This window comes from Myripristis murdjan, chromosome 14, assembly GCF_902150065.1.
Source record: "Myripristis murdjan chromosome 14, fMyrMur1.1, whole genome shotgun sequence".
NCBI lineage: Eukaryota > Metazoa > Chordata > Actinopteri > Holocentriformes > Holocentridae > Myripristis > Myripristis murdjan.
The window spans coordinates 26893864-26964194 of record NC_043993.1 but is presented as its reverse complement, the minus strand read 5'-3'; the positions used below and the strand labels follow the sequence as shown (position 1 = coordinate 26964194).

At 40.0% G+C, this 70331-nt stretch overlaps 2 protein-coding genes across 2 annotated transcripts; one reads left to right on the top strand and one right to left on the bottom strand.

Annotated features, from left to right (window-relative positions):
* Positions 1 to 11248: 11248 nt before the first annotated feature.
* On the top strand, positions 11249 to 13718 carry LOC115371407 (ADP/ATP translocase 3). The gene is made up of 4 exons (XM_030068773.1): positions 11249 to 11469; positions 12327 to 12813; positions 12909 to 13049; positions 13291 to 13718. The coding sequence occupies exons 1-4, from the start codon at positions 11359 to 11361 to the stop codon at positions 13446 to 13448; spliced, it is 897 nt and encodes a 298-aa protein (XP_029924633.1). The 5' UTR covers positions 11249 to 11358; the 3' UTR covers positions 13449 to 13718.
* Positions 13719 to 27630: 13912 nt separating this feature from the next.
* On the bottom strand, positions 27631 to 68492 carry zbtb20 (zinc finger and BTB domain containing 20). The gene is made up of 4 exons (XM_030068731.1): positions 68262 to 68492; positions 46395 to 46539; positions 43428 to 44960; positions 27631 to 40694 (listed from the first exon to the last, which is right to left on the bottom strand). The coding sequence occupies exons 3-4, from the start codon at positions 44938 to 44940 to the stop codon at positions 40159 to 40161; spliced, it is 2049 nt and encodes a 682-aa protein (XP_029924591.1). The 5' UTR covers positions 44941 to 44960; positions 46395 to 46539; positions 68262 to 68492; the 3' UTR covers positions 27631 to 40158.
* Positions 68493 to 70331: the final 1839 nt, after the last annotated feature.

The following is a 70331-nucleotide window of genomic DNA, read 5'->3' as shown; positions in this document are numbered from 1 at the left end:
CTGCGTCGCTGGTCTACAGTTGTCCAGCCTGAGTTGAGATCAGACTGCTGATTCTGGATGGCGCATCTCTATTAGAGCGCAGGACGTGATTGGCCGCAGTATAAACCAAAAAAAAAAAAAAAAAAAAAAAAAAAAAAAAAATGCCCATTAGATGGTAAATGTTGCAACTGAGCCACACACACACTGTTGCCTATACATAGAAACCACATGGAGTGCTGATGGACAACCCATCTCTCCATTGAACAGAAAGTGTACTGTAATGATAGACCACAGCCTAATAGATTGCTTTAAAACACATGTTTGGGTTACCAGTGTGAACTTGGGTGGGCAAATTTGCAGTGAAACACCAGCATTTTAACTCTCTCTCTCTCTCTCTCTCTCTCTCTCTCTCTCTCTCCTCCTCCTCCTCTCTCTCTCTCTCTCTCTCTCTCTCTCTCTCTCTCTCTCTCACACACACACACACACACACACACACACACACACACACACACACACAATCTGCAAACTGCTTGTTGATCTTGAGTTGAAAAGAACAGCAATTAACAGATCAATGACAAACACCCTTTTTCTGTTTTCATTAAATCCTTCTAATTGTCCCACAATTGCTGGTTGCAGCTCTTGGTTTTTGTTCCATTGCTGCCTTTCAGCTATACAAACTTGTCTGCCAGTGTGGGCTTCCATGCAGGGTCCCTTCCTCTGTTTTGAGACTTGTCTGCAGTCTACCACATTGCCTTTTTCTATTCATATCAGTTTACAGCACGGCCGGGACTGTGAAATCTTCCACTTGTTCCACAGCTGCAGCTGCTGAGCAGAGGGGGGGTGGCGGTCGGCCCAGGAGGGGGTGACATGCAGAGGAACAGCAAAATACTCGCCAACAAAACTGATGTGGAAAAGCACTCATTCATTTCAGTTTTGTTTACTCAAAATGCAGTCTCACATGTCCCATTCAGTCAGGCAAGTTCACTCTTATAGATGTTCATATACAGCAATGCCTCATGGGATTAGAGCTTGTGAGGGTTTTCTCAACCTTTAGCTCCTGCCTATAAATGCAAAACTAGGCTATATCACACCTCAATTTACCGGGGAAAGCACTCCTCATACACTCTGCCGGCGACCGTAATTTCTTTGTATGTGCCTCTGAGGAAAAATGGGTCACAGCTGATTCTTGTCGCTTTTTGTATTTAAAAAAAAAAATCAACCAACTGCCTGTGATTTTAAAAAAAAGCAATTTAGTGCTGATTTTCCAACTTCAAGGTCATTCATACTCATTTAAAATCGTTCTCTGAAGTTAATAAAATTACATGATTGGTAATGAAAATACTATACCCATGACTGTGAAAAGAACAGGCTAAACAAACCTACTCCTACCTCTAAGAAAAAAAAAGAAAAGGAAGAAAGACAAAAGCAATTTAAACTTGAAAGTGTAAGCCACTGACCTGTTGTCCTTGCTGTAATTAAAAGACAGCAGAGGGATTAGTGGCTTAATTTACATATCCTGTTCAACTGGCAGTAAGAAATACAAGTGGACAGTGACTGTCATTAAAATGCATAGGCACCCAATCAGCTAAAGCAAAGCAGGGTGTATAATATAAGACACTGTTATCCACAGGAACCTTGGCAGCATATGGCAACTTTACAGTTTGCAGGTGATAGAGAAAAAATCTGCAAAATGCCACAGAATAGCCTAAGTTAATGTTACTGACGGATCATTAACAACTCCAATTTTCCAGTGTGTTCTCAACCGAGTCAGGCTTGATTTGCTGTTGTCTTGGAGAAGATGTGATGGTGGGAGATGGCAGCACTCCTCACAAGAGGTTCGACTCCGACTGGCACCGCAGTAGCTCCTCCCAGTGGTCGGCACCGTGCAAGGACAGAAACTGCACCGCTCCATCTCATGCAAAGAGGAAAAGTGCAGTACCCAAAAGAGAAGATTACTCTGTGAAATTTTAGGCTCACATCATCTGGTTCAAATGGAATACTACTACTACCTATAAGTTCACTAATATCAGTCCACAAGGTTGATCTGCGTTTCATCTTAGTGCCAGATTTGGGTTAGTTTTAAATGCTTAAAAATTGGATTTTGTTCTATTTTGAATTAAATGTGATGCATTTTGGCTGAGGCAACAAACTTTATACATACATGCATGTAGGTTCAAATCCAAAAGTTTGTCACGATGGAAATTTTGTGTTCTTTTATGACTGAGACTGTTCTACGTGGTGCCTCGCTGTGACTGTGTTTTCAAAGTGTCGAACAAAGTATCATCTATCAACTGATATTTTTGTTAATGGGCTTCCCAAAACACAGATGAATTGAGCGGGGCAGATTACAGGAGTGTTTCTGCTCCTCCCTGCCAGGACATGTAGTTGGTTCATTCACAGCACAGGGATAGTAACCCTTAATATTGTTGTATATTAATATTAGAGTCTGAGGAGCATTTTTACATGCAAGGATCACACCTGCAATAACCTCTTACTTACCATCTTACAGGCTCAGTGTGCCAGTAGTTTTACTGTTAGGGTCAGAATTCACCTCTGGAGAAAGATATCAGGCTCCTTTTAATATCCAGTGCTTTGTTATTATATTACATAACTTGGACAGGGGAAATAAATACTGAATTTTATGATAGGCTGATTATTGCTGTTGGCAATCTGACTGACAAATTGATAGCTAGGCTGGATCAAAATAAAAGTGCTTTGACGAAACTTTATGAATTGATGTTGACTGATGTTTATTCAAAACACATATTTGTCTTGTGCATAGTTGTTGGGGATAAAAGAACATTTGCAAGTGCTGACAGAGTAGAACCTGTACAAACAGGCCTAAAAATATATAATTTAGTCTCAAAAATAGTTTTTTTTTTCTCCCCCCACAGCCTGGATGCATTAGATCTAGCATGCATTAAAATCTCTATAATGCAATGACAGCTTGTCTGAGGACATGGTGCAAATTTACACAATTCATTGTTTTCATTTTAAAATCTAATAACTCTCATTTTAAGGACATACTTATTGTCACTAGAGATAAAAATGACAAAAAAGGGATTAATACCACAGGCCACCAATGCAAGTGTCGTCATATTCTTGTAAAAGTAACGGTAAACAGTGATATTGTGTTCATACATACACAAAAGCAACACAATATTCACAAAATAAATACTATGGAAGAAGGTTTATTTATTCCAACAGCATCTGATGGAAAGATGACACCTAGATCCACACCCATGGACAGTTTATTGTTTCCAATCCATGCAACCAGAGCACCCGGAGCATAGAAACACGGGAATAGCCATAGATCTTCTTGTTGTGAAGCCACAGTGCTGACCACTGAGTCACCGTGCTGCCACACAAGCCAAGAGGGTCTAAAATTCACCTCTGTTCCTGTATTGCAACATTAGTATCAGCAAAAACACTGTCATATCATGCCAGCCACAGTAGAAGAGAATGTGAGGGAGAATTGTCACCAAGCCTGAGCTGTCAGGTCAGGTCTTTCCTTAACAAAGATGCTGTCACATTGAGAAATGCTCTGAAAATGGTCAAGCCTTCTTGTGTGATGCCTTAGCTGACATATGAGTCAAGATAGCGAAGGCCTTCTCCCCCTCTGTGAGAGCTCTGCACAGCAGGCAGGGGTTCTCAAAGGGCCAGTACATGAAATCATCACCGCATCTCAGCCCATGATTGGGCCTTAGCTCGGCTGGAAGGCAAGAATGAAAGCGGTGACACACCGACCAGCACCAGCCCCAGAGAGGATGGAAAAAAATAGAAGTTATGCTGGATGTAACTCCAATTGTGTGAGTATGTGCAAAGCCCTCTAATGGATTTCACTACTGGTTTACACTGTTGAGGCATCGCCTCAGCACCTCAAAAAATCAGCATCAAAGACTAAGGCCAGCTGGGCATGTGGTTAGAATGCTTTGCACAAACTCATAGAACTCAAGTTACATGGTGGTTCAGGGTGATTTCTGTTTCTATTTTGTATGTGCTTCACCCTCTAATGGACTTTGCTATTAGTTTACACCTAAGGAGAAGGCCATTAGGGATTAGTGTACTCAGCTGGGCCCGCCTGACACCAGCTGAAGATACAAAGAGCATATCAGCAGTCTAGAGCTGCAGCACCACCCCCAGTCTCACGGTGTTCTTCACTTGCATGGACCTGCCCCATTCATGTTGGGTCCACCTGTGCATTGGCGCCATTTTGGGGCATAGCACGTGTTGGACTCAAGTCCAAAAACTTTGGGACTCTGATGGGAGCACAAGGCAAGCAGCACAGGACTGGAAGATCTTAAGTTGACACTTGCCAAGATAGACGAAGCAGCTGGTCTAGCTGTCCTGGAAATTCATCAGGCTGAAGCAGGAATAGCAAGTCGTCATAGTAGACATGGTGGAAACTAGCAGGCAGTGTTTTTGACAATTTTTCAGTACAATAGCTGTAGGTAAACTATACTGACTGACAGAAAAATAAACCTCACGTGTATGACAATCCCACCCACTGCTACACGTTAATTTTGTAGTGATGATTAGGTGATGTCAGTGTTTTACTGGTAATACAGAGAAGAAGAAGCAAAATATGACATCACTGGGTGCTTGTCTAGGTCTAGCTGGTGGTAGCTAAATGGAGGTGGAGGCATCCCATGAGTGTCATGTGATGCAGGAAACAAAGGGTGAAGATTCCTGCTACCCGGACACCTTTCTTGAGGGTGTTGGCACAGGCCACCGGCTAAAAACACAGTCCAAAGCATACATATGCAGAAATGGGGAAGATTTTGAATGAGGAAGAAGATGAAGAAGATTATAATTCAAAACTATAATTTATCCAGTGGGATGGGTAAAAACCTTCTGGCCTGACTCTGCTCCTCATCCCCATTGTCCTGCAAACAGAGCACAGATTTTAGCAGCACTTCTGTAATAACAAACATCCTGGTTCTTCTGTGACCTTGAGACTAAAACCTGTCTGAAATGTCAAGCTTTTTCCCTAAATATTTTAACTCCTGCTTGGTTGGTATTGCTGAGGTCTTAGTGATCACAGGAAAACAGCAGGGTGACTTTTCAGTGGAACAGACAAGGAAAAGAAGGCGGCGCCGTAAAGAGCCTGACTTTTCCTACAGATTAGACAACAGTACATCCCTGCTATCTTCAAGAAAAGGAAGTGGACGTCTACAAATATGGCCGCTTCTATACAGAGAAAAGGGAGCTGTCTTATTGAGAGCTATGCTAGTGCCCTCTAGTGGCTCAGTGTGGCAGCATGGCCCATTACCAATATAGGGCTTGAATCCAACACAAAACAGTAGAGGAAAACTGAAGACAACAATTTTTTCATCATTATTCTAACTTTTGAGTTGTTGTGCCCTAAGAAAGTCAGTGAGATTGTTCAGTGTGTCTGGATATTTGATTCAGCGTTGATGAGGTGTCGAGCTGAGTCAGTCTGCTCTACCAGCAATAAGTATAACATGACACTCAATATCACAATAATCACAATGATTACAATATTTCTTCCTCTTCTGATGTCAAGCTGGCTTCGCAGGTCCTGTGCTGTCACACACACACACACACACACATTTCAAATCCAAGGAGAGTAGGCCACACAATATATAACTTTACATATACAAAGAAGTGCTTATACAGTAATTTCTGTACATTTATTCTACTTATGCAATCGGTGTGCCTCTGATCTCTGACATAAGCAAAACTACATGACATTACAGAAAAACTACATTTGCTGGAGAGAATGTGTTGCATGTTAAAAGCAGAAGAAAGTGTGCTATTGTTTCTATTATGTTTCTTTGGATGGATTTAGTGCCTAACCGGTTGTGTTGTTAATACTAGTAGTTCCTAGTAGGTGTTTACTTCATCCAGTTTCCCCTGGAATATCAATAAGGTTTATGTTATCTCAACCACAAAATATTGTTAGATAACAGTGCTTTAATTAAGCTATAAATGCCTGTGGAAATAATACATTCATTTTTACATGTGTGCATTTTCTGATTACTGTTGTTATACCTTTGAAACAGTATGTTAGTATGAGCAAGCAAAATTGTGCCCTAACTCAGTGTTTCATGTAAAGAGGCATTTGACCAAAGAAAAAAATGAACCGAGGAAGATTTACATTTATTTGGAGGCTACCAAATGATATTTACTCCTATTTTTAGGTTTTGAATGGAACAGCTGCTGGTTTGAATGGCATGTGGGTCTTTGTAGTGCATGAACACCATGGCTTAGCTAGAGCCAGTGAACAGATTGTTTAGTAATCTACCCCTTGGGTGTGATTAGTGCTTAACTATATGTATCCCACTGGTCTGTCATAGGACTTAATATGATCTGATGTTACTGGTGTGATCATTTGTCATTGAAGAGTCTCTCTGGTCTACTATCACAGCATGAAGCAGCTTGAGTGGCTTAAATGGGCCCTGTTTGCTTTGTAAATGCTTGGTTTCTTTTTAAACACTCTTGTCCTTGGGAGGGAGTGCATGGTTTGGTATTTCTGAACTACAAAATCATCATTCCCACAAGTTTTTGACTGCAAATTATTACTATAATTTATTTAAAAAAAACAAACAAAAAAACAAATAACATTTAAAAAATTTAAATTACACAAACATGGTTAAGGACTTATACTTGCACAACCTTACATATCAGCTGATCTATGTTGTTTGTGGACAAATAAAGGCACATGCTGGATATGTTCAGGTCTCATAGAGCCACCTAGTGGCCAGCTTAGGCCAGGACTTGTGCTAGATCACATGCTGAATGAAGGACACCTTTAATTTGTACTTTTGACACTTGGGAGCACCCATAGCCACAACTGAAGACACATTGATACAATGAGGGTAATGTGTCTTTGCATATGTTCATCTGAATATATTCCAACAGGGAGATTAATGCTCACACTTTCCCACTTGTGGTGTCAGCAGTGCGGGAACAGAGCGTTTGAGTCAGTAACTTGCTCAAGAACACTGAAAAGAAGATCTGAAATGGAAGTTGTGACAGTTCAATCACAGGATCATTTATCCAACCACCAGACAGCTTCATGGGATGTTTCAAGTCAGAGGGGGTCATTCATCACAGTCGTCTTTTACTGTTGTGAGGGCCCATAAGAAAGGTCAGGCTCCTTGTTATTCTACTGTTGCTTATATTAATGGTGCATTTAGAAAGGACCTGATGTTGGACCTGATGTGTTGAGATAAGTCCTGCACGTAGATACTATGCAGTGCAAGTTTTATCTGATCCACGTTGAGAACGAAGGAGACAGAGCTGGCTCTTGAATGCCAAAATGTTCCACTGAAAACTTTGTAGGTGTTGTATTTAGTAAACTGAATCATAAACTTGCAGACACACATTTAAGTCAGGTTATGTAGTTAAAGCCTCAATAAACAGCACAATAAGCAGGTACATCAGATCTTGAGCAGACTCTTGGTTAAAGCCTCCACAGACTATTTGCATCTGAATCCTGTGAGTGAGTCAGTCAAAATCAATGCCAGTTTATGGTCAAGAGACTTGGGTTTGCACAGTATAATTTTGCTGCATATACACAGTATATGCTTATCAGTGGGAAGTCCCAGTTGAAAATAATTTGCTCTTGATAAGCTTTCATGCAAACAGAAACTTCAAACAGGATTTCACTTATTACATTTGTGATAAATACCTAAATAGCTTGGACCTCTCTTTGTTTAATAACTTCACAAAAATAATCAACCTATAGGTGCAGAATCCAGTGATTTTTGACCACTCAAGAACTGATAAATATAGTCAAAAATCCCTCCAAAATACCACACTGAGACACCAAGACCTCAAGGAATACCAGGAGAAAAAAATCATGCTGTGACATTAACATTTTACATTTGGACATTTCTGTGTGTGTCAGAGATTGGATGGCGAGTATTCTGTTCCTGAAATTGCTCAGAAACTCTCCTTTATAGCCAACATACTTAAGAAAACCATAGATCCTCTGAATGCCCTTGGTCGCCAGTTTGTGGCTGTAAAATTTCATGAGGCTGTGATTATCTTGGAGGTCACAATCGGTCATTTTATACAGTGATGTCAAGTTTCAAAAAATGGTCTTACCAAAACAAAATGGTCTGCTGTTGGAGCTAAATTCATCACACTGAACTGTAAACAATTCAAGCAATAGAATACAACTTGTATATAAGACAAACTGAACTGTGTATTCGGTTTGTATTGTATGTACGGTGGGAGCAGCTTCATCCTTAGTGCTAAGAAACACCATAGATCTTGTTCTAACCTGTGGTCGTGCTGCATCAGATTTATCTTTTATCATCATGTCATTTTGAGTGCTGTCGCATAATTGTCTCATTTCACATACTAGTTTCTTGTCCTTGTATTAGTCATTAGTTGACACATAGACGATACTGTTAAAACTAAATTTGCTGATCAGTCACCAAGTATTCTGACCTGCCTTGCTGACTGCATGCATCGCAACTGTCTTGATAGTTTATTAATTAAAGACATTCCTCACAACGCACTGGACTGGGTTTCCCCACTAACATTTATGAATAATGCTAATAGCACCGTGGTTTAATAAAAACATCCAAGAGCAGAAAAGGAACTGTTGCAGTGTGGAGCATAAGACCAGCCGTGAAGTTTTCCAAATTGCCTCAAATGACAATTTGCCAAAATACAAGTCTGCTCTCAGAACAGGACAAAATAGCTATTTTTCCAACAACAATTATTACAATTACAATTATTTCACTCAAGGACGATCCAGGATTTCTTTTTGATACTGTTACCAAATTCATCCACAAACGGACCGCTCCTGATGGTTCTCTCTTCTCCAGTAATAATTTCTTGGACACTGAAAGCACAAAAATGGACAGAATTAGAAATTAGGTTACCAGTTTTCATCCATTTCTAGGTTACCACTTTCCATCCATTTCTTTGCTCTCAGGATGTTTTTAGTGATAATATGTTTCATTACCCTACCACTGGAGTAAATGTATGGACCTGCCTGCTCTGTTTGATTTGACTTCCCTTGATACTCTCACTAAGCTAATATCCATCTTAAACTTAATCTTTTCCATTACAGATGATCTCTTGTAGGATTTTCTCTTTTAAGTCAGCCTATTCTCAATATCAACAGGTCATTTATTATTAGAGAGGGTCAATCTTAATGACACTGCTTTGAATAATTAAAGGGCAATCTCAAATCTTCCTTTCATTTGGAAGTTGTTGGAAAGATATCAATGCATAGACCACTTATCTACCAATAATTTGTTTGATCAGTTTATTGATTGCTGTGGATTCTGATGAGTTACTCTGGTGTGCTGCTGTTAGTCATTTGAGTGCTGCCTTTGATACCGTCCCTCTTGACTGCTTAGAGAATTATGTTGGTATAAAACGCACCACGCCTGATTCCACTTTTTCCTTTCCCAGAGAGAGCACAGTGTGCGGTGTACAACTACAACATAGTTTCAGTGTTGGGTTTGGTGTCCCACAGGGTGCAGTTCTGGGTCCTCTTTTCTTCCTTAATTTTAAATGCTGAAGCTAAGTGATATTATCTGTCACTGGCGTATAAATGTGTTTTGCCAGTGGTAACTTTCTTCTCTTAATTGCTAAGACTGAAAAAAAAAGAAAGAAACAGAAGAGCTTTTTCATGACTTGTCATCACTGATGGCTGTCAGGTTTCACTGAGCCAAGCTGTTAAAATTCCTGTTGGATTTTCTTTTGATGCTGTTTTGCCATTTGAATCACATATCAAGAGTATTTCTAAACTGGTATTTTTTCATTTATACGGCATTGCTACAATTCACCTCATTCTTTCTATGACTGATGCTGAAATTTTTGTGTATGCATGTTTTGTCTAAACTAGACTGTTGTAATGTGTGTCTTTCTGGCCTGCCCACAAAGAATATTGGTCAGTACAAAAACTACTGATAGCAGTGCATTTACTTACCATCTTCCTCTTTGGAGCACTCTTCCTCTTTCTATTAGGACTCCACATTTAAATTAAGGCTAAAAGCACCCATTTTTTCTATATTACACCACATGATATATCTATATTATTCTATATTGTGATCATTATCTGCTTATTAGTTAGTCTTTTAACTTAAATGTTTGTCTTGCACCATCTTCAGCTAGTCCAGAATATTGTTGCATCTTCATAGTGTTTTCTGGATGTAAAGTGTGCTGATACCTTGCTGGTGATAATGCAAAACAACATTAACTTGATGTTACTCGACTTGACACACCGATATTGCATCTGTTAACTGAATAAGCAACCATGTTAGTTTAAAAGAATCACTCATGTCAGGGCCAAAACCACCATTTCAGCATTGGGGGGTACATTTTTGGAGTGCCTGGACATTGGGGGGATTTGTACCTCTCAGTGTATATGGGCGTTTGACTGGGCCTTGACTCATGTGTCTGTATTTAATCTGTCGATCATGCCCTGATTTTGGTGAATCCGATATATTGTTTTATTTATTTATTTGTAAATATTTTATCAATATTATTAAATTCAGAAACATGGGATATTCAGAAAATATCCCATGGCTTATTATATCTTTGGAAGCAATTTGGGCTAAATAATAGTTATTAATTACCATGATGATAATATCCTAACTTTAATTTATGCATGTTTCTGTGTATATGGTATGTATATCATTAACGACCACCTTGGCATGTAGATGGAAGATGATGATGATGATGATGATGATGATGATGATGATGATGGAGAGACTCCTGGCTGGACAGGGCCATAATCACTTTTTAACTTGCTGATCATGTGCCCTATTACACAGATAGGTGTTAATTAGAAGCCCTGAGGTGAACAAATACAATGAATTTTGCATTTTTTTCCCCCCTTTTAAATGTGTATATGATTAGCGCCAAGAGGAAAATCACTATCATTCATTTTGGGAAATGAGATTATTCTAAGCACCGCTTCCCCTTCCCTGCCACTATGATTCACTGCGTCAGGCGGCGACCATTAAAAACCATTTACAGCCACACAGACAAATGGTAGCTGCTCTCTACATTTTGTAGCTCGTTGGGCGTACCGGTGACTCCTCGTCGGGCCCGGGACCTGCTGGTTAATACGTTTAATATTAAGGTTAAGACGCATATCTCCTTTACGACAAAACTCCTAGCTAGGGCACAGAAGTTACGCAACGCGATGACGTCTTTTCACTAGAACCCCTTTATTGGTAGAAATGTCGTCACGTTGACAGATTGAACCAATAATGTCACTTCGCTGTTCCCGTGTTGTATCGCGAGTCCGTTGTCTTCATAAAAATCCAACGCGGCTTTACAATCGGCCATTTCGTCGGTGTAGGCCATCTGCTGTAGAGGGCAGCGGGGGTATCGGTCGTACTGTAATTTATCTGAAAGGCATCGTAAGAACATCCAACAATGAGCGAACAGGCTGTCTCATTCGCCAAGGACTTCTTGGCCGGCGGCATCTCCGCTGCCATCTCTAAAACAGCCGTCGCCCCCATCGAGAGAGTGAAGCTTCTCCTCCAGGTAAAACTCCTCTTCCTGTGTGTCTCTGCTAGCCCGCTAGCTCGTCTGTCTTCTTGCTAACTGCCATAGAACATTGAACACAGCTGCACTTATCTCTCGACTGTCATTGCTTGTACGCGTAAAGAGACAGGAGCCCCCTCGGTAGCAGGCCTAGTTAATGTGCAGATGACCGCAGGAGCGAAGTGATGGTTAAAACAATTTGAGGTCATCACGGGATGTGAAATGACCTACACGAGCCCGGTTGCTAGCATTAGCTTCCCACGTTAACCTTAGCTAGCGCAGCTAACAAAGGACAAACGCTTGCTAGGACATTGGGACATTATGTACAAACTGATGCTAACTGTTGTTGTGTAACGTTAATTAAGCCAGTAATAATTTGTAAGTGAGCAAAATATAGCAAGTTACGGGTTTTATTCTTTCAATATGACCGAACCGACTGTGATATCAACTGTAACGCATAGCTTTAGCCGGGCTGGATCTCTGTAGCTAGGCCGGCCCGGCGACAGTCATTTACAGCCGGGTCAACAAGTTTTACATTTCTGTGTCCTGCCTGCCTGAGGGTGTCTCAAATCTTTAAAGCAACTCTTTTCATCTATCTTTCCCCTACATTTGTCCATCTTAGGTATCCTTAGATTGTCTGTTAAATCCCAATATAATAGTTATTTTATGTTGCTAAAGTGCAACCAGGCAAAGTAGCCTGCATGAGTTAATTGTTTATAAGCCTTGATTACTCTGTCAGCTTGCTGTCTCATGGAGACATGTTGTACAGGTGCACAGAGCCAAGGTCACAACAAGGGGAATCTGTCATCTGGAGGGTACTTCAGTCCAACTTTACCTACCTTTTCTTGTTATTCCAGGTCCAACATGCCAGCAAGCAAATCACCGCAGATAAGCAGTACAAGGGTATCATGGATTGTGTTACCCGTATCCCCAAGGAGCAGGGGTTCCTTTCCTTCTGGAGAGGTAACCTTGCCAATGTCATCAGATACTTCCCCACCCAGGCCCTCAACTTCGCCTTCAAGGACAAGTACAAGAAGATCTTCCTTGATGGTGTTGACAAGCGCACCCAGTTCTGGAGGTACTTCGCTGGTAACCTTGCCTCTGGCGGCGCTGCTGGAGCCACCTCGCTGTGTTTCGTGTACCCCCTCGACTTCGCCAGAACCCGTTTGGCCGCTGATGTCGGCAAAGCAGGAGCCGAAAGAGAGTTCTCTGGCCTGGGCAACTGCCTCGTCAAGATCTCCAAGTCTGATGGTATCAGGGGCTTGTACCAGGGATTCAATGTGTCCGTGCAGGGTATCATCATCTACAGGGCTGCTTACTTTGGCATCTATGACACAGCCAAAGGTACGGTAACCCTTACTCTTGGATGCTCAAGGTTTTACACAGGGCATGTTTACCACTAGTAGATCTATATAATTGTTGTTCTATTTTGCTTACAGGTATGCTCCCAGATCCCAAAAACACCCACATATTGGTGAGCTGGATGATTGCTCAGTCTGTGACCGCTGTTGCCGGCCTGACCTCATACCCCTTCGACACTGTCCGTAGACGCATGATGATGCAGTCTGGACGCAAAGGAGGTCAGTTTTTATTTGTATTGATGGAAGCGTCTGAGAAGCTCGTTTCAAATTTCTACATCCATTTGAAGCATATTGGACAGCATAGGTAGAGTGCAGTCAGTTTTATCATGAGTGCGGATGTTGGTATTCAGCTTATTTGACATGATTATATACAGAGTTATGATATGGTTCTATGTTCAAGATGATGTCTTTTTCATTCCTGTCAGCTTTATCTCACTTGCTGTATTTCCTAATTTTTCAGCCGACATCATGTACAGTGGTACCCTTGACTGCTGGCGGAAGATCATGCGCGACGAGGGCGGCAAAGCTTTCTTCAAGGGAGCCTGGTCCAACGTGCTCAGAGGCATGGGCGGCGCCTTCGTGCTGGTGTTGTATGATGAGCTGAAGAAAATAATGTAATTTTTTTTTTAACATCACTGTCCAATTTGGCTAAATGTAACAACTTTCCATTTCTATGGACTCTGCATTCTGCCTTATTTATGGGAACAAATTCTAGTGTCTCACTAATACCTGTGGGCAATGGCTGTTCGTTGTGCATCTTATCATTTTAAACGTTCCACACCCTCTTTACCAATGTCATTCCTGTAAAAGAAAATCTGATACCTCCTGTCATTCAGTAGGTTTGTATGGTCCTAACTTGAATAAATTTATTCTGGGGAACAATCTAAACTGTTGATGTCAGCTGTCTACTCCATCCCAGCATGAGATGAGCATTTGAAATGAGTACTCGGTGGATAATGAAATGCATGAAGTGGATTAGACTCAACTGCTATATTTACTCATGCTTATCTCCTCCTGTGCCCTCTGGTTTGACCATGGTGACAGCTATAGCTGCAGAGTAGGTCAGTAGTGTGTAAGGAGTGTTTGCACCTGTGGTAACTCTTTGATGTGCTGCTGTGTTGAGTTGGAATAAGCATGACTTTGTCTTTGGGTAAATAGAAATCAGTTTTACATAATCTACTGAGCTCACTGATTCAGAGTACTTCTCTAAACCATGTGATTTTGTCAATCTTACAATAGAACAAGGTGAAGATGAAGAATCCTCAGTTCAGCCATCAGCATACATGAATGAATGATGCATTTATATCCAAATTTAAAAACTGTTTGGAGAAGTATTTAATTTTGTAAAGGGGGAGTGCATGAGACTCTGGAATGAATTGAGGCATGTGAAATACATTCCCGAGGTGTTTTCTTTCTGTTTTTGACCAACTTGAAAGACTAGTTATACACTCAATGACTTGTGACAATTGAAGTTTTTACACAAAAAATGTTAGGTTTGTAAAAGCCATACCTTGGTTCCCTCATGTGAGCATGGTACATAGGTTCAATACCAAATCCTCATAGCAGTGCAATGTGTAATCAAAGCACTGACATGTTGCAACACACCTGACATTAATTTTGGGAGTGGCAGATAACCTGTGGAAATGTTTTCTGAGAGGTGCATGACTCAGGTCTGCTCCTTACTCAGTCAGCAAGTATGAAGCTGGTGGTCCCACACCTTAGACACCTATTCGGTATTTCTGACATTGTAAAACTTATAACACCAGCTGCTGGTGTTGGGACAAAATCTTTTATCCCCTGAAATGAGATTTCCGTTGGCAGAGTGTGCCCTTTTTGCCACTTCAAGGAATTTTTTTTTTGGCAGGGGTGCCCTTAATAAATGGTAAGTAAACTAATTTTCAGTTTGATGTCTTACTTGTAGAAACAACGAGTGCTTGTGGCTTGAGATTATCACCATGTACATTATGGATAAAGTTCTTGTCGCAAACAATCGTGATCTCCATTCATTACAAGGCGGTGAACCGGCTGCTTCCTGTGGGCGACTTAAATCCTTCTAATCCCCTCAAGTGTTTAGAAACACTATTATTTCAAAGTCAAGCCTCAGTAAAGCAATATACAGGAAATTAAATGACCGTCAGTCGTACTGAGAGTCGAGACAAGGAGACACGCCAGTGGGAAACACATTTTTAGGTGTTACACGTTTTAGTTAACACCAAATTTCCGCGTTATTCTTCTTTCCCACCCGCATTCTGCAAAGACCAGCCGATACTCTCCCTGTGATTGGCTAATCCTAGCCCCACCTTAACATTAACCAACCCAGCCAACGGAGGGAACGGATACTAGCCAATCAGAGACAGAGAAGGGCGGGTCTTCTCGGAATGCGGGTGGGAATATACAAGGCGAACTTTCCCTGCATGGCAATTTGCGTTTCCTAGTACAGCAACGGAAATTTTTACATTTTAGGAGGTTATTTTGGACTTGCTGGTTAACGTTGGGGGTAGGCATAAGTCGGTTAAAATTAACATTAGGCTTTAAAGAGTGAATGAGAGTCAATTAGAAATTCCGTCGCTGTCCTAGGAATTGCAAAGGTGCTCACTGTACTCTCTCGTGTTCCGCCTTTCAGTGCATTCCCCTGGCCTTACAGCAGGGGGCGGTATGAAACAAGAGTTAAGCTTCCGCGCTCCCGTGCGCGCGCCTGTGGTGTGTGTGTGTGTGTGTGTGTGTGTGTGTGTGTGTGTGTGTGTGTGTGTGTGTGTGTGTGTGTGTGTGTGTGTGTGTGTGTGTGTGTGTGTGTGTGTAAGAGCTGATGTGCTGACTGAAGCCAAACGGGCTTTTAGAAGAGATGGTTTATCAGAGTAAAAAAGTATTGCACAATTTTTAAGCAATTCCCAAACGCATGTAAAGACCTGTACTGAGATACAGTATTTTTATCTGGAAGACTAAAATGCTTTAGGGGCACTGTAATTCTATACAGATGTAGCCTAATTTGGCAATGCATATATGTTTACCTGTCAGCCCCTTTTCAAGGTAAACAGGAACAGTTAAGCCACTGTAGTTTTCTGCAAAATGTTTTCTAAGAACTTTGCAACATCATGCATCAAATACTACGCTGAAAGGCACACAGCTCATATTAATGGTGTCTGCATGCTGTCTAAGTATTTAATATGCTACTGTTAATGGATTTGTTCATACGTAGTTGTACTAATTGGCTAAGTCACTGTCTGAGAGATAAGCCACTTTGTTAAGGGATGGGGTAAGTTGAGTCTGTGGGTAAGATGAATCATTCCTTGTTTCTAGGCAACTATACCCAAAATTAATAATGTGATGATAGATTTAGGAACAGTAATTCATTGCCCTGAACCTAGCTGTGATGGAGGAGACTACATGGAAAAACTGTTTAAGTGAGTCAGGAAAAAAAAAAGTTATGTCATGGATGAAGAAGTTTTTCTATCTAAATGTATTGCATGCGTGCTTTCATTGTATTTCAGTTTGCTGCATTTCAAGGTGCAGAACAAAGTCTGACACCAGCGCATCTGATTGACCATCAGTGCAGCCATTTTGTCAGAAACATGTTTTCTGCCTTACCTCCACACTCCACACATGCATTTTTTTCCCCTTTGAACATCATGTTTTAGCTGCTAAATTAACAATTTTACAGGGTTAAAAATCAAAAATAAGTGAATGACCTTGGATGTTTCGTAGTGTTGCACTGTAGTTTTATTTTGTATTCAAACTAATTTGACAGCCACTTCCTCTGATCCTTCCCTCCCTCCACCGCTAATATCTGCCCAGTGCAATGGAGTTTTCAAACTAGTGGGCTAGGTGGTGTGTACCTTTGCTGATTTTTGTCATCACTGATCATGATCAAAATTTTTGCCATATCACTGTAGAGGTGTGCTGGTATTATTATTATGATGCAAGTGCAGTAAAATATTTTTCCTCTCTTTCTGCATTTTATCTTTAACCTTTTTTGTTGCTATGTTAGTGCAACGTGATCCAAAGACGACACATCCTGTAAACCCTCAGCCTTGTCTGCTTCAGTCTCTAACTCCAACAGCCAAACCTAACCGTTTTCTAATTACAAACTAATTCACCTTGTAACCACGGTGTTCCTCATCAATATCCTCTGTTGTTACAAGGCTGACAAGCGTTTTCAAAGGGAAGAAAATCATTACAAGTCAGGACATGTTGATTCATTTAGTTGAGAGTCACATCAGCACCAGCGTGGTCAGGACGAGAATGAAGGAACCTGAAAATGTCCAGATGAGAGCACAATGACAACTGTGCTCAAAGGTAGCTCAAAGGGAGAGGTGTTTTGTGAAAATCGAGCACATACAGGACTACCAGACTTAAAACGTTACTGTTTCAAAACCACCTCAGTGAGTCCAGAATTATCCTCACATCACTCACAGAGATCCAGGAGTGATTCTGTTCTTGAAAAACAGCTGACCTTGAGTTATGATAGATTGTGTCTGGAGCTCAGCATAGCCAAGCACATTGTATCACTGGACTTTTCTTTTGAACCCAGCAATGATGTTTCCACTTTCCTGTTCCTTAGTTCCAATATTGAACCCAATAATTGTGCAAACAATGATTGAAAATATGGTCAGGGTGTGTTTTCAGGATATTCAAATCTCCCTCACAACATCAGCACAGCAGCATCTAGAGATATATGCACCATGACAAGTTCACAATCCCCCCTCTTGCTTTCACCGTGGCAATGATGGAAATTAATATATGGTATGGCTGGTAGGTGGAGAGAGACTGCAGGCAGCAATGTGCGTCCCACCCACTAGGAAACATATTTGCACAACAAAGGCACCTTTTGTACCGAAAGGTTGCTTGACAACTTAAAGTTGATCCAAGTGAGTCATTTACCATCTTCAGCATTAAGGGAAGGGCTAGCAAAATAAAGTCTCCACATGGACCAGGAAATAATACCAACAGTTTCAGGGACACCTGTCAAAAGTTTAGGAAGGTGGTGTCATATGACACTAACTGACAAGGGGAAGATTCAGGGGGTGAGGCAGGATGTAGACATGGAGACATATGGTGCATAAATATTAGGATATTAGGACTCCCACGCAAGTTAAAGCTGGGGTTCTCTACAGTTTGGCCTGCTGTCTTGTCATGTGCCCCATGACAGTAGATAAGATATCTATATGAAAAGTAGGCTGTAAAATGTCCTATGCTGTCTTAGCATCATAGCATTATATGGAAGATGTACCTAAGAATTGCCTACATCTAGTCTTTAATTGTACTGAAGTAAGAATGGAAGGTAAAGGATCCAGTGCAGCCTCTACTGTATCAGCAGGGTGAAAATGAAACCCAAGAGAAGCGCGTCAGCACTCAGGCACGGGGATATTAAGAGGTAGGGAGGACTAGGACTAAGATTATGACAGCCTTTATTGAGAAAGGCAACCCTGACAGGGAAAAGGAAAGGTGGGTGTGGAGCGAATACATTGGCACAAGGTGCAAGGTCTGCTGAGGTCATCTGTGAGGCAAAACATGCAGTGGATAAATTAGGCAAATGCAGACAGGAAGAGACTTGCCTGGGGGGAGTTGTCAGTTAAAGAGGCAAAACAAATTAGATTAATTATAGATGCAACCTATGATGTGCTGCCATCTCCCCAAACTCTCAGTCAATGGATAGGTGAGGATCCCTCTTATCCCCTATGGTCAGGCATAGTTCCCCTTTGACATATCTTGTGGAGATGCAAATTTAGTCTATGCCATGGATTACACCGCTGTGGAGTCTAGGAGCAGCAATTGAGTGCAAGCAAATAGAAACAAATTTATTGGCTGGCACAAAAGAGGATAGTACAATTGATTTTGTCCAAGAGGGAGAAAAGTTTTGGAGTAAAGATTTTCTGGGCAGGCATACTGTGGGTTAGCCAAGGGTAAGCAGATATTGGCAAATGGCAGTGGAATTGGTGAAAATGCGAAAAATTTCAAAGGAAATAGTGAGCACTAATTTAAGGCGAGTGTTGTGGTGAGAGACAAGGTAGACAGTGCATTTTATTGATCTCAGGACGATGCAGTAGTTGAGACAATGGTAAAGGATAATGCTTAGGTATGCAGAGGTGGAGTAACCTAAACTACACCTCATGAAGGCTGGATGCTGTGGGTTTGTAGCCAAGTCTATGTTAAGGCTACTAGGTGAATTAGGCACATGTGGGCGGATATTAAAGATTGAATTTAGGATGTTTTTTTTTTTTTTTTGTCTTGTAATAAACAGTTATTTTATTCAACTGGATTGCGTAGTCAGGTTATACAATATTGCCGTGTTGCTGTGTTTAGAAATGTTTCCCCTTAAACTGCTTGTGAACTTTTTGACCAGGTGGGAAAAGAGCAGCAAACATTGTAGTCTCCCGTTGAGACTGCAGTAATCACACCATTCTAACCACTGTTGTTGCCTAATTTTATTAAAAAGCTATAACCTACCTGTTCCGAGGAAGCCATGCCTGCTAGAGCGCGAGCTGTTTACTGGTGCTGTTGACTTATGGATAGAGGGGCGTGCTCAAATTTCACCTTTTATAGAAGAAGGCAAAGAGTATGTCTGAAGAAGCAATGACAGCCAGTCAGCGGATCTGGCTGAGAAAGAATCAAGACTGGACAGATAGAAAGTGCCAGGCTTGTATTGATAAGGATATAAGTTCTGGACGACGTATTGATGCAGGGAGCAAACCAATGGAACATATCCTCATTCCCAGGTCTTTAAATACCAACACTTTGTCACGCCCCCTCTGTATCTGATGGGTACCCAATGCCAATGGGTACCCATAGGCACCCATTGGCATTGGTAAGAGACGTACCAGCCTTTCTTGCTTTTAGCACGTGTCAGTGTCATGTGGTTAGGTTTAGGCATAAAAAAACACTTGGTTTGGGTTAGGGAAAGGTTAGGGTTAAACGTGTGTGAAGCGAGGCATCTTGATCAAAGTCGGCTCTTGTGTTTGAAGGCCCTGTGGCTCCTATGCCCTCCATCCACCTCGACCATGTCCCTACGCCAACTTTCTCTCTCTTCATACTACATTACGACCCTTCACGTTGCACACTGACGCCAAAGGGTGCCTTTAGCATCGGTATCAGATGCCGAGGGGTAACAAAAAGTCGGTGTTTGACGACCTGGGAATGAGAACGGGCTGGTAATACAGTGCCTGTCATCCATGAACTTGGAGTGAACAGCTGATGTTCTACGTCTTCCTCTGTGGACATTTCAAATTTCCAATGTCTAGTGTGCACAAGTAGGTGTTATATGCTGCATCAAAAGACACGTGCACTGATGCTTCAGTCTGTCCAGGGCATCAGCGACTCAGGGCTCAAAGATACTAAAAGATACTAAAACAAGATATACTTTTGTGCTTGTAGCATTCTATCTGATAACGTGGTGGATAGCGGCACGGTTGCTTTGGTTTGTTTGTGGCATAATTACTGGTACACTGGTACAAAAATGTTAATGGGCTGGCTACAGTTTGGTTTCTGATCTCAAAGGCAAGCTGTTTCAAGCCAAGAGTGTAAGCTGTCCCATTAGCCTGTTCTTGTTTTCAAAATCAGCAATAAGTTTACAAATTGTTAAGCTTTGGAAATCACTAAATCACTGCTGGTCCTTTTAGAAGTGCAAAGGGTCTACTTTAGCAAAATACCTATGATGACAGGTGCCCATTTGATGACCCCTGTGAGAAACCCGCACTTACACACTCAACTCGGTAACATGTAGTTGAGGTTGCTGGTGAATGGTGCTGCCTGTCTTATGGTCCTACAGAAATACGATGACTTTAAGTTCTCCACAGTCACCAGCTCTGCATTGGTAGAACAAGTGTTTTCATTGTATCTTTGTGTGAATGCTCACCTTGGATTATGACACAAAATATTGCAGTGTCAAATCCTGAGTACTGGAAAGGTAAACATAAAAAAATGGCTTATATTACGTGATGTGATATAGACTAGAAAGTACTGGACAAAATGACTGCCGTTCCACATGCTGGATTATGTCTGGTCAGTGTGAAGCCCTTAGAAATGGGTGCTGCATTCATGCCTTTTTGAAGCCATTGTTTGAGCAGGAGAGTAAAAGGGTGGAGCTGGAGGATCCAGGTTGAAGTCCACAATTGTAAGAATAGCCAGCCCATATTGATTTACATGGTCATAAAGCATGCCTGGTGTAGCCTGGAACCTTTGCTGCCAATACTAATGGGGCATTTTTTTTCTCCATGAGACCAAAGTGCGCTCAAAACTGAATACTAACATGTTACTACATACTTAATAGTATGCACTGCATATTGTACACTCAAGTAATGATTTAGTGCACTATTAAAGCTGCACTAAGTGATTTTGTCAGTCCTGCGTCCAGGTTCACAGCACATTGCTTGTACATAATTGAAAGTGAAGGTGAAAAAATGAGTTTGATGGAAATGATGGATATTTTACACTTTTTTATACTTTTACGCTTACATTATTTGGTCTCTGACCTTCAGTTTGACAATGTGGTGAAGCTGAAGACCTTCAGCTACAAAGGTAGCTTTTCCTGTGGCTTCACCGCTGATCACAGCGACAGGGGCACTCATGCGTCTGATTCGAATTTGGATACGTTTACCTGCAGAATGTGCGGTTTCAGAGACGCTTTGAATGAAGTTGAAGCGGTGAGGGGGCGAAGTGGAGGACAGAAGAGGAGCTTATTCAGACCAACACAGAAATTTAGAAAGCTCAAATCAGACAATAACAACAGGCTGGCTGTGAACTGTATGGTGGAAAGAAGACTTACTGAGATGATTCAAACATTGCAAGAGGTCATTTTACTTTAAAAAAAAAAAAAATCCATATAATATTGCTTAATGTAGCTTTAACTCTTTAACTCCAATTTCCATGGAGACTAGCATTTCACTTCGGTAAATTAGGCCACAGGTAGGCTAAAAACAAAGGGGGCCTGTGTTGCTGTACTGCATTTTCAACAAAGAAATTACCTATTCTGAAAACACTAAGCACCTTAGGATCGTTTTATGACATACAAACTATATTACAGAGATAAATGTTGTCTACTTACACTTATAAAACCAGACAATCAACAGTGATTAATGCACAGAAACAACCAAACAAACACCCAGCGCTTATGTGGGTGCTGCTCCCTAACAACATGGATACTGAGGTTATGTTTATTCTCTGGAGTGTCCTCTCGCTGCCAGGATGAAAAGGGCACTCTTTACCTAGAGAGGCACATGAGGGATGATCACTGTATGATCTGGCCCGGCAAATAAAAAAATGGACATAATGATCAATTCCCCATCAGTCTGCAAATGCTGAATGCACTGGCAGTCTGTTCAGTGTACTAAATGTAGAATTTTAGGCTTGAACATCATAAATATGCCATTAAATTAAATCACAAACAGCGCCATATGTTGGAGGTGATTTTGCCATCGGCCTTTATCTCACTATCTAACCACAGGAAAACTGCTGCTTGACAAAATCGAGGCATCATCAGGTCATGAACGCAGGCTAACATGTTACGTGGGTTTCACGCTGTGATGTCAAAATTGTTTATTCACTCGAATTAGCAGATGTGAATGAATGATGTGGATGAAATAATAAAGAATATGAGAAGTGTGAGCCTACACAGCCATTTGAGCCATTCACTGATGTTACATAATTTATGAAGTGTGCAACTCAGCCTGTAACCAACCTAAATCAATGACAACTACAAAGTACTGCTTGTGCTGAACATGCTGGAGAGATGTTTCTAATTATTTCAGCCATAGTTTTTCAGCGTGCACCTTTTTATGTTGCAGCTGATTACATATTGTGGGCATACACAGTTGTCTACTTCAGAAAATACAAACACTGGAATGAACAGAAAGTAGGAGATTTATGTTAAGTAGGAGAAATTATAAATATGAGCTTCCAGTTTGTGGAAGCTCTTAGCATCTACTTCCAAGTCACAATTATAAGTAGAAAATTTAAGGGGGTATGTTTAGAGAGTGAGTTTTTCCTCACTCGCTGAAATCTCGCAGCATTAACTCATAAATGTCAATGAACATCTGGAAGCATGACAGCAATTTTTTTTCTAGTAATGGAATGACATTTGTTTTAGATAAAACAAACATAATTTGTCATTTTCATCACACATTATTTTTTTGGGGGGGCATTCTAAATTTAATGGCACAGTAATTAGGCTGCTTGTTGGATTTTTCATTTGCGCTTGACAGTGCAATGTTAGCCATAATACATGGCTTTGGGAGAAAAAAAATAATTGAGAGTGAAAAATCAGAACATAATAGTAATGAGTAATAAGCGAAGTCTGTGGGAAACCTTCATCTTGCTGCTCAGACAGGTTCGTTGTGAATGCATGAAAAGTTGTACTTCCACCTAATAAATCTTCCCAACAATTATTTCAATATAAGATGAACACAGTATTAGAATACAATATGTTCTTTAGCTTCCTCTTGTGCCATCACTCTCTAAGTTATTTAACAGAATGCAAATACAAGTAGAGGCCACCCACTAAACTTTAATGTGATATTATATTGTCACTGATGAAACTGAAAACTAGAATTCATTATTTTAGAGTACCATAAATTGATGAAGGTCCTAGCCTTTCTGACTTTTCTGCTTGGACATTCATTCAGTGTCACCTGTATTCCAGTGAGCAGAGTTAAAGCTGCCTTATTATGATGATTTGGACTGACTGAGGAACACGTGGAGGTACACTCTGCATTTCATCTGATTATCTGGTGATTTTTTTTAAAGCTGTTTTGACATTAGTCATTGAATTCTGACCTGCCTTTTTGAGGCAAACAGTTTCCACTTATGGTATGCACCTTCTTGTAACTTCTTTGATCCAGAAAACACACATTTTGGCGACGGGGTAGAGCTGAAAAGCCTGTGTAATCTCTGAATGGAGCAGGTAAATACCTGGTGCTGGCCAATATGTGCTTACTTGCTGCTGCCTGCTAACATGAACAGTTCCATAAATCAAGGTCATTAATATGCCAAAGCAATATTATGTTTTGAAAGAGTAAGCACTGAGGGAAAACAGTTGAACAAGATATTTTCAGTGATGAGCTAAAAGTGTTAAGAAAATATACTCGCTGTCATCTAAATGTGCACATTGCCATGGCTTTGCATGGCTAGTGCAGCTTCAAGCCAGATGATCCTAACCCTAAAATCCCCTTACACTAACACTTTCTAGAGCAATTCCAGTCGGGCCGTGATGAGGGTGACCAGGACCACCAATTTAAAACAAAACTACACTAAAAAGACAGCGCACCTCTGACAGCACTATGCAGTTCTTGAGAAATGCATAGTGTCAATTCTTACTTTTCATGATTTCAATTAAAATACAATTGCAATTACAATTCACATTTGGCAGACGCTTTAATCCAGAACAACGCACTTATGAGATTTCTATAGACCATGGGCAAAGATCTATTTAGGAGAGAACAATGATATCAAGTGCCAGAAAGCTCTGGTTCTGGTCCAAAGGACAGAGGAGCTACAAGGCAAAGAGGAAATGCATAGAGGAAGCAAGAAAGCATAGAGACAGAATATTTTTGCATTATATGGGGGATTACACAATCCATAAGGTGAGAGGGTGTTCCCTAAAAGCCCGGGTTTTTAGCCCTCTCTTGAAGAATGAGAAGGACTCTGCAGATCGAATGGAGTTTGGCAGCTCGCTCCACCACCGAGGAACCACAGAGGAGAAGAGCCTAGCTGGTGGTTTAGGGCCTTGTTCTGCCGGCAGCGCCAGGCGCCGCTCCGAAATGGGCAGGAGGGAGTGCAAACCTGAAAGAGCCAGTCCAGGTAGGCAGGAGCAGATTTGGTTGCTGCTCTGTAGGCGAGTGTCAAGGACTTGAATTTGATGCGAGCAGCAGCTTTGAGCCGGTGGAGGGATATGAACAGCCAAGTGACTTGTGCTGTTTTGGGCTGGTTGTACACCAGACGCACCACCACGTTCTGGATCATCTAATTAAAGCTTATATTTTTTTGTTTGGTAGAATGAAACAGTGATGAGTGTGTGGTTGATTTGAGTATTTCTGTTGATGGAGTTATGCACCTTTCTGGGATCGGCCCCTCCCACCACCACACTCCCTTCTGTCCAACTGTTATGAAAGGTTAATCAGCTCTTCCTTGAAACATAACCCAGCTTTGTATATATATATATATATATATATATTTTTTTTTTTTTTTTGCTGTGTTACATGAGTCTGTTTGGAAGTCATACACCTGTTTGTAATAGGCCACACCCACTATCATGCCCCATTTTGGCCGGTCGGTGTTAAACGTTTATTGGCTCATGGATCAGAGTGTATGGTGTGGAAATGACTGAAACACTCACACTGATGAGGTGCTCCATGTCTGCCATAGAAAACAGACACAAAATCATCCCCAAAACTAACCCCCGTCTCTGAACCCCAGTCATAATCATTTAACATAAACCTTCCCTTAATCTCAGTGTAACCATAAGTGACCCTTTTGCTGTTCTGACTAATTTACCGTGGAAAAAATGCAAATCTTCATTTTGGAAAAACAAAGTGTAGAGTTTCTATTGAAAGCCCCCTTAACATCGACACCTCATACATGGGCTGGGATGCCTTGAAAGCCGTTTGAAATTGGAGATGGGATGGGCGTGAAGCTTGCAGGCATCATGTCCTAACATAACCCTGACCTGCCAATCAGAGGGTTACCACACCTTAAAGACATACCCCTTGTTTTGCCCTTTTTTTTTTCTTTTTACTATAAACAGAATTACATTTTTCAAAATGACAATGAAGAAACATTTAAGGAAGTCTGAAACCCTCAACTGAAACCATAACCACCAGAGAAAAATGTTTACTGAGGTAATAATTCAAGACTTCCACACATTCTGACTCTTTTAGCAGCCAGCCCAGTGGCCATCTGGTGGCCATTTGGAAGAACTGCATGTCAAAGGCACTTCTGCGTTTGCTTTAACAGGATGAAATTTTCACTCTTGTTATTGATTTGACTCAGGCTCTTAGCTAATCATAACAGCAATGATTGCCAGCTTAATTTCTCTTTAATACATGACTTAATTGCCATCCACAATAGCTTGGCATTAGGCTGCGAGTGACAATAAGTCATATGATGCAGAAAGAGGCAAAAATCACCAGGCTTTGTTGGGCGGTTTCATAAGTATGGACATGATGGAAACATGCTGTGTTGTAAGGTGCTACATCAAAGCTAATTCATAAGCATCCCAGACATTTCCGCAATATATTCTGTTGCATTTCATTCTTGCATTCCAGATGCTCCATTTTCCTCAGTGGCGTAAAATTTCCATGCGGACATTTGACGGCAACTGATATCAATTACACGAAACGCTGACATCATCCATAGGAAGTGACATATGTCGGCAACTGGGTGAGCAGAAACATCTTGCAGCTACACTGAGAAATTCAGAGCCTCTGTCAATCAGGAGCAGCACCATTTGAATCATCATTCATGGCCTGTTCATCATTCATGCCTTGTGGATGCATCTTCAGATACTTAATTCACTTAAACTCTTCCTCCAGTAATATAATAACAGGTGCATTGGTGTCTAATGAGTCTAATGAGTCAAACACTGCGGTTCCTGATGTATACTGGGCCTTCATTTCTAACCGTAGCTTCAAGAATTTTTCCGTGTAGTTTACATATCCTCCTCATGTTTACGTGGGTTTTCCTCCCACAGCCCAACAGATGGACTGGAGACTCTACAGTGCCCATATGGGTGAGTGGAAGTATGAGTGTTGATTCTCTGTTTGTGCTAGCTCGCTGATGGACGGGTCACCTGCCCAGGCTGTTTCGCTGCCTTCTGCCCAGTGCATGCTGGGATGGATTCCAGTCCCCCCCCGTGACCCCTCAGTAGGAGTAAGCGAGTAACGGCAATTCATCAGTTCATTGACAAATCGGTATGATGTGATTGAAATGTTTGACAGGTTTGTATAGCACCACAGTATGCACATTATGTTTGAAGCATGAATCTGTCCATCTATGGACTGTTTATTTTCAGCGACGGACTATTCAGGACCAGGTTAGGATTATTTATGGAAATTTCAACTCCATTTTGCTACTTTTTTATGATGTGAATTTCCAAGAAAAAAAATGCAAAATAACCTAAATTGACTTTTCTTTTCAGCAGTAATTACATGACCTGTGTGACTCCTAACTGCAGCAGCTTCTCATGGCCCATCGGTAAGATATTGCAGTTGCACCTCCCCGGTGTAAAAATGTGTAAGAGTACGCGTGCGAGGCTGTCCGAAAAAAAAAGTGTATGCTCAGCAAATCCCTGCCCTGGATGAATAAAGCTCGGTGCTGTTGCTTTTTTTTTTTTTTTTTTTTTTTTTTTTTGAGTAATATTCTTCAGCTGGGATTCTGCAACCAATTATAATAACTGGCCTCCGACAAATCACGATAAAACACAAGAATGGGGACAACTCCAAAAAAGCTTGCTAAAAAAAAGATGCTCTGATGAAAGCTTATATTCTGAAACAGGTTAGCCCGAGGTTGGCAATTAATAAAAAATATTCTATAATTGAGATGAAGTCTTGTCCTATTTTTTTTTTTTTTTTTTTTGGGTACTGTCACTCCCATGTTATTTTTTCACACATTCATTTGAAGCTTGTAGTTTTTGGCAGACCATTATTCAACCAAGAGAAGGTGATGCGATCCGGCGCACCTGCTGTATGATTTCCACCGATACTGCAATATATTTTAACCTTTAATGAAAAAAAAAAAAGTTTTATATATGTAGGGGCAGTTTATTAATAAGAAAACACACACAAGTCGTATGGAAACAGACAAGAGCCACATGACGTTCTGTGAAGTACAGGAAAGTACTAGTTTTATTCCTTCATAATCAAACTTCACAAACAGCTTGAACTTGTACAATACCTCAGAGAGTGAAAATTACAAAAAAAGTGCTGGTAACATTTACAAAAATCATCCTTACTTAGCAACAATCAGTTTATTCTTCCACACTTTTTTTAGTCTTTTGTATTAAGGCTTAATACTTCTGTATAAAGTATATGCAAGATAAGTCTTCACAGTTTTTCGAAAAAAGTCACAATATTATGTAACATAATGAAGCTTTTACGGCTATTTTCTTTATAATAACAAATACACATCACTGGTAAATATATGTGAAATACAGGGCTTATTGTAAAATGGCAAGTAATGATACTGTTTGCTGAAATAACTTGATTCCACACACTGTTATAGGAAAGTTTTGACATACCATTGCTATAACTGAAGGAGGAGGAAAAAGAAAATGATAAGCATAAACACTTGGGAGATCGCCTCCAAACTTTGGCACATCCCTTTAAACAATTTCACAAAATATAAAATTTATTTTGGAAATCAAATGCATGGAAGAATAGCTAAACTGGCATAAAGTGAAAACATGCTGTGTAGTAAGGTGCTAAATCAGAGATATTACATTGCCAGCCTTTTCCACATGGACTGACATGAATAAGGTGCAATTGTAAGACTCAAAGCATGTAGGCCTTTTCTGTTAGATGTCAACAAAATAGGTAATAAATACAAGTTTTTCAAAAACAACCTAAATTAATCTGACCAATAGTCTTGAGGCGACCTCATATACTCATGCATTCCCATGGATTCAGAGAAATGAATATCTCTACTACAGTTGTGTAGCTCTCAAGCTGTGGCATGTGAAAATAAAAGCTGAGTTGTATTCATGGTATGTGTTATTTGCTATTTTTTTGTTATTATTTCTTCTTTTTTTATTTTTCCTTTTTTTTTTTAAACTGTGGAAATTGTCAACGACAAACTTGACGAATAAGGAGATGGAATTGAAAACTGAATGCGAAACTAAGCCAAGATATATTCACAAGATCCTCTAAGCTGCACTGGTTTTACAGGTCAACAGATGAGAGCTCTAGCCCTAGACTTACCAATTTCACCCTCATGCATACTGTACGGTTAAAGTGACGCAACAAGCTTGCTTAAATAGTCTACATCACAAAAGCAATTTGGTTTTTAGTGCAAACACAATTGGCTGGCTTCAGCTTCTCAATAATAACAAGCTCACCAAGGAGATTACAAGAAGGCACATACTTATGCTTCCTCTAACACGCAACATATTTAGACAAACCGCAACATCTTTCAACAACACCACAAAGCGGTGAAAAACAGGAAAGCTACTACGTCCAGATAAAATGGTGACGCTTTGCTGTCATGAATTACTGAAGATTTACACTCATCAATCGACAAAATAAAAGACGTTAAGGTCAAGAACCGCTCCTGTCGTGGGATGACCTCGCTGAACAAGGATGAAATATGATACATTTTGGTGGACACAAATTCTCTACGTAGCCAATGGATGTTGTGTTTATGTGACAAAAAAAGGTGCGTTTGGAATCGATCTTTTCATTTAAGAAAGCATTTCATTATTGTTTCACTTTAAAGCGCTTCTTTCTTTTTTTTTTGGTAACATCCCAGAAAAAAAAGCACTCGTAGTGATCGAATATGCAGATGACACAGTTGTTTTTAAGAGGGTGGGTGTGTGTGTGTGTGTGTATGTGTGCGTTCGCGTCAGTGGACGAGTGGGCTATGTTTTGGTATTATCTTTAAATATCGGCCACTGAGCCATGGCTGCGTGATGAAGACGTTTTACACCTAACGTATGGGAAATGGCGCCTTCCCCTCACACGTTCCCGTCTCTCACTTCGGCTTCCGCGAAGAGCTGTTTGATTTGTCCAAAACAATCACAGGAGGAAACAACAGTGTTAATGCCCCTCAAAATCTGGACACTGATACTGGGGGGGTCCTGCTGGGCCAAACCAGCTACGCTTCCTAGGATTTTTTTTTTTCAAAGTTTATGTGCATTTCCAAAAAAAAAAAAAAAAAAAAAAAAAAAAAAGGCATGACACTTCCAATTCTGTACCTTTATGCTATACAAAAACAAAACGTTTCAAATATCACCATTTGCTCATCATTCCCACTGTGGGCAGACGACTCTCAGGTAAAAACTGTGGTTTCAAAAAATGTGTCTATTGATCTGAATTATATTGCTTTTGATTAAAAAAAGAAGACCAAAACAAGTCTAGTGCAAATCTCTTTTCTGGTTTGAGAAGTGGTGGTTGGTGTGATGAGACTCAACTGTCATATCATAGCAAGAACATACCAGGTGATTTCGATTACTGGCTAGCGGTATCCCTTTTTGAATTTTGATAATATTTTCGAGAACAGTACTTTAAAGAGAGAAAAAAATGTATTTATTCAATGATTACCAATCAATGCCATGCAGCAATTTGGAAGGTGGGGAATAAATCAATATTTCTTCTTGTGTGTATCCCCTCACCCAATGAAAGCGATTGATCAGAGCAAAGGAAATCAGATTTCTCACATCTGTGTGACCCCTATTTTGAGCGGAGAAGAGGGGCGGCCCGTGTTTCGTCACCCTCCCCTGTACAGCTGGGAGGATGTGCTTCATCTTTCGTCTGTCAGGTCATGTCTGTGCTAAGGGATGTAGTCTGTGCAGTTATGTCTGTCAAATACAACTATCTCTCAACTTGGAAATGTTGGAAACTCACTCCAGTCCAGTGTTTGACAAATCATATTATAAAACTTCCTTGCACATACATTTCAAAAAAAAAAAAAAAACCTTATCCCCTATTCCAAAACAGCAGTCAAAAACATTTCAAACAAGCTTGTTTCATAACAATAATAATAATAATAATAATAAAATACAAACCAAACTTAGAGCATAAATTAACAAAGAAACTGAAAACACATTACTGCAGCATATATTTCAGGGTTGCTTAGTTGTGATGTTAACTACCATTACTACAACAGCTCCACTTCTGCCAAGTTCATAATCTGTATAGGAGATTTTTTTTTTTTTTAAGGGAGATAATAAAATAGTATAAGCTAATGTAGGCGACAAGCCTAACAAAATATACACATATTCAGAAGCACATCTTATAGTTCAACTCAAGTGCCTTTTTTTTTTCTTTTTTTTACAAAAGCATCTACATACAAGATATGGCAGCAAAAAGCTTAAAAAGTCAGATGACAAAGCCTAAGCTTCTATAAACCTGGGCACGCTTGATTTCTGAGCTGTCATCATTAAAACAAATCTTACGTCAAATTCTGTCCTTACACTCCTGGTTGCAAAACACGGCCCAAAATTAATCAGATTTCATTCTCTGAACATACTGGATGAAAAATACACAGCAGGTTCACCTCAAGTAGTAACCCCTTACACTGATGCAATATTGTCGATAAATTTGCCAAAGGGTTTACTTCCTGCTCGCAGATGATGTGTACATTATTACAAAAATATACTGTCTCATAATCATTTTCAAAAATGAGACTGACTTATCGCATATTTGGAGCACATCATCAAGTTTAAAGTCATCTAACAGTTTGGTTTTAATTTCTCTCTTTTTGTTTTTTATTTAGTTTTGAGTGATTCTCATGTGATGGCTGGCTCTAATGCTTTTCAATGAACATGAAGGACGTAGGCTCAAAGACGAGCATCTCCTCTACGTTTGACAAATTAAAGTGTGTATTATTATTCTCTCTTTTTTGGCTTAAAACAACCTACAAAGATGTGCAAACTTAACATCTTGGTCCATCTCAAGTATAAATTGCAAAATTCATTCTAAGTGGTAATCCTCTGATAATATTTCCGGGATAGCCTTAGAATATTAGTCAGATAGATCCAATATCTGATGAAAATTGGTATCACAATTAGTGTCTGCTGAAGACAAACAAATTAAATATAACAATTTGTGAAGCTGAAAAGGTCTACGCTGATTTGCTAAATGTGTGTGTATCGAGAACATAACCAATGAATATTGAGAGCTAATGTGTTTTTGTCAGAGGAACAATGCAACATGTACAATCTTAGCCACGTTTGAACATGCGATAGTTTACATCGCAGCTACTGCGTCAAATTCATTTTTATGTTTTGTTGCATTTCATATAAAAAAAGCTATTTTGGTCTACGATAGGCAAATGAACACAACCACAAAACTACATAACAACCAATAGTGATCAAGTGACAAAACATAGATGCATTTTTCACAAGCACCCTGCCATGAGCAGAAAAACAAATAAAACTTAACCCCCTCCCCAGACAAACAAAATAATCTAGCCAGATTATATAGGAACCCACACCTTGGTAACCACACGTAGAAAAGAAATGTTATTTTCTCCATCCAACTCAAACACTTGAGCCTAAATTACCTCACCACTCTTTGGTTTATGAAAACAAACATCACCTAGTACAGATATTTCTATCTGAGCTCTACTGATTAGCATGGCCCCATCTTATAAAACAAAATTACCACCACCAACCTCTTTTATTAGGAACTTTACAGTGCTAAATTTTGTCATGAAAATCTGCATGTCCATTATGGCAGATTATATGCTGGCTGAGACAGTGACCAACATCATGATAAAGAAGAGCATCAACCTTTTTTTCTTTCTTTTTTTTCCCCTCAGGTTTTATATCTCTACGCCCCAAAAAAGAGAGACCAACATACATGTAAAGTAGAGAAAAGAGAATAAAGTAGTGCATGTTGCCTAGAACCAGTCAACACAAGAATAAGCCGTCCTTTAGGCTTATGAGGATGAGAAATTCGAATAAAAAGGTGCGATTGAAAAACATCAGATCTATTTGAGTAATGCAAAAAAACAAACAAAAAAATTGTTTAGCCTTAAACTCTGTTAACTAGCGGGCGGTGTTTGCTACTACATGATCAAATATCCAGACAGATCTGTAAAAAAAAAAAAAAAAAAAGTCAAAACGCTGGAAAATCATCCTCGATGGTAAGTTAGTTAAGTGTGGAAAACGAGTGCCAGTCTAGGTGCTGGAATGTTCTGGACTTCACAGGAATGCATATTTCAGTGATGCTGCACAAATGATAAGTAGAACCTTTATTTTTTTTTTTTTCCCAAAGAATTTGACTAATCCAAAAAGACTATTACACCTGACCTCCCAAAAACACAAAGAGGCTCAATGTTTAGGCTTTGGAGGCTAAACCACATCTACGTCTCCTAATCCTTATGATTAAAAAGAAATAAAACATTAATAATAATCATAATAATGATGTACCAAGAGTTCAAGCCTGTTATTGAGGGGACACTTAATATATAGTTTGTGCTCCATCAAAAACAAAGAGTAAGCAAAGCTGTTTAAACACGACTGCATGCTAAATTTGGGTCTGAAACCTGACACTGATGCGGTCTAATAAAAATGTCAGCAGGGTGGGGTGATAATTACATGTATGGAGAAAGCATCAGAGTGAATATGATCTAGATGTTGTTATAGTTAGCTAAGCTGCGCCCTACTTTAAAAATCTGGACAAAGATAGAAACGATAATATAATATAGACGATGTAGAATAACTCGCTCGGCTGCGTGCCACAGTAATAATCTGAACAAATGCCTGTTTTTTTTGTGTGTGTGTGTTGTGGTGTGATAGTTGGATGACAGGGACTAGCTATATCACATTGCCTATATTTAATGCTATATTTTAAAATTATTATTAAAATGTCTATGCAAGTAAACCTCCTTTTTAAAATGTGTATTTAACCTCAGGTGTTAATCATAGCTGTTTTCTCCTATTTACTCAGTTGAGAGCTATGTCATATGGAGGATTCAAAGATTTAAAATAAAGGCAATCACTATGATTTGATATGATAAATGCTTTATTATAAATAATAAAATGCTTTGTTGTGGGTGTTACAGCAGTGCTTGAATTTGCAAAAAAAAAAAAAAGAAAAAAAAGAAAAAAAAAGATTCTCTTGCTTTTCCTTTTCTGTTCATTTCTGCCATCAAGAATAAAGTGGCAGCTTTTTCCAAATTTGGCACAGTGCAACTAGGGGTAAAGTTTGAGATGAAATTGTGGTAATTAGTCCATAGGGGACAGTTTAATAAGCAACTCCAACACCTTTTATCTCCCAGCCTCAGAGCTCTCTGAGTCCTCAGCCTCACCCCAGTCTTACTATAGGACTCCACCATATTGAAATTCCCAAAACATAAAATAAGGAATTAACCAGCCACTTGCAGCTAACTTAATACACATAATGTGCGTCTTGCCAAAAAGTTAAACTCACTGTCCCAGTATTTACACTTGTGGTTTTATTTTAGAATTTAAAAAGGGAGAGAGAGAGAGAGAGAGAGAGAGAGAGAGAGAGAGAAAAGAAAGCCAGTGTGATTTTTAATGGCCAGTTCCTGTGGTCACATCGCTCTTTGCTCGCCCTTTACAATTTTTAAGCTCCAAGAAAGGTGCAGCCTTCCCGTGTGGCTAAAGCCGTGAGATGAGATGAAACTTTAATGAACGGGGCCCGGGCTCGCACGTGCAGGGGCCAACAGTCAAGGTCAAAGAGCGCACAGTGTACTTTGTAAACCAGCCACTAACGACTAGTGCCAGCTCCTTAGGCCACTAACACATTTTATTCTTGTTAATTCAAGCGAAGGAAGATTTTTTTTCTTCCCTCAGAATCAACACAGACGCCTGGCTGACGACGCACAAAATAAAAAACAAATCAGATGAAAAAGTCTGGAGCTCAAAGGGCCGGTGAGTATTGGACTCATCAGCATGAAAAACTCAACATGCTTGTGGATATAATAATTAGTAGTTTGCATAATGTTGATATTAAATAAACAAAATAACTGGAAATACAAGCTTCGAGTTGATTCTGGCTTGAATTTTTCCATGGGTGCAGTGCGCCAGGCAGCGCGTGTGTGTGTGTGTGTGTGAGTGTGTGTATCCTGTGTGAGTGTGTGTGTGTGAACCAAATTCAAGACTCCTCAAGGTGAAGTGTAGCTCGCTCCCTCTGCTGTTCGGAAGGTGCCAGTGCCCTTTCAACCCTCCCCCCCCCAAAAAAAAAAAAAAAACATGTGCAAGGCTTGTGCCTCCCTGCTTGCAAATGGCTTAAAATAAAACAAAATAAAAAATAAAAGTTGCAGGTGTACAACGGCACAGAGGAAGAGTGATGTGAAAGAAGACAACGTGCCATTACATTTTTAGACCATTTCAACTTTGAACCTACATTTAATTTTTTTTTTTTTTTAGCTTTCATTTTTGCATTTTAAAGTTTCATTAAAAGCAGCGATTGTATTTTAAATCTTTGAATCCTCCATACTGTCACAATGTAAATAAAATATAAAACATTGCAGATGTTGCCTTTATATGAATAGAAAATTTCAGGTATTTTAAAGGGTTCTGTTAAGATGCACTCATGACCAACAGGTTTTTTTGTTAGCAGTATAAATAGTATCTTTTTTCATAGACCATTGTGTATATACTGTATATGTGCAATATAGGAGAGAAAAACTATGAATATTCTGTATAGTTGCTGTATGTACTGATAGGCACTTGATAGGCTTATTCCCTATATCCCACAAGGTATACTCTAGCTGCATTTATTTCTTTATCAAACTATGTGAAAATGTATTTCTTTAGGTGATGGTGATTCTTATATATATATAGTATATTTATAAGAAGATCTTTATTTCATTCTTACGTGTACTGTAGCAGGACAAAAGAAATGCAGTTAAGTATTATCTGAATGGTTGCATGATTTTCTGTAAATTCTTAACTTTGTGACTTAAGTTCATGCTTAAATAAAAAAATCTGGCTTAGATGTATGGAGACAGAAGTTCGGTCGCTGTCAGATAGAAAGACAGACGAGACAAATCCTTATCAGAAAACTGAACCTGTTTGTACTCAACATGACCCCTCACCCTTACTATTTCCCACCCTTTCCTCTTAATGCAAACAATACAATGCATGTATAGCACACTAGGAAATCTTACTCGATAGTCGACTATCCTTTATCCGATCACATGAAGCTACGTATAAACATCACTATGATCACCAGGAAAAAAAAAACAAATGAAACCAAACAAAAAGAGCAGGAGTAAGTCCTGAAATAAAAAAAAAAAAAAAAAAGTAGAACAATGAATTCAACACACTGCGAGAAGGACGACGATGTAGACCCTGTGTCTGTACACTGAAATAAACAAAACATGAACGTTAATATATCTGAAACACAATACAAATAGCTGCAGGCTCAAGAGGCTATCTACTTTTTCAATATGTTTTCTTCTGGAAAATATGTAGCATACACTTTGCAAACATAAGAGTCTAGACTGTTTTTATTTTCTTTTTCTTTTTTAAAAAAAACCTAACAACTATAAGAAGCACAATTGAGAATAGGACTTATTTCAGGATAATGTTGCAACTGTTTGACGATTTCCAACAGACTTTTTTTGCAACATTGAGAGAAAAAGAGAATTAAGCACCACAACAATGAGTAGCTGAAGCATTATAAGGAATATATAACTATGGACAAGTGAAGAGTATGTGATGCTATTGCAATAGGGGGGAGGGGAAAAAAGCCTGGGTATGCTATAGTAGGTTGTGACACACTGGAGAGAAAAGTTCTTCCCCTTTCAAGCCTGGTTTGCTATCAAACCCCCTTTTATAATACATGACGTCAACTGATGACAGGACGATCAATTAGCCCTCATCCGGATAAATGTTGAGTCTGGCTACTTTGATATTCCAAAAAAAAAAAAAAAAGAAAAAGAAAAAAAATTATAGGGAAACATTTGATTGTGTCATTTCGAAATCAAATATTTCAAAACCAACATCGAGCTACTTAACCTACTATTTAGACCAATGATACCAACAAGCTGATGTAAGGAGTACTCATCTAGCTACAGTCAATAGTGCATTTTGATATATGTATTACACAAAATATGTAAATTTAGGGTCGGCCGCGGGATTGCAGCCGAGTGCCATGAAGGAATGCTAGATTACTGAACACACACGTTACACTGAAACAATTCAATTAACGTCTCTGCCTTTGCTTTCAGCTAAGTGACGGTGTTAGTTTTGGCAGTGTTAACCTTTTGTACTGAACAGACACCAACATCACGAGCTGTGTGCCATACGCGCGGCAATACTGTTGGAAAGAGATCTCGGCAGTTGCTTACATATTCTATTTAGTGCATTGTCTGTTAAGGCAAGAGATTACCCTCCACGTGCTGTGTAGAGACAAATATAGCACTAACATGCAGCAATATTGCCATCCTGGCAACGACAGCTACACACAGGAACCATATCATTTAGGCTTATATGCACACCAAAGGAGACAATACCCAATCAAATGTCAAATAATATGCTACTTTTACTGAGGACGATTTTTTTTTTCCTTTTACAACCTTCAGATGAGGAGAAACCAGAGTGGAGGATTCCTCTAGGTCAAACGATGTTTATCACTTCCCTGTTTTGTCATTTTTTTTTTCTTTTTCTGATGGTGAAAAATGGGACGCTGCTCTCGCATAATGGACTTTTAGCGCGGATCTGAAATCCGATAGCGATCTAGGTGCGAGTTCAGCATCAAAATGCTAAACAGAGCTTTGCCAAATGGGAACGATGACAGTTAATCAGAGTTTGACCTGTTGTCTTTAGGCAGGTCTCGGAGCATATAAGTACAGGTGCGTTATTAGCCCAAAAAAGGTTACAAGAGCTGCTTCTCATAGTACCTGCGCTGCATATTGCAAAGGAAGCCCTACAGTTCAGATATTCCACTTTTCAACAGTTTGATTAGGCTATATACCACACACAGACGGTCACAGACATACAAACACTAAGGAAGGGACACAACTGTGTACAACTGACAGATATCAAATAAGCTGCATTCCATCACCTCCCCTCACCCATATTCCCAAAAAGAAACTTGTTCTAGGACACACATATTTGTTTATGTTACACACACACACACTATAAATTTATTTTTTATTATTATTCTTAGCATTATTATTAGGATAATCATCATTATTAATGTTATTGTTGTTGTTTTGTTGTTAATGTTTGGCTTGGATTTTATAGGAAAATTTCTGACTGTTCTAATGTATGCAATCCAATAACTGTTATAGGGGACTGACTCCACAGAAGTAATGTATTAAAAGGTTAAAACAGAGACGAGCACACTCAACAGTACAGATTTAAATAAAAAATAAATGCTTGCATCAACACGGCACAAGTATATATGTAATTGCAAGCAATAACAAAAGCCCAGAAATGTTGAAATACTTATTGACTAAATTGGAACAAAGCTATTCTAATACATGTGAACTCTACAACCAAATGTTAGATTTAAAAAAAAAAAAAAAACAATTCTTCTTTTCTAAAACTATAATATCTCTGGTAACAGTAGTGCACTTATTGGTTTAAGCAGTGCAACATATATGCAAGAAAAAATAATGCAGTCCACTTATCAAGATTAAAAAAAAGATAAAAGAAAAAAACTTTTTTTCCTTTGAAATTGAAAAAAAAAAAAAAAGAAAATCATAGAAGTTCATTTAAGGAAAATGATTAAATATTAAGCACAGGCATTTTAAGAAATGTGCAAAGTAGCACTTTGTTTTTTTTTTTTTGAACCTACAGCAGGTCTTTTTTCGACCTCTGTGTGTGTGTGGTTAGTTATTCGTTCTACAATACAACTACCAAAGTGTGTTTGCGCACATACATGAGCAAATCCTTCAGACTGCAGTTGCAGGCAGTTGCATGTGTGTGTGTGTGTCCTATTCTGGATTTTTTTTAAAAAAAGAGCAATAAAAACAATTCAAAAATCAGAGATGAGCCTTTATAAGTGTGATGTGATGTGTGGATGACAACTTTCTCCAACTAACCTCTGGATCTATTCTGTACATGCTGTGTCTAGGTTTTTTTTTTTTTTAATAGAAAAATCAGGAATGTATGCTATTCTCTAGAAAGTCCATCTGCAACTTGTGGTATATCATAAAACGGTTAGTGTAACATCACCGGAGCTACTTGTTTTTGCTTTCCGACTGTATTTCCTTTCAAAACGTTGCATGCCATTTGTACCTCCAGGGAGAGCTAATACACCGAGAGTGATGCATTTAGTTCCCACCTGCTAAAATAGCCTCGCAGTAGTAATGAACAGGTTATACAGAGATTCTAGGAAGCAGGATGGCATTTATTTTCCAATTTGGGTTCAAATTGAAATCCTCCCTCTTCAGCACTAATTCCAATCAACAGCTAACCTAAACCCCTTACAGATAATTAGATTATCAAATTATAACCATGTAGGCTACTCAATAACAACAATAGTTAAAGTGTCAAATCCTTTTTCTTTTTTTTTTAATCTACATCCCATAACAGTCAGGTGCAAGTTGAGGAGCAGCAATTATGAAGGAGAGAGTTTAGTCGCATATTCAAGCCTGCCATAACTGTGAATGTAATAGGCTAAAAAAAAAGAAAAGAAAAGAAAGAAAGAAAAATCAGCAAAAGATTGTGTCTTTTTATCTTATATTTTGAAATGGAAGAGTTTACTAGCCTTAACAGTCTTTTAAGATATTAGTGGCAGTGTATGCAAATGAGTTATACTTCAAACTCCAGGAAAAAAAAAAAAGGAAACATTATATTTTTGCTCAAATACTGTCTCATCAACAAACCCTAATTTAGTAAACTTAACCATCAAAATGCATGGACAATAATTATAAAACATGAGAAATAATTGCCCCTGTAACCACTGACAAGAAGTTACATTTCAGTAAAATGATTGAAATTGGTACCTTGACAACAGCTGCATTATAATCCCTTAATACCATAGGAATAAATAAAACCCAGTGTCAAATTAACTACTCTCCTTTTTTATTTTACATAAGAAGGCAATCTTGTGACCATCAGTATTTTTAGAGGGAATATGTAGCCCAACCCCAGATGATTTTTTTTTTTTTTTTTGTTATTGTTGTTGTAAATTATACCACAGTAAGCTTGGACATCTATAGTTTCCAAACTGGTCAGTATGGGTTCACAACTGCCATGATAAATGTTCCATGGCAATGTACACACACACACACACACACACACACACACACACACACACACACACACACACACACACACACACACAGACAACACACATGCACACGCGCACAATCAGACAAACACAAATACATGCAAATGCACACATACATTCATCCATATGCACATGTATACTCACACAGACATATCTACACTAAAGGTGTGTTTGTGTGTATGTGTTTCTTTCGTAGGCCTTTCGGTAGTGTTCAACACATAAATCAGTATTTTAGGAAAGCATACATTTAGAGGCCTGTAGTTAGGATCCATCCAGTAGATCAATATCAAACTACTAAGCCTTAAGGCCACCATCTTTTTTCTTTTAGAATAACAAAAAACAACATTTTTTTTGGGAAACTTAATGTGCCAGTGTCTATACTCATTACTCTTCATACCCCAAAATAAGAAAAGGAAAATCTAGTGCCATTTTATTTTCATTCTTTTTGAAAGAAGTTTATCTATTTGTACTTATCCATCGGAGACATGCATTCGCATGTGGTCATTGAAGTGCTCAATTTGGTCGAACTTGGCAGGGCAGACGGAGCACACGTAGGTGGTCCCTTCTTGGCAGCTCGCTTCTGCAGCTACACCCACTCCTGTTCCAACCCCAGCCCCTACTCCAGCACCTCCACTCACTGGCATGGCGAGGGCCACCACTCCAGCTCCAGGTTCGGGGACAGCCATGGGCATAGGAATGGAGACTGGGCCGCCGGTACCTGCGCTCCCCGACATCCCCGTGACAGCGCCGCCTGTGCTGTGCAAGGCCATGTGCCTCTCCAGCAGGGTTTTGTGTGAGAACTTCTTCTTGCAGATGTAGCACTCATAGGACTTCTCTCCACGGTGCAGCCGCATGTGGACATTGAGGGAGCTCTTTTGGGTGAAGCGCTTGTTGCAGATGCTGCACTGGTAGGCTCGCACCCCTGTGTGTGTCACCATGTGTTTGATTAAGTAATCCTTCAGGGAGAATGAGCGCCAACAGATGCTGCACTGATGAGGCTTTTCACCTGGATGTACATGCAACATACAAGCAGCACAGAAAAAAAGAGAGAGACAGCGAGAGAGAGAGAGAGAGACAAAATTTGAGAATTAGGTTACATAATGTGCAAGAAAAACACCCATTATTTGCACTGTTTTTCACTGTATCTGAAAAATGACTTTTTTAAGATCATGAATCACATAAATTTCATAAGTCAACTTTGTTGCTGTGCATTTGAATGTAAACTCAGCACTCTTCTGTAGGCGTCTTTACTCATCAATTATCTAGCAGTACAATCAATGCAAATATATGTCTCAGTCTAAGGCAAATATCTCATATTTGCATCATTTATGGAAAAAAGCACTGTGCATTTTTACGAGACAACTCGCAACAAAACCTGTATTATAAATGCAAACCAATACAACTCCCAATATGTTACAATTTCTGTTTTCTAAGTCTAATTTGCACCACCTGCTTATCATGACAATATTACAATGTGTATTATGTATTACAGTGATATTCACAGTATAGGAGAAAACAAAATGAGAGCCAAAAGTCAAAGTGTGCACAAACCACAACGTTCTTGCTGGACACAACAATGGCACTTGCACTAGTTCTGGAAAAAAAAAAGCTAAATGGCAAATAGCGTCTTTGGGTTTGGTAAAAGCACACTGCTTGGCATGTTGTACTGTATATAAATCAACCAATACGAAGGCAGATATTTAATGTCTTGGCTTTATTGGCATCTGGAAACATATGAATGTGTCAGCCGTTGAGAATTAAATTTAGGCAAATTTTTGGCCTCAGTACTCGTGGGATACTGCCATTGGAATTGGCATAGCACAAAAAGCGTGGCAGGTTCAATTGACTTCAACTAGGGCAGCAACACTGGATGCTCAATGCCTGCTGTGTAACTTGGCCACTGTGGGAATTTACCTTTGGCTAGAATAAAGCTAACCTGTACTGGCACGGTTATGGTACCAGTTGTCTTAGGCATTGTATGCTACTATTATGCATTTAGGGTTTGTTTTACAGTAGCACTGTTAGAGCTATCTAAGTGAGATTATCTATCTAAAATATCAAACTGTAATAAGGACATTTTGTACACTGTTATGCTCCCTCTAATAAATAACTCGGAAAAATGAAAAAAAAAAAAAAAAAAAAAAAAAAAAAAACACTCTTATAATGTAAGTCACTTTTACATATTTGTCTGTGGCCTCAATAAGCTGTAAAATAGTTTTTTATAGACTGGAGGAACTTAAACTATTGCTGGTGAGTTAGCTGCACTGGGCTGATGGTGCTTTGAGTGAATGAAGATGGACACTGAAGATCCAATGAATTCAGTAATAATGGCACTAGTAATAAGAACATTTTTTCTAAGATTTTTTTTTCCTTGAAGGTAAACTGTGTTTTTGGTTGGCCCCCTTCCACGGGGAGGTCAAAGTGCAGAAACAGAAATCTCAGAGCTGATAGAGGCATCGTCTTGCTCAAGGACACGTCAGCAGAGCCAAGCAGGAATTTGGGTTCTATGCCATTATTCTGTCCCAGGTAATTGTGAAGGTAAAAGAAGATAATTTGGTATAAGCTGGAAGAGCAAAATTTAATTTGCCCAATGTGTGATCTAGGGGAAATAAAAAATAAATACCATTTTGTTTCGTAGTGTCCTTTTTATGGGGATAGTTTTAACATTTAATTTGTAATATAAGGTGGATTTAATAATTATAGATGACTCACAATGATTATAGTGGCTGTTTGAAAATGAGACTTTTAGATTTAAAAATTACTTGAAAAAAGCATGGGACTTATGGAAGGGTGAAGTGTCTCAATGAAGGTTTCATGTGTCATTTCTTTTGTGAAGCTCAGGTATTTCACCGGCCCAAATGGAAGCTGTTTATCTTTTGTACAAATTGAGTGTGTATTCTTTATTCTCATGCTTTGTAAAGGTGTCTTGCAATCCCATAGGGGACGGGCCATTCAAATGACATGACACTTGTAAAGAAGAAAAAAAAAAACATTCATTAATGAAATAACCATTATATAACAGGTAGTTCTGACTGAGTGATCAATTCAAATAAATATTATAATTGCTGCAGCCAACTTGTACAAAATATTGACATCAAATCATGATTTAATTCTTCCTCTCTGTAGTGATGTTTTCAGCAATTTAGTGATTTATGGGCTGTCAGTGTCAGACAGCGGTGTGCTGTGTGTGAGCCCAGTAACAGCCTCTGCATGTAACCTTGGACACGAATGGTCGGGAAGGTACTAGTTAATCATACTTTAATTAATTTTAAGATTGTGTTGAGAGGTCTGCATTTTGGTAAACCTTAAAAATTACAGTGGCAGTGAAAGGCTCTGAAAGCAATAACGACCTTGAGGCAGTGGATGGAATATTGTCACAATGTGTTGCTGGGCTTCAGCTTCACATCAGGCCTGAAAACACCCATGTTACCACATCACTGTTGTGGTATGTGTGGCAATAATAACAGCAGCAAATGTCTCTTTGTCTGCTGGTTAATTGTTTTATGTGAATGTGAATCAGTTTGTGGATTGAGACAAATTCGGAGTTTTCATAACACATTTTTTTTTAAATAGTTTTTAAAAATGTACTGATAGAGCCTCCCTCTTTAAGGCCAAAGAGATTTTTTTATGGTACTAGAGGTACTGCAATTAACTATAACAGCTCCTTACTATGATTAATAACAATAAACAAAGCAAATAAGCTCTCTTCTACAAGAAATAGCAAGAGCATACTACTCACCAGTATGAACAAACATATGTTTGACGTAGTTCTGTTTAGCAGTAAAGGTTTTACTGCAGAGAGTGCATTCATAGGGCTTCTTTTCCCCCTGTCCCATCCCTCCTGCAGCCTGTTGCTGCTGAGCTGACGCTTGTGGTACCGGCATTGGGTTTGGGAATGATGACATTGCAGGGGGTGGCACTGCCACAAACTGGGGCTGCTGCTGGCCTCCCATAGTCGGCGGGAGGCTGAAGAGGAAAGACTTGCTGTTGCTAGTCGGCTGAGTAGGAAAGAGAGTGGGCAGGAAGGTGCTTCCAGCAGTGCCCATCACCTGGGAATTGCTGGTCACGGTGAGTGGCATCCTTATATTGCTGGTGTGTGAGTCTGCCGGGCGCATGTAGTGCGGGGCACTTGGCAGGGACTGGGATATGACTGGGTTTGGCAGGGGCTGCATCATGCTACTGTCACTAGTGCTGTGGGATGTGACCCCATCCTCTGTCTCTTGGACTTGTTCAGGGGACGAGTCATTGACCTCTATCTGCACTGGTGCTCCGTCACCCTGCTGCCCATCTCCACCCCCCTCTCGCCCAAAGCCCATCAGGTACGGCTGCTGATCCAAAGCATCTGGTTCAGTACCGATGGAGGAGCTGACCCCTGAGTCAAAGCTTTCACCCTTGGATTCACTCTCCACACCCTCAGTCTGGTCAGGGTCCTCTGGGCACTCCCCTAAATTGTCATAACAGTTGTACTCATCTTCGGCCTCCTGCTTTATGTGCATGCCTCCTGGATTAATGCGTACCGGTCGAGATTGCTTGCGGCAGTGACTAGACTCCGTGGAGAGGAGAGATCTTTCATGGATGCGGGTGATCCAGGGTGGATCTTGAGCTTGCTGGTCCTTCTGAGTGCTGAGAGCCGGATCGTAATTTGTGGACATGGGGCTAACGTAGAGAGAGCGCTCGCGGGTTCCGTTCTGCAGAGAGAGGCCGGGGTAGGAGTACAGTGATGTGTATGCACGTTCCACATTTTGCTGGGATGTTGCTTGCATATAACCTGACTCTGCGTCACTGCTGGGCCCGGACGTGCCAGACTCAGGCGTGCCGCGGGGCGTTTCCTGACCAGAGTCTCCTGGTATAACAGGGAACCCTCCTGGCCCAGCCAGGCCCACATTCTGGGACACGATGCGGGTGCACTCATCAATAACGGTCTTGATCTGTAGGATGCTGGCAGCAGTGAGGATCTGCAGGGCCTCCGACTGAGATACCCGTAGGATCCCACTGTACATAAAGTCAATCAGCTTTTGGATGGATTGCACTGAGACCACCGAAGGGATCTCAATGTCGCTGTAGCCCAAGAGCAGCTTGTCCTGAAAGAAGGGGCTCCCAGCAGCCAGCACGCACCGGTGAGCTCGCAGCATACTTCCATGGATCCGAACAGTCACGTCACAGAAGTGCCCACGGTTGCGTTGCTCATTGAGGGTCTCAAGTACAGAATTGCTGAAGTTGTGGAGATTGATGTTATGAATGCGCTCGGTCATCCCCTTGCAACTGATGTCACCTGCGAGCGAGGAGTGACAACATAACCTTTAAATACTTTAATAGATTTATTCACTAGATGTTTTGACTGGATTAAATATGCCCGCATAAAACTCTGGATTTTAATTGTCTTGTCACAAAAATTCATTTCCATGTCTTATCACTGCAAGACCTTCACATATTAAGTGTGTTTCTGCAATGTTGTATTTAATGATGTATTGATAAACATATACTGTGATGAATATGTAATATTCATAAATAAAAATATGCATAATTGCATAAATCAAATTGATCACGAATACAACTAAAATCTCTCATTCATGCAAAAACTGCCTTTTTTTGTAACCCATTTTTACAGGCTGTGTGCTCATGCCCCCTCTTACTAGGTGGTGTCTATGCAAAAAAAAAAAAAAAAAAAACATTGTCAAAGAAGTTGTTACAGCTATGTTAATTATTACTGATTCTAGTTCATGAATAGAACAATAAAATATTTATCATGAAATTCCTGAGATGATAAGATATCAATAACACACATATTGTCTATCTGATCAATTTTCCTCCATCTGTGTGTCTAATAATATTGGGATGGAAGTCAACAATTTCAACATTTTAACAGACAATCAAATGCCAAAGTGGATGTTGGTTAAAAGAAGAGCGTGCACGGCCATGGTGAAAGACAATTAAGATGGTTCCCATCTAATTACCACTGGTGTGCCAAGTACAGTGTGTTTCTGAAGTACCACCAACCACCATTAGGTGGTGCACTGGGCCTACAGGACAACAGGCCTCTTTTGTCAGCCATGTGTTCACTGTGATGGCGCTTCCTAACTATCCTAGGAATACACTTAGATGTGACCCGGCCGAACGATGTTAGATAACTTTCTAAGCTTTTCTTCTCAGTTAGACGTTAATTTAAACTGCAATCTAAATTACAATCTTCTATGTAGCAAGTGTAACAATTGTGTAGAAATTTGGGTTTTCCTTTCCCCTGTTAATTAATTTCTTTTGCACATTAACATACTTGAGTTGTATTTAAGTGAAATAAATAACCTACCATGAATGACGATGAAACAGAATACTTTTCCTACATCAAACAGTCTCTATTTTGATCTTAAAAACAGCATAAATCCATCATTTCAAATATCTGTGTACACTGTGTCCATTAATGAAGAAAAGCTATATTTATTCAAATACATCAGTGATGAATTGTTTTCAGACAATATCCCCTTGAACTCCCCTTGAACACGTGTATTGTAATTATACCCCAAGGAGAAATAAAAATGAACAGTGGGACTAGCAATACAAATAATATTTGACTGTAACTTGTTTATTCTTCAGAAATAAAATATTTGTTTAAAAAGGCAGTGCAGCAGGAGTGGGAGAGAACAGTCCAACAATAAAAGGACTATCACAACACTTAAGGCAAAAACACATTTCAGAGCAATCTTGTACTTACAGTCAGATGATGTTTTGTTGCGAAGATGCTTGTGTGGCTGGTGATGAAGTGCGGGTCTAGCTTCAGTTTTGCTGGTGGAGATGGCTGATCAGAGGCCAGTGCTAGGCATTGCTGTCAGTCCTCTCTGTCCAAATCATGTGTTGTTCTGCCACAGTGTTCAAAAGGGAGAAAATACAAAGACAGATCTTAATACAGCACGCTGCCTCGTAGATATCACCACTCCCCAAAATGAACTCGAGGCAAAGCAACATGGGTATGTGGCACCGGTGCACTGCAACAGATGTGTAAAGAGTTTTCAAAGCAAGACGAATGGACCCTCCTGTGTGCACTTGACCACCAATTACAAATCAAGGTTACAAACCATACGGTGTTTGAGCCAAATCTTCTCTCAGCAGTTATCTAAGCCACTGGTCAGCAAAACCACACCCTTCCAAAGACGAATAGTCTGTATCCAAAATAAATTTAATTCAACAGATATTTAATATATCTCTATGGGGAAGGGCTCAGATATGCTCACTCTACTCTGTGTGTGTGTGTGTGTGTGTGTGTGTGTGTGTGTGTATGTGTGTGTGTGTGTGTGTGTGTGTGTGTGTGAGTGTGTGTGTGATCCTTTTCTATTTCCAAAATCCACACGAATTAAGCAAGACAGCATCCCATACAGAGCTAGGTTCGTTACTAATAAGTTATAAAATCCAAATGTCAACAGAAAGAGCCAAATATACAACACATAAGGCATTCATAAAGATACACAAGAAATGCATTCAACAACATTAAGCATGTGATGAGGTTTGGAGGCTCTAAGAAGGCCTTATATAAGAGAACAATGTCTCTTATACTGGACAGAAATGTTTGATCGCATAAGGAGGAACAAAATGACGTAAAACCCATCACACTGAAGTCACAAATCTGTGATAACACTGATAAAAGGATGGACAGAGTCAAATAATTTCATTGAATCAATAATAAAAAAAAAAAAAAAAATTCTTAAAAAAAAAAAAATCTCATTCTCATTAGTTCCACGCTAGTGTATCACTCTCAAATATGAAAATAAAGGTTTAAAACTATTGTTAAATTACTTGGCATGTAGTAATATGAAGATTTCTAATTAATGGGGGTTTGGAACATAATTACAGGCGTGATACAGGAGCCTAAAGTAAATTGATTTTGTAAACAGGATAGAAACATTTTATATACCAAATTTCCTAAAACACTAGCACAACATAAACACTAAGTGGTTTTGAAAAATGCCAGTGATGTTGCCAAATGAACAGAATGAGTTAGGATTGGATCAGACCTGCATTGTATTTCTTACACCGATTATTCATTTGCAAATCTCGACTACTTTCAAAGAACATACCTCTCACTTTGAGAGAGTGAAGGAAAATCTGCCTTACCCATGACGATTATGAAATTTTAAACAAATGACCACGGGATAAAAAAATCATTCCCCCTCCCTACAAAAACCAACAATTTAGTAAAAGTTAGTCTACGATCCTCTGCGATTCTCAAACTTTTCTGTGCCAAGGTCTGCTAAAAGTTACATATTAGGACCATGGGTATGCCCACAGGACCCTCAAATAAGATTATGTTTTTACATTTAATTTTTTTACAGAGCAGCATGATGTGCATGCTGTAAGTGATAAAATAAAAGTTGCAGGTCTGAAATGTGCAACTGAAATAGCCGTTCCTAAACCGCCAGTCGTCGAAACATTAAAGAGCCCGGTTTGACCACAGCTGGACAGAACACACACACACACACACACGTTTACCTACGCTATATTCATCAACAGACCAAGTGATAATAACTAGATAAAGACAAGTAATAGCCTGTTTAGCAGTAATGAGAGCGAAACAGGCCATCCTGTGCCACTCACACTCTCTCACACACACACACACACCACACAAAGTGTTGAATCCATCAATCTGGCAAACATTCAAGCATGATTTTTCTTTTTTTTTTTCTTTCTTGCTTTCTTTCTTTTTTTCTTTCTTTTTTTTCGTTTTTTTTGTGCAAGGTTGGCTTGTGATGCAACTGTGACCTGCAGCCACAGGCCTTTCCACGGCTAGCGTTAGACAATGCAAGCATATATATTTCCTCTCTGGCTTCACTCGCCATCCAGACATGTAAATCCACCTGCCTAAGGGGTAAAGTGAGGTGAATACTAGCAACAAAGGAGCAGGCCAAGGGAAGCAGGCTTCAGTTGCCCAGACTGCCACTCACAACAGTGATTCCATTTTAGCTGTGACACAGTGGGTGAGCAGCAGCCAGCGCCTACCTGCAGTGAATTCTAATCAGCCCAGGGGTCTGTCTCTCTCCCTCCCTGCCTGCCCCCTCCCTCCTTCCCTCCCTCCCGTACCCTGCCTTGGACTAAAGGGGCTGATGATCCTTCAAAATTAATTAGATCCTTGTTGGAGGCGGCCATTTTCTTGCGCTCCTTATTGCTCCACCAAACGCAAATTTTGAAATCAAACTATTTTTGGGCTGATTTTTTTTTTTTTTTGCTCCGCTCCCTCTCGTATTGATCTCTCCGTCTCCTTCTCTCCTTCTCCCTTGCTGTTTCCTGTTTTATCACACTGCAACTCCCTCACTCTGTGTCTGTCTGTCTCTCTCCCTCCCTCCGTCTGTCTGTCTGTCTCTCTCTCTGTCTGTCTGTCTGTCTGTCTGTCTGTCTGCCACCCCTTCAGCCACCCACCCTCCGCCCCTCATTGCGCTGCCTCCTGCTTCCATACTCCCAGCTCTGTGTCTGTCTCTGTGGAGTTTGCTGTCAATAAATCCCCAGAGGTCAGTTTGTCTGCTGGAAATCAGACACAATGCTCCAGACCGCCAATGCAATGCTCTGCTGCCGCCGCCACAACAAAGACTGGAGGTGGTGGTGGAGGTGGTGGAAGGGGTGGGGGGGGGTGTTGGTGGTGGGGGGGTTGGGGGAGGAAGAAAAAAAAAATTAAGACAGGGACACGAGGACCTGCAACTTCGCCAATCAGACTTCAGGTTAATCAGTGGCTGGAATTAGTTGACAAGCCCATGAAATACACTACATTGAATTGGACATTAGTTAATCAAGGGGAAGGGAGGGGGGGGGGGGGGGGTGAAATGGTGAAGATGGGGGATGGGGGTTTGAGGACAGACATAAGAGGCGTGCTCGTGAAAGGAGACGGTTATCAGCCATGTGAATAATATACATCTTGAATATGCAAATAAAGCTTACTATAGACACACTACAAGCATATATTCCGAGGCCCTTGATACATTTAACTGTGGAGAAAAAGAAAGGGGGCACGGGGCATTGTGAAAATCTGAGGTCCATGCATGCGCACGTCTTGATGAATGTGAAGCAGATTAGCAGTTATAAAGAATAGAGGGGACATTTACATAGCAGCAAGTTTTGTGCTGCACCTAATTCATGGTAATTTATGAATTTGTTTAAAAAATCTCCATTGCTTAACAACCACTGTCCACTGTTCTCATAATTAATTTCAGTCATCCATTTATCCCAATTACATTAGCATGCAACACTACCACAGATCATGCTTTGAGAGTATGGAAAGGGCTTGGTTTGTAATCTTATATAATTTATTACACACTCTATATGTACAACACATTGGGAAAATTGAGTAAATCATGTTTTAGTGATTAAGCAATCACGGTGAAGTGATAAAAACACACACTAATCAAGCAGCTACAGAGACACAGCATCTTTGCCATTCACTTTCCTGCAAAAAAAAAAAAAAAAAAAAAAAAAAAAAAAAAAACAATTCACAATTACAGTTAACTCTAATCAACATCTCAAAGTCCTCCCATACTAATAATAAAAAGTACAATAAAACCTGGCTAATATAATGGCGTTTGGATTCACTTTCATCTGTACAGTTAAAAATAATTCTCTCAGGCAAGTGAATATTCCCCCTTTTGCCAGCAACACTCTGCTGCCTAATTAATTCAGAGTAATTTAAAGCCCTATATATCTTATTACGTTTGAGTGTCCAAACTATAGTGTTGTGAAGTACAAACATGAAAACGACCAGATAATGCAACTAATGCACTCAAATCAAACACCCTTCAGCAGGGGCAGTGGAAAACATCTCTCAGGGTTTAATTGATTTACCTTTAGCCTGTAGTAACCGTTCTGGCAGGAAAACCATCAAATTTGAAAAACATCAACAACTTCAACAAGCACACAGTGTGCAAGCTGCTCAAAACTTGCACCCAGAAAGTTCCTTTGCTGTGATATACTGACTTCTCCTGCTGCCTTTACTAAAACGGTGCTGCAGCATGCTAAAAGTGAAATACTGAGCACTAAACATTACATGATATAATTACATATTAGCCGAGTTTCATGACAATGCTTAAAATATGAAAATGTCCCTGAGCCTCAAACTTGAAAATGGCTCATCACTGACAGCACAGTTCTTGACGGCAGAATTAGGACTCGCGTTTCTACATTTTTCTACCACATTTTATATTTCAAGCGCACCAGGGGTGTTATTAAAAAAAATCAAAAACAGCAAAATGGCATGTTGCCACATCACAACGCCACATTAAGTTTGCTATTGTGGTGAAGCCATTCGGTGAAGCCAAATTCTGCCTTGCCTCTCCTTAAGGAACACCATGGAGAGATTAGGGCCACTGCTCAGTTAAAATTTCTAAGCTGTATTAATTTTAAACATTTCTGTCTATCATAAACTAGCTAGAACTGCTGTTAATTTTTTATATTTCATAAAACAGTCACCGAAATTTCTGAGCACAGACGTTACTCAGCCACACGTGTTTACTTCCACCAGCCCTAATACCAGCTTCTTAACCAGTGCTGCAGATTAGTGTGTAGAGAACAGAAAGGCCAACACAGCCCATCAGAATATGGCAGGGCATGTGGCTTTCAATCAACTTCATCAAGTCTACAAATGACAATAAGCACTACAACACCATGACACGAGTAAAGAATAAAGTCCAACTATTTTTTTTCCCTTTTTTTCCTGACTAGACAGCTTGTTCAAACTAATCATTATCTGTCAAAAACACACCCACCACCACCCGTTCTCCATAGCAGATCCGTTGTCCATTGCAGATGGTAGGATAATCTACTTCTAAGATACTTTATTGTTTTTTTTTTTTTGTTTTTTTTTTTTCAAAATCAACAACAAAAGTTAATGGATTCTGGGTATCTGGGGTGAGTTAGGGTTACTCAGTGGATGCTGTCCATATTGCATTTTATGAGGGCTGAAACAGAAGCGTAAAACGAGGAAATAAACAGCCTCTGTTGGTTTGTAATCACTGAAATTATGAGGACAGTACCCTACTTTGGCAATGGCAAAGATGGTATCAAGAATATCTCGGGCCTGGCAACGGACGGCGCTTTTATTAATGAGCCTTTGACCAGGAAAAAAACATTTGACTACTCATGTGACGGTCTCAAAAAAACGGCTCTAACCCACAGCACCCGGAGCAGATATTGCACAGTTACAGTTATCATTTTGGCACAGGTGTCCACAGCAACAGTAAAATTTGAGGGGGGAGAAAAAAAAGGGAAGGCCGGTTAAGCTCAGAATAGTGATTTTACAGAGAAGCAAAAGAGCTTAAAAAAATCCAATATTCATCTAAAGTGCTCTGTTATTGCTCGATGGCTCACTAACACGACTACATATGAGGTCATTCTTCCTCTCCAAAAAAAAAAAAAAAAAGATCATTTCAGGCCAATATAAAGTCTACTCTAAATGAACCTTAATGGGTGCCTATATGACTAATTTATGTACTACTGCTGTGTTATGATGTATGCTAGCAGATGTAATGTTATATTTGGTAAAGAACAAGAAATAACATACAGAAGTACTGCTTAATTCTGTTTGTGTGTACAGTTCTCATATACATTCTTGTTGAAGAGCCTGTGAACTACCATTCAATTTGCATTATCAAATTAAACTTTAACCTCTAACCATGAATTAAAAAAAAAAAAAAAATACTGCCTCACCAGTAGTGAACTTTGAGCTTTTACCAGCAACTGCATGTTGGTACACACACACAGCTATTGAGATATAAAGCTGAACTTCTGCAAATACTACACAAGGGTGTTTTGGTCACTTCAGCATGACCTTGCACTTTTTTTTTTTTTTAGGGCTGGCCTATATTTCATATGTGAGCAATCTAGCTTCCATCTTAGAATCTAGGGAGCTGAATCCCTGCCATTTAATTTTAATTTAGGGGGATCTTAACAACTTCACCGGCCCACAACACAGATGTGAGTGACACGGAGACACAGATACAATGGTGAAAATGGACTTTTGCAAAGGTTTTATGATGTAACACATTTCTCCGGCTTGTAGCTAAGGCAACAACAACACACACTGCACCACGTTGAGTGAAAACTCTGAGTCATTATTCAGGTAAACCCGCAATATTGTAATAATTCTGCAACCTATCATCAATCATTTGCCTAATGCACGAATAGAATATTAAGCCCAAATGGTTCAACAGAATTGTCATCTATCTTTATTTAGCACCCTATGGATACTTGGATGGATATTCAGTGTATTCATAGTTTTGGCAAGCTGTTGTGTAAGGAATACAGATTATATATGTCACACAGGCTCGTTTAACATTTGACCCATCTATGTGTCACGCTGACCCACTGGAACACAAACACGAGTGCCCTGCACACACACACCACAACCAAGGGGCACCTCTAGTCTTGTAGTTTGAAGGCTGACTTAACAATTAAAGCTTGATATCATGGTTTGTGTACACTGCAGCATTACACTTGGACCAAAATGTTTTGAGATAAATAAAGGAAGCCTATAGGTACTGTTTTCTGTTGATCCAAGAGTGAAGGGGGCAGGAAGATGAAAGTAAGTTTTCAGGAAACCTGAACCATAGAATAATGTGTTGCAATACCTAATTGTGAGGCAAGCCAGCTAAAGAATTTCACAAGACCAAGAAAAAAAAAAGATCCAAAACTCATGATTTCCCCCCTTTTGGTATCATGGCGGTGATTTAATAAAGGAAAAAAAACTGAGACAAAGGAAATGAGATTTTACGATGGGGTTCTGTGCTACTACACTTTATACTTCCATACTAGTCCACTTGGTTGGAAGTCTCATTTGAGTGAAATGACTCAAATGTACAGCACAACACATTGAACGTGCTGATCATTTTTCAGTCACATCAAAATATGAATGATACAGCGATGTCAACAGAAGTTCCAGTTATGTGGATATGACTGGAATTTACACAGCACAAGGTATCAACTAAAACAGAGCAGCCAAAAAAAAAAAAGAATCCGGAGAGGCCTGTCATTTGCAATAGTCGGATTCATTCTGTGAAACTACAGACTCATTGAAAAGACATTGTAGATGCATCAAAAGAATGAGCACGCAATAATAGTCAGCAAAGCATCCTGGGAGACGACTGCATGGAACATAACGCTCCACCAGTGTCAGCCCTCAAAAAAAAACTGATGACAAGACCACAGCAGCCAGTGGATAGACACAGAAAAGAGCGACTTCGAAGAGCCCGTGATACCTGAGCAGAGGTTCGAATGAGCCACACGACTCGGCCCCAACGCTGAGCTTCCTGCAAGCGCTCATGTAATTCTGATGTTGGATGCAACACAACAGTGGAGCAGTGTGTCAATTTTTTAAGCAAAATGAAAGTCTGCGTTAATTGCCATTTTTTTAGCTGAGGGCCATGCCTTGGGCTTCGTCATGTAAATTTATGTTGTAAGGCTGCTTTCCAGACTGTTTTCTTATATGCATGACCTCCTTTTATTACCCACCACTCCTGTGCTTCGCTATGGAGCTCAGAAGTGGCTAAAGGGGAAAAAAAAAAAAAAAAAAAAAAAACATGTCGAGGCCACAAGTGCAGGAGATAGAGCTTATCCACTCATTGTGGTTATTTTGTACCTTCATTTTCATTATGCCATGTCAAAAAAAAAAAAACAAACATAATTTGTAGTCAACAAATTAAAATATAATAATTAGGCATTTCTTAAAATGTGTGCACTTTTATTTATTTATTTACTCATTTTAAATGGATGCTTTATTTGGCTTGAGAAGCAAGTTTCAAACTGATTTCACCCACTTGCCCATGAAAGTTGAATTTACTTGACTGCACTGATTGATATCATTTCTTGATACAATCAGTTCACGTTTAAGCTGTCACATAAAAATTGCTTAATTTCAGGTATAATAAAAAGGGGAAAAAAAATCAAATATCTGAGTTGACCAGCGCTGACAATGCTTGCAATGGAAGGTGGTGTTGTTAGTAAACAATTCACAAGGATATTGAAAGCTAATACTGTCATCAATATGCAGCCAGGGATGTTATAGACTTCAGTCGATCAGCTGCAGAGATCTGTATCATCAACACGGCGAGTTCCCTCACACCACGTCCCTGAGAACACACTGGTGTATATATGAATATATGAAGTTATTACATGCGCACATTCTGTATCTATGCACGCTCTTTTTATGCAACTCAAGCATGTTATATATAGTGCACACATAATACCATGTCGTAAATGATTTAATACTTTGTTACCAAGACATATATTGTTTTCTCTACAGGAAGGCCACTTGAGCTGTGTACTTCTCATCCTCTTCTCTGGAATTACTTTCATTTCAGCTTTAACCCGTTAGCCCCTGCCCAGCTCACTGATTGGTTAACTGTGAGATTTTCTCTTCAACCCAATCGACAATGTTCTCTGCAGGGCGAAAGATATGGTGCAAGAGTTGCCTTCTCAGCTACTTATTCTCCATTTGGTTTGCTGGTTGTTGTCACAGCTCAAGATCAAAGTTTTTTTTTTTTTTTTCGCCGATTATAAAAAAAAGCTCCTCCCCTGTTCCATTCATTCCAGCTCAACCAGCTCCACCTCGCCCAGTGACACTGTAAATCACAGAGAGGTCATAGTGCAGCAGCGTTGCACGACTGAAACATCCAGATATTCCTCCCAAACCTCCTTTTATTGATACCTAAAAAAAATCAAAGGCATTAAACCGATACTGAGTTGGGTGTTTCTCTCCTTGACAGACGGGCAGAATTGTTTTATATAACATTTATGGTATGAACTATTACAACTCAAACTCAAACTAGTACTGAACTGTAGTTTTAGCCAAGCAGCTGCACCTCAACCCCAACATTAGCATTACTCAGAACCTAGCTATGTGGAGCTGTGCAGGGCTAAGCCTGATTAAGGCCAAGCCCAGTTGGTTTGTTGTGTGTTTCTATTGAATACAGAGCTAACCAGGCTAACATTTTGTTTTTTCTTTAAATTGAGGATTTACATTTGGTGTAGTTTTATATTGCCACGGGAGATTACACGCTTGTCCTTCAGCTCTGTTTATGATGATCATAAACAATACACATGAATAATAGGTCAGTGCAGTAAATGCAGTCTTTCCTTTGAGTTAGATTGGTTATTGATTATATAGAGATTGGTTTATACTGGTTATTGCTCTTTGTACTGGCAGGACATTGTATTTCACCATACCACAGAGACGTTATAAAGGCCCAATGCTGTTTTCAACCACCGTTTAAAATAGTGGCGCTAGTGTGCAAAGTGGATCCTCAGACAAAATCATTGTATTACGTTGTTTTCAAGTACATGCATGAATACGTACCAGCATGCAACGAGGTGGCGCGGGACGCAACATTTTGTGCAGAGGGAGAGCTTATCCAAATCATGTTTTTCCTCTATGATGAATAAAAATAAATAAGCACTGTATTATGAAGGTAAGCACAGTAACAAAATCTGGGCTAATGGATACTAGCTATAATTAGGGGGAAATTTTTCAGGTCTTATTTTGTCCTTGAAAAACTAATATGAAATATGAAACCGGAGAGAGGCTACACAGTAAAATTGTATTTCATGCTTAAATAATTAAATAAGACGTTGGCTGTAAATTGTATCATAGAAAATCTGAGCTGGATGATGTGCTGGCTGGATAAACGGGGTAGAGTCGCTATGGTTACCTGAAAAACCTTCAGCTCAGGTGTCAGTCAATAGGGGCGGGAGCTTCCTCGCCAAGCTGCCGCACCGAAATTCAGATGTAAATATCGTAGCCTAGTAAACATTACAAATTAAGAGTTTCGGAACAACTCAGACGGCAGCAATACATTTATTCAGCATTCACTGGGGTGTGACAACAAATTCAGCGTGAATTTATGAATGAAAATGTGTTCAGTCTGTGATGGACTGTCACTGTCCAGGGAGTTTTCTAATTTTTTTTTTTTTCCAATGCATGTTGAGATAAGACTATAGCGTGACCCTGAATGGGAATAAGCAAATGAAAATCAATTAACTAGCTAGCAACATGTTTGCCAATATGCATAAATATTATTTAATTCATAAATTGTAAATAACAAAAATAAAAATGATAATTAAAAAAAATGTAATGTAAGCTGGCCTGCTAGCTTAAGCTATGCAGTCAGTAGTGAGTGAGTTACAAGTAGCTATACCAAAAACTAACTGGCTGAAGGTTAAATAAATGGAAAATAAGCACATTTAAAGACAGGGGATGTGTGTATACCGTTAGTATGTAATTTATGAAAAATGGTTTCATGAGCAAATGTTCACTGTTAACAAGAATGTGCATTTTTTAGTTTAAAAAAGCACAACTGCTATGAGGACTTTTATTCTGAATATTCGATGAAGCGATGAAAGCTGGCACGAGGATTAAATTAGAATTGAATAGGAAATGTTGCAGTTATGAGAAGTGAGAGATAAGTTGATAGTTCTTTTGGAAAGCAGCCAGGGGGATAAATGCATCGGTCATACCAGTTGTCATCTTTATCAAAATCTGTTTCAACGTTTGCTCTGTTGGTCATGTGTTTTTCTGTTACCCTGCTGATCGACTGGGCAGATAAAAAACTTTAGCTTCCTGGCTGTTGTATACAGTTAATGATGAGTTTCTGTATTTAACAAAAAAGAAAAAGAAAAAAAAAACACAGTTTTATCAAGGTCAGTTTCAGGGTGGTGGACAATTTCAATAGTATCAGAGACCGGGTATCAGTTTCATTTTCAATAACAATGATCACATCATAAAATAATTTATTTAAAAAGATAGCATTACTTTCTTGGGTCAAGCAAGTGAAAATGTCTGCCAGCAACTTCCTACCCAGTTGTGTTTCAAAAGACTAATGGTTTGCTCCAGACAAGGAAAAAAAAAAAAGAACAAAAAGAAAGTTATGATTCTGTGGAAATACTTTTAGGTTCTAATAATCTTCATTTTGAGGTACACACAACCACAACACAAATACTATTGTGCAAATAATTCCCCCAAGTTTACCCATTGCACACTGCATACCATTGTCAGTGTGCCTCGAGTGAGCCTGTGCACAGTCTTAACATTGAGGCTCCTGTTACTGTTGTTTACTGGCATGAGGCTTAAAAAGTCTTGCTTGAGCCAGGACATAAGCAAAGATTACACAGCATGAAGTTATTCTCGATAAAACAGTTTGAAAACTGAAGACTCTATTATATTTTTTTTCTTTTCCTCAAACCCTCTCCAGATACTTTCCCCCCTTCAACGAGGCAGTGATCTCACCATGACTTGTAGAAAACCATATGGGTAGCAGGGTGAACTGAGGACGCACATGCTCCTTGGCAAACATACAACTTCGCTATTAGAATCCAGGATACATTTTTCACATCAGTTGAATGCCTGGGCCTGCGTACTTGTTTCTTTTCTGCAAATAAAACGCTTCTCCAGCTTTCAAACACACTCCTCTGCGGCAAGTTTGACAGAGAATAAAGAGATAAAACCACCAATTTTCATTTAGATTTTGGGAGTGGAGCTCTTGAATGCCATGAAAAGCTTTTGTCAGCTGTTGTACGTCTTGTACCTGTAGATTCATTACAGTTTACTGTGAGATGATACCGGGGTCACACAGCACACTGTCCCAAACCCCTGACTTTTAATCAAAATCCTTTTCAACCGATGCTGCCAATACAGAGAGGCATGCATCGACAGTCTGTTTGCAATTTCAGCAAAGGTAATGGAAACAAATGGTCACAACCCCAACTTGATTCTATCTGTATGTATGCATGTTCGCATGAAGCAACATACAGAAGAGTTGAAAATAATGGATTCTAGTTCTGTTCACACAATAAATGCTGACCAATATTATCATCTATAGATGTATATTTATATAAAAAATGTATCATAAAAACAATTAAAAAACACATTTTATCCACATGTATTTAATCAAATCAATAGAAAATTGCTCCCGCCAACACTACAAGAAGCCATAAAATAGGCTCCTTTTTTTTATGTTATTTTATTTTTTTAACTAAGGGTCAGTAGGATTGCCCTGGGGTAAATGTGTGTCTTGATTTTAAATTCCTTTACATTTAGTAAATATTATACTACTGCTAAAACAGCACTAGCCTTTTCAGAAATTTAAGATGCATGCCGTTTCAGGAGATATAACACCTGCACCGGAGCTTCATGACAACAACATGGCACATTCGCAAATGTTAATTCGGCCTCATTGTCTGCTTTCATTTGGCATTCCTGTGATACTTGCAGTGAGTGGCGCTTACAAAATAAAAGTCCTCTGAAAAACTGAAACGCACGCCTTAACGTTAGCTGTGGGGAAATCTGTTGTGAGGCTTTTCTTTTCTTTTCTTTTTTTTTTTTTTCCACACACACTGTTATGCTCTCTGGTATACACACACCACACCCTTGTGTTACCTACATTTTTACATGCTTGTTTTTCTGCCGGTCATAGAATTGTGTGAGAAAAACAGTTTCATCACACACATTTTCACGACCACTCTCTATGCATATTTTTAAATTAAAACTGTGAAGTGGGGGTCTATTTTGGAATTCCTACTCACTAAATTGACAGATTGAGTCGGTATACATAAATGTGAAATGTAGCAGTTATGAAACTCTTGATTAGGCATTCTGAATGTATAATAAATTAGTGTCTGGCTGCATTAAAAAAATATAGAACTTAAGTAAGTCTTATTCAAAATGGCTTTATCTCTCTAAAATGGCCAGCTTATCTATTGAGGATCCTCGCCTTGTACCTAAGGATATCATTACAGCAAACTCATCATAACATTAGCATTTCTGTGATGCGCAAACGTATCTAAAGGGGATTTCCATCCCTTGAATACCAAAACAGACTGTATGGTCTCACTATGGTTTTTTGCTGTTGTGTTATTTCAAAAAATAAAAATAATTCAGACTTTAAAAGAGAAGGATTTTTGATTCTGATTCAAACCAGCTACCCAGGAGTCAAGTGTGCTAATATATCAGCTTGCAAAAGTATATTATCTATCCACTTAGATTTAGATTTGGCTAGCTGCTGTCTACTTTGCTGAGTAGCTAGCTAGTAGTCATTAATTTGATGTTGCTGTACTAGTTTATTGGATTTAAAAAAAAAAAGAAAGTAAGAAAAACTGGAGAAAATAAGCAAGCATGATGTGATTTAACAACAATTTGATATTTCTCTGAAGCTTACATAATAGCTATATAATGCAGTAAGCATTATACAACTACAGTTTCTGGAAAACATGTCCATGGCTGTTGTCACAAAACCAGGCCGCACGGCCATGACAAAACGTTTGCAATTTGGCAACTAATTTAGGAAAGGAAAAGAACAAAGGATGAACCTAAGTCAACCATGGTCTGTGTATTCAGTGGAATGAAGAGTGTAGGTGAGTGTATGAATGGCAAAGGTATGTGTGGAGTGTTGTGTGGTGCAAAAAGATGGCAAGCAAATGGTGTCTCAGAAAGGAGAACACAGCCACTGAGGCTCAGCAAGTTTTTAGAAGACACTGATCAGGACATGCCACGCCCATGACCGGAATCTGCAATGACAGAAAGTGGCCACAAGGCACCGCTCACCACCCTCTCGTCCCATTAGCATGGGCTTCACACCAGGATATCTGTCAACACACCAATAAATTTGATTTCAAGGTAATAAAAGGGGGAACACAGCAGCAGAAGAACAGGAAAATGATTCACTAGTCACTAGTTCAAATTACCCAAGTCACTATTCACAATCTTGGCGCCCGTCACAACACATTCGCAACCACATTGTAATAGCATTTAATATACCGGATGGCAAGATCATGAGACTGCAGAAATAATGATTTGGACATCGCGAGGTCTGTAGAAAGGGCAGTGAGTTGTGATCTGTGTAGATCACTAACGGTGACACGTCAGGCCCCACAAATACTGTAAAATGCTGCCGGACCCAGATCAAGGCAAGGGCCTCCTTCTCCACCACCAAACAGTTGATAGTTCGTGGAGCAACAGCAGTGGAAAAATTCTTACAGAAGCCACGATAATATCCCACCATCCCAAGAAACCACATAAGCCCCTTTTTGGTGGAAACCACTCAACCACCAACACTTTGGCACACATAGGAGCCACACACAGCTGTCCAACCACCTGACCCAAGTATGACACAGTTGCAGGAGCAAACGCACACTTTGCAAGAGCTACTGTAAGGTTTGCCTAAACCCAACCATCAAATAGGGCTCTCACCCGCTTCATGTGAGAAACCCAAGAGTCACCGTAGACCGCCAAATCATCAAAATAAACAACAAGGCCCTCCAGCCCAGCGACTACACGATTCATGAGATGTTGAAAAGTGGCTGGAGCATCACCGAGACGGGACACAGCCATCAACTTCTGTTGGTCAGCACTGGGTACACTGGAAGAGCAAGCATTGTAAGGTTTAACCAAATGTACATGGCACAGTCGTTCAGGCTTCCTGTAACCAGGATTTGAAATCAAATAAATGTGGTCTGGAGCATGTTTAACAACTGAATGGGAACCAGTAAACTTTGCTTAAAAAGGTGTACTCACTAATAGTCAAAGATTTTTCATTTTTACTTGACAATAGACCTTGTGGTTATTGTGCGCAGAGGGTGAGCTGCAGGATACCTGGTGCTCTGGTACATCATTGTGAGCAAATGCTGGTTACAGGGCCTCGCACAGGGCAGAGTCCCCACACAATCAATGAGAGGGTGCTCAAATGGTTGACTAATAGCTGGAATTGACGGCGACAGAGCTGATTAAATGCCCTGATTCGGCTTCCCAGTTGGTTGCCAAGTGTTACATGTTTTGATGCTCAGAGAAACATCCTTTTAAGCCATGGCCAAAAGATGTGATGCAAAATTCTGTCATATGTCTTCTGAAAACTTAAGTGCCCTGACTCCTCATGAGCAAGTTTCAACACATGCCTGGGAAGCTTGGATGGGACTACAACTTGGGAAATAGGATCGCCAACTAAAACCTGACCATGAGGCACCCACTGTCTCACCAAAATGCCATCATGGAGAAGGTAGGTTCTGGGAGCATTTTTTACCTCATCAAGTGAAAGCACAGACCCAAACAATTCCTTTAAGGATGGACGAGCTCACTGTTTGCTCTGCAGGTCACAGAGGATCAAGGATCAAGCTCAAGGATTCTGTTCCTAGTATTGGTCTTCCCAGTAAGTGTCAAAATGTACTCCAGAACTTAGGAGTTGAAAGCGCCAGCGTTTCTCAAAATGTTAATGGGTACCTTAGTATCACCACTCATCTGAGACTCCATGTGCGACTGATTATCCATTTTCCCCCATGCCCTAAAATGCTGGTCATATGCTTCTGGGGCTACTTGTGCACCTTCAGTACAGCAACCTTAACATATTTATAGCTCAAGTTCTCACTACCCAAGGACACATCCTGCTCTTTCCCTGACAACACAAATTGCAGCAACAAAATTTAACCAGCTCCTTGCTGAGGCAAGGAACTGGTTAGATTCAAATACAGAGAAAAAGAAATGGATCTCTTTTACTGAATTTCGGCAAGAAAAGCAAATTATTTACAACATCAAGGGGCCCTGACAGCAAGAAGGACCTTTCTCCTTCCTGCAAAACATCCCCAGAAACTGTCTCTGACCAACCCCAATTTAACAGCCTGCAACTTTATTTTTAAAAGCTGATCTTTAGCACAGCCACCCATACACTCCTCAGACGGTGCAGCAACAAAATGCTCTTTTCCAAACTAGTGACAGAAAAATCCACAATAGAGCCAACAAATAGTGCTATCAAGATCTTCTAGTGTGCACAAAAGGCCACAATAATGTCCCATACCAATGTAGAAGCCCCCCTCTACCGTAACTACCTACCCAAACTAATCTAGCCCACTCACCCCTCAGCTTCATGCAGATTAGCGGTGGGTTATTTGAACACTCAAACCAGAAGTCCGGTTAGGCCACTAGCAAGCAGGTTACTCACCTGACAGGCCGGATGTGTCCCCGAGACAACTATAGAAAACAAACAAACAAAAAAAAAACAAGAGCCAAAACAGACCACATTGCTTATGCCTAGCAGTGGAAACCTAATGGCAGAACAAAATTCTCCTGACAAAACCAACAACACCACGACAAACTAACCAACTCAACCTTCTTCTCCCAAATGGCTCTCCCAAACACAGGGCGCATCAAACATTGTGTTCACCACTACGCACTGACGAATACCCGATAACGCATCGCAAGCTGCACCGATGGCATTACATGGTACACACTTCTGGTCTCATAAGTGGGCGTGGTCACCCCCCGTCCTCGTTTGGAAATGCTGTCAGAAACAGACGGCGGGTGGATGTGATGCAGCCGCGCTCGTCTCCTGAAGGGGCAGGGCAGCCACATGGCACAGATACAGGAAATGAACTGTCTCTGCTGCACTGACAGAAAGCAGCGACGAGCCACGCAGGTACAGGTGCAGAGAGGGTCCTCACCTAGATTTTTACATGTTTCTTTTCTGGACTCGTGGCAGTCATAGGATCATGTATGAAAAACTGCTTCATCACACAAGTTTCCATGACCAGTACATTTCACCTAAATGTGAAATGTACTAGTTATGAAACTCATGATTAAGCATTCTGAATGTATAATAAATTAGTGTCTGGCTGCATTAAAAAAATATAGAACTTAAGTAAGTCTTCAAAATGTTTTTATTTCTCTAAAACGGCCAGCTTATCTATTAAGGATACTTGCCTGGTGCCTTAGAATATCATCATTTTTTTTTTTTTTTTTTTTCGCTTGCAGAAGTATATCATCTATCCATCTAGTAATCTGCCGTTAAGATTTTTCTGAATAGGTAGCTAGTAGCCATTAATTTGATGTTACTGTACTTAACTTATTGGATTTTTTTTTATTAATTAAATAAAAACTTGAGAACATAAGCAAGCATGATGTTTTTTTTATTAACAAATAATTTTATACTTCTCCAAAATTTTGGGGGGGGGGTAAGACTTGGCAAAGAAAACTAGGGGACTCAATTGCAGTAATGCAGTTATAATTTCTGGAAAACAGGAATATGGCAACAGTTAACAAATTTGATGTGGTGGCCGTAAGCAAATCTTCAAGTGTCAAGTGTTACTGGCTATTCTGTAGCTGAGAATATGACATTTTTTTTTTTTTTTTTTTATAGTTTATGATGGAAACCTAAAAAACCAGTCTCTGTTGGCAATATCATCAAAGATCCCCTTTGATCTCAGGGGGAATATCCTCGTAATGAGTATCATGTGGAGACGTTTGGGGGGAAAAAAAGCATCCTGAAATAAATGTTGTCTAAGATAAGAGAACCAAGCAGCTAACAAGCAGTGTGACATTCGGGAGGCAAACCACCAAAGTGGCTAGCTATATCATTGTAATTGTACTGCCTCCCCAAAATGGCTGCCAAGTATGTACACCAGTGTAACAGGAAGTGTCACACCATACTCAAGTGTTCCTTTTTATTGTATACATTTAGGTCTGTTGTTATTACTATTATAAAACTGTCTACCTAGACCTGCATTTTTTTTTTCTTGAGCTGTAAAGGAAACTAGTCCACTATAGTGCTGCAAACAAAAATGTGTAGATTTGTATTGGTTGCACATATTGCATACTTTCTTTAATTTGCAACCACACTGAGACTCCATTCCTTAATTTAATGGATTTTTTTTTCGTTTGTTTTTGCCTGAACGAAAATATGGAACGAGGCACGTTGCTGCATGATTCAGTGAACTAATGTGAATAAAATGAAAGTGAATTGGAATTCCACTCGTGACTTAGGGTTGCATGCTCTCTCACACCTTTCCTTTCTACAATACACTGTCCAAGATCGCACAAAGAACTCTAAAAATCCTATAAGAAAGCTGTCTTGAAAAAAAAAGGCATAACGATACACTTATAAACTTAATTATACAAGTTACAGGCCAGTACCAGTATCACCTAGGCAAAACCTTGTGTGGATGGCAGGGTGTTGTAGGAACAATAAACTACAAAAAATGCAGCATTTTGGAAGCTACATTGTGATGTCTCTATCGTGTCTATTTGGGCAGCAGTGCCTTTAATAAGCCTAAAAAACTGTTTTGAATAATCAACTGCCATCTGTGTAAATGCACAAGATGATTGTTTCTGTGAGCTCTTTCTTCCAAGACAGCACTGATTACATGAATACTGCAGGGTATCCTTTTATATTTTCACTTCAGTGAAATTAAAAGATCAGGTGGGAGCGGTAAACAACTTCAACAAAAAGGTGAGCGAATCAGCTTAACATGATTAAAAATGGAATGTCATGGACATGTGTCGTGGTTGAGAAATGGTTGAAAGCTGGGGGCCAGAGGGATGACTTACGGGTGGCTGCAATTCTCAGTGATTTTGTTGGTCAACAACTACTACAAAGGGAGAGTCGCTTGTCATGATAATAAAAGACGAGGCTGTGCGATCCAACTTGCTTAATGTGAAGTGAGGGAGAAGCTGACAGTATAGATGACGAGTGAAGGCTGGTTAATTGGAGCTAAAGAAAAAGTGGGATTGATTGCTGGGTGCGGATTAGCTGAATACCCGCCTTTCATATCTCTCCATGCCTTCTTAAAAAGGTGGAGTCACGAGTTGAGTAGGTCTATATCTGCTACGTCTCCTTCATATATTAATGAGTCTCCTTGGTCTGCAGACATGCCCTTAAATATTCATGAGTTATGGGCGAGTTTTAACGTTGACATAGAAAGCGGGCAAATGGCAATGGCTGAAACATAATGAATATTAATGCGAATGTGGAATATATACATAAAAATGCTTATTAGCGACTTCACATGGATAAAACCGGGCACCTGATACTCTGAACTACAAACACCCAAGGCACATAATGTCTGTCTCCCCTTTCCCAGATACACCCTCTCTTTGCTTGGACAAAAGCAAGAGTTTTTGAAAAATCAAGTCCACTCTCCATAGAAATAGCTCACTTACGCACACAGAAAAAAAAATCCTCAGCTAACAATTCAATGGCCAAGAAAAATATGTGTTACATTTATGCAGGGTTTCTTTTCACTTTAACGGATTAAACCCAATTTACCTTACATAAGTTGTGACACAGTCAATTTTTAGTGTGCAACTCTTTCCCATGCAGCCTAAAAATCAATGCGGTACATTTTACAGGACAGATTTCTAATTATTCCCAGAGTCTATTTCACATCAAAATGTGTTGCAAATGTATTATACTACACCCCAGCTGCATATTCTGTGTTCTCCAAGTGCATCCATTCAGAGGATCTTTTTTTTTTTTTTTTTTTTTTTTTTACTGGTGCACATAATAACCATCAATTACATAACCTAGCCTATAGGCTTAGAAACCATTTATGTAGTGGAAACACATTTTGAATTAGAAGCATGAGGGAGAGAAAGTGATCACAACAGAACTGATGATTGCACTGATACACATACACTAAGTCCTTGCATAACAGGTTATGTGATTTAGGAAATAAGAATACAAGTGTTTCTTCACACCACCAAGTACACATCGACAGGACTATGGGGCTATCTCTGCGCTTGGAGCAGCTCAACGCGCGCAGAGCACCGGTAGCACCGGTGCGCTCACAGGCTCACCTGTGTGCAGATCAAACCCGGGACCGGCCGACTTGTCGTGCCTGAGCCCGTGAGGAAAACTGGCTAAATGACCACGCCACAACTATCTCTGACATGACTAATGTGTTGACGCCGAGCATTATGCCCGCACATAACTTCTGAGCTAGGCGGGCCTGCGCCTATTAATCTGCGCCGAAATATTCATTTGCCACGCCGGGGTGTTGTGCTGTAGAAAGTATGTGATGAACTGTCAATGCCCATCATAAATATGCACTATTACTCTTCATTTGACAAAGCCAAGCGCTATGGGACAACATCTGTTTGCCACACACAAGCATGTACGCACGCACGAACCCTCTGTCTCCATCTCCAAACTCTCTCTCCCCATCTCTCTCTCTCTCTCTCTCTCTCTCTCACACACACACACACACACACACACGCGCGCGCGCGCACACACACGCACACGCACACACACACACACACACACACACACACACACACACACACACACACACACATGCACGCGCGCGACGGAGACGCAAAGATGGAGCCCAAAGAACAGACTGTCATGCTACTCCTGTTTAACCTCCCATGGCCTTTTCAGTGCATTTTGGGAGAAGAGGAGGAAGGAGGGAGGAGGATGAGGAGGGAGGGGGGGTGGGGGTGCAATGGCTACAGGCTACAATTTAATTTCACTTACAATAAGACCGATTATACAAATAATTCCTGCCAACTTAATCGAGTGGAGAACTAGCTCTAAATCGGCCCGAAAGCAAGGGAATCACAACTTGGCACTGAATATTTTGCAACAACAACAACAACAACAAAAAATGTCTCAAAAAAGGAACGCAGGAAGCCTAGTCTCGTGCAACTTTAATTACACCACAGCATCCATATCTAGGCCACTCTTTCTCTTTTGTCAAAACACCCCAGCCACCGTAAACATTTTTCACACAAATCCAAGCGTATTGCGACAATCAAAGTGATCAATTCAATTGTTGAAACACACGGTACCCAAAAAAAAAAAAAAAAAAAAAAAAAAAAAAAAATCCAGAGCAGAGTCACACTGGATAGTTTTGATTTATCACACAGACTGAACCCCGCAGTGTCTTTTCAGCTCAAGACACCACGCTTAAAATATTGTTCAGCCCTCCTCTTGTTTTACTTAGCAAATCTTCACGTAACTTAATCTGACAAAATGCCACACCATATTTCTAGTAATTCATAAAAAATGTAGGCTAGACGTCTGTCTGACTACAAGCGTGGTATTAAAGCTATATTGCCATAATTATGTATTTTCGGAGATCGAAACCAGCACACTTTCCTGGCAAGTTAAAAGAAATTGAAATGTAATCCCGAAACTGGCTTCTGATGAAAACACAGCGGTTAATAGCGACAGAGGAAAACACGTTTCTTCTAATTCAAATAACTGACCTAAAAGCCAAATGCGCACGTCGGCTGCCACAGTTGTTCCGGGGCTTATAATGTGTAAAATGTGAGCTTGCAGCTTGGGAGCATCGCTGATTGAAAGGAAACAGAGCCACGGAACAGTTTTGACGAAGAGTATTGTTCTCAAGTGTTGACTGCCCGGCTCGCAAGCAAATCCTAAAGTATAGGGCTAAAGGTAAAGGAGCATGTTGAGAATAATGACAGATGGGCAACTTGCGTCATGCCAGGGCAGCGCGTTTTTTGTAGTCGAATATAAATGGACAACAAAACCCCTGGCAGTCCAAACTGAGCCCCCCTGCAAAATCCGTTTCATTTCGTATTGGCGTCACAATTTATTGAATGTGTAAGCTCACCCTTTAAATGAAGTTTCCGATTATGCTGTACACTAGCTTAATATTTGCTTGGTAAAGACAGCGGGAACTATATAGAAGTGAATGGTATTTCATGCATAGAGCCACAAAAGTCAATAAGGATTTTTTTCAGTCTGTGACAGAGGAAATTACTGTCTTTCCCCCTCTTAATAATAGCGTTATAGATATTATAAAGACCCGTCCCTTTTCCTACTTTTTCTCAATTTCTTACCTGCGGTCCGAAGCTCGTTCAAAAAGTGGCGACAGCGTTTCCACGGCTCCCCCCAGTTTTTCCCCGACAAAGCCTGTAGTTTTTTTTTAATATGTTCCTTTACTTTGTTTCATTTCTCACTTCCATCTTCTTTTCATCTCATCAATAAACACACGCTGCAGCCTACCTTCATAGAGGAGCTCGGTTCAAGTGTGCCCTCCCATTTTTTAACTATACATCGAGTACTTTGAGGGGTAGGGGTAGGAGGAGGAGGAGGAGGAGGAGGAGGATGAGGAGGGGGGGGGGGGGGGGGGGGGGGGGGGGGTGGGGGGGGGGGGACAGGCAGGCAGGCACGCCTTTTCACTTAAAGCTGCTATTGGAAGAGCCGTGCACTGTCTTGGGTTGGATCATAAATCGGTCACAACGTTATTATGCCCCAATCGCAGAGAGCACAGTGGGACGGTGAAACCGGCTCCATTATGGCTCTATGGAGGCAGCAGTGCTGATAGTGATAGTAGTAGTAGTAGTAGTAATCTTCCTCCTACCCAAGTTTATCAAGTTTGCTTCAGCCTCAGCAGCAACAAGCATTAATTCCCCTTATCAAACCCATCGTGGGTACTGAAAACCGCAACTGTTTAGTCATGTTATAACTCGCTGGCTGTGACTGTGCACGGCCGGGAAAGCTTCCACACCACCCACATACCTGTCATTTTATTTTGTTTGGACGTGTAAGGCTACAAACCCGCTGTTCAAAACTGTAATGTTGAATGTGTCCCGGCTGAATGAACTCTCAAATCTATCCCCAATCTGGATCAAAAGGGACAGGGAATTGCCAGTTATGTGTCTATCATGCGTCTGAACTTGGCATTGGGTGACGCAGCTGCCAGTACAGCACGCTCCCCGACAGGCGGCTTCTCATTGGCCGCCGCCGCCGCCAGTCATTTTCGCCACCAACAAGCTAGATTGTCTGCCGTGTCTTTTACTTTCTACGCATTTCTATTTTCTCATTTATTTATTTTTTAACGTCCCGAGCTGACCTCGAGTTAGCAGGAAAAAATGGTGTCGGTTTAGCCGGCCAATCAGATTGGGTAAAGCGATTGTTTTTTTCCTCTCTCTTGTTGTTGTTGATTTTTTTCGTCATTATCCAATGCCTTCAGATATGTTCTGGCTGGCATAGAATAAAGCAGTAATGGGTCATGTGGGATCCCCCCCGCACCCACCGCCTTAATGCCCCCTCCCTGTCTAGACAGTGACAGGTGTGCGTGTATGCGCACACGCTTGTCTGTAGTTTAGATTAGAATAATGAACCATGCTGAGGATACTGTTTAATAGATGTTGGCAAAATAATTTATTCACGCTCGCTTTTTTTTTTTTTATTATTATTTATTTATTTAGCTCCAGGATACAGGATGTTCTGGGTGATTTCTTAGTCCGGGGCAGTTCTGCTTCTTGACTTGAGCGAAAAGGTTTTTTGTTTTTTTTTTCCTAACAGACAAATAGGTCAAATTATTAATGTTATGCTCGACTGGCCTGTCTTATTTTATTGTCCTGCCTACAAGATGAGAGGAGACTGTGAGCCGCTGCACGTATGCAAAAAAGTTTTTCTTTCTGTCTTCTTCCTCTTCCTCATCTTGTTTTTCTCTCGCTTTCTTTCTCTCCTTGTTTCTTTTGCTTTTCGTGGAACTTAGTGTGTTTTAACTTTGCCCCACCATCCAGCCATGGAGGGAAGCACAGTGTGCCGTGTCGCTTTAGACAATCGCCATCTCTCCAACAGGGGTAGGCTCATACGGATATTATGTGAGCACCACGGGCATTTAGTTGATTGTGCGCGCCATCTGCAGGATTGCGATATGGATTTATTCTGCGGGTTCAAGGGAGGACACCCTTCCGTCACCTACTTTGACCTACATTAACCAGTGGAGCCAGGGAAACTACTACCGGCTCAAATTTGTTTGTATGCAAATGCGGCTCTAAATTTAAGCTTTCAGGAGCATTCGGGGATCCATAAAAAAAAGTAAGGCTTATGTGATTTTGGGATTATATTCTATAAAATTAACCAAACTGCTCAGCCTGTAGTCTATCGTGCCTTTA

Excerpts from the sequence above, each read along its gene's own strand:
- LOC115371407 (XM_030068773.1), top strand. The coding sequence starts at position 11,359 with ATGAGCGAACAGGCTGTCTCATTCGCCAAGGACTTCTTGGCCGGCGGC. Across the intron at positions 11,470-12,326 it reads GAGTGAAGCTTCTCCTCCAG|GTCCAACATGCCAGCAAGCA; the intron begins GTAAAACTCCTC and ends TTGTTATTCCAG. Across the intron at positions 13,050-13,290 it reads GCAGTCTGGACGCAAAGGAG|CCGACATCATGTACAGTGGT; the intron begins GTCAGTTTTTAT and ends CTAATTTTTCAG.
- zbtb20 (XM_030068731.1), bottom strand. The coding sequence starts at position 44,940 with ATGACCGAGCGCATTCATAACATCAATCTCCACAACTTCAGCAATTCT. Across the intron at positions 40,695-43,427 it reads ACATATGTTTGTTCATACTG|GTGAAAAGCCTCATCAGTGC; the intron begins GTGAGTAGTATG and ends ATGTACATCCAG.